General features: G+C 39.3%; 1 protein-coding gene across 1 annotated transcript; it reads right to left on the bottom strand.

The window, feature by feature from the left end:
* Nucleotides 1-22,246: 22,246 nt before the first annotated feature.
* LOC126298765 (UPF0669 protein C6orf120 homolog) lies at nt 22,247-65,918 on the bottom strand. Its single transcript, XM_049990218.1, has 7 exons — nt 64,901-65,918; nt 54,318-54,431; nt 41,634-41,824; nt 41,384-41,500; nt 35,617-35,794; nt 25,036-25,128; nt 22,247-24,940 (listed from the first exon to the last, which is right to left on the bottom strand). The coding sequence occupies exons 2-6, from the start codon at nt 54,348-54,350 to the stop codon at nt 25,051-25,053; spliced, it is 597 nt and encodes a 198-aa protein (XP_049846175.1). The 5' UTR covers nt 54,351-54,431; nt 64,901-65,918; the 3' UTR covers nt 22,247-24,940; nt 25,036-25,050.
* Nucleotides 65,919-72,089: the final 6,171 nt, after the last annotated feature.

Genomic DNA, 72,089 nt, shown 5'->3' with positions numbered 1-72,089 from the left:
AAGGTGCTTATAACATTAATGTAGGCCTGTGCTCTGATAGTGCCACGCAAAACAACAAGGGATGCAAGCCCCCTTAATGAAAAACACGACCACACCATAAGACCACCGCCTCCGAATTTTACTGTTGGCATTACACACGCTGGCAGATGACATTCACCGGTCATTCGCCATACCCACACCCTGCCATCAGATCGCCATATTGTTCAAAAATGGCTCTGAGCACTATGCGACTTAACATCTGTGGTCATCAGTCCCCTAGAACTTAGAGCTACTTAAACCTAACTAACCTAAGGAGATAACACACATCCATGCCCGAGGCAGGATTCGAACCTGCGACCGTAGCAGTCGCGCGGTTCTGGACTGAGCGTCTAGAGCCGCGAGACCACTGCGGCCGGCATTCAGAGATCGGCTGCTATATTTGTTACCAGTTGGTTCAATCAACATGTGAGTGTTATGGAGATGCTTTCTGAACTTAAATAGAAATCCTTTCAGCACAACACTATACAGAAAATTTAGATAACGAGCATTTGCAGAACGATTCTACTGTTGCCAATATACATTTTGTGTAATGACCACAAATTCAAGATAAAAGGAATTAGGGCTTGTACGGAGGCATATAGACTGTCGTTTTTCTCTCACTCCGTTTGTGAGTGGAACAGGAAGGGAAACGTCAAGTAGTGGTACAAGATATTCTCCACCGTGCATCATACAGTGGCTTACAAAGTATGTATGTAGACCAGATGTGTTGTTGCATTGGCTACAGTGAGGGACCTCTCAACCCCCCCCCCCCCCCCTCACCTCCTCTTCCCATCCATCAGTGTATCTCACACTTTGTCCAGCATGGTTGATTTGAGTATCTCTCAGCAAGGTCTGACCTGTTCCACTGCACATACTGTTCACTTCACTATCAGCTGGTGCTGGATAATAAGATTTTACTTCTCGGCACTGAATATGCAGTGCTTTGCGTCTCATATCGTGCTCTTATGGTCCGTGTTTTTGCACTACCAGTTACAGTCTCTGAGGAGTGGTCTGCACGGCAGGACTGCCTCAAATTCATGCGTAATGACCAGGTGTTGTTGACAATCTCCCCAGTCTTTTTTATGTGATCTATCCAAGCAAGGGCTATGAAGACCTTCACATACACTAGAGCAGCTCGTTTTTGAAGAGCATGTCCTTTGTTGTTGTGAATGCCCTTTCCAGTTTCCCATATATTATAGAAACAGACCATCACAGACGAGGCCAAAGTCGCAGCTTTAACAAATTTATTTGCCATCAACAGCCCATCACACTACATTGTTGCTAACAGAGGCCCATAGTTAATAACTAAGCATTTTTCCGCTTTGTGAGCAGAATAACACTAAACACGACCTTATGCCTTTAGTTTCCTCTCAATCAAATGCTAGATTAGATTAGATTAGTTTTCGTTCCATAGATCCGTGTTGAGGAGATCCTCGTGGATGTGGAACATGTCACCTTTTTTTAATTTTTTATTTTTATTTTTTAAGCTGAAATAACAATACTAATAGTATAAATATATACAACACATCATTTGTTTCTATTAAAAAATTCGTCAATGGAGTAGAAGGAGTTGGCCACTAGTAAGTCTTTCAGGCTCCTTTTAACTGATCTCTATTTGTAACTATTTTTTTTATTTTTGCTGGCAAATTATTGAAGATGAGTGTTCCTGAGTAGTGGACCCCTTTTTGAACTAAAGTAAGTGCTTTTAAGTCCTTGTGCAGATCATTTTTGTTCCTGGTATTGTATGTATGAACTGAGCTGTTTGTTGGAAAAAGAGATATATTATTTGGGACAAATTTCATTAAGGAGTAAATATACTGAGAGGCAGTAGTTAGTATACCCAGTTCTTTGAAGAGGTTTCTACAAGCCGTCCGTGAGTTTACTCCACAAATAATACGTATTACACGCTTTTGGACTCTGAAAACTTTTGTTTGACTTGAAGAGTTACCCCAAAATATTATACAATATGACATTATGGAATGAAAGTAGGCAATGTATGCAAGCTTTTTCACTTTTATGTCGCCTATGTCTGCTAACACTCTAATTGCAAATACAGATTTGTTAAGGCGTTTCTGAAGTTCTGTGGTGTGCTCCTCCCAACTGAATTTATTATCAAGTTGTAATCCCAGGAATTTAAGACTGTCAACCTCTTCTATCTGCTCTTCTTCATACTTTATGCATATGGTGGGTGGAAAGCTCTTACAGGTTCTGAACTGCATATAGTGAGTCTTTTCGAAGTTTAATGTCAGTGAGTTGGCTTTAAACCATTTATTAATATCCATGAAAATATCATTAGCAGATCTTTCTAGAACTACACTCGACATACTATTTATTGCAATACTCGTGTCATCTGCAAACAAAACGAACTCTGCTTCTGGCAGTGTAACTAATGAGAGATCATTAATGTACACAAGAAAAAGCAATGGCCCTAAGATGGATCCTTGTGGGACACCACATGTAACTTCTTCCCATTCTGATGATGACTCATGACTTAATTCACTAGTCCCTTGCACTGACACCCTTTGTTTCCTGTTAGCGAGATATTACTTGAACCATTTTGCAGCACTGCTGAGGAAGTGCAGACAGTTCAAAAGTTCAAGTCATATGTACAAAGATGTTCTAGAGTATCACTGACCTCAATTTGCAGTAGGATATTGGAGCATATAATGTACTCGAACATTATGTATTACCTTGAAGAAAATTACTTATTGATACATAAGCAACACGGATTCAGAAAATATCGTTCTTGTGCAATACAGCTAGCTCTTTATTCCCATTAAGTAATGAGTGCTGTCGACAAGGGATCTCAGATCGATTCCATATTCCTAGATTTCCAGAAGGCTTTTGATACCGTTCCTCACAAGCGACTATTAATCAAATTGCGTGCTTATGGAGTATCGTCTCAGTTGTGTGACTGGATTCGTGATTTCCTCTCAGAGAGGTCACAGTTTGTAGTGATAGATGGTAAATCATCGAGTAGAACAGAAGTGATATCTGGCATTCCGTAAGGTAGTGTCATAGGCCCTCTACTGTTCCTGATTTATATAAATGATCTAGGTGATAATCTGAGCAGCCCCCTCAGATTGTTTGCAGATGACGCTGTAATTTGCCGCCTAGTAAAATCATCAGACGTTCCATTCCAATTACAAAATTATCTAGAGAAAATTTCTGTATGGTATGAAAAGTGGCAATTAGCACTAAACAAAGAAAAGTGCGAAGTCATCCACATGGGTACTAAAAGAAATCCGATAAATTTAGGGTATACGATAAATCGCACAAATCTAAGTGCTGTCAATTCGACTAAATACCTAGGAATTACAATTACGAGCAACTTAAATTGGAAAGACCACATAGATAATGTTGTGGGGAAGGCGAAACAAAGACTGCCCTTTGTTGGCATAACACTTAGAAGATGCGACAAACCCAGTAAAGAGACAGCCTACATAACACTTGTCCGTCCTCTGCTGGAATACTGCTGCGTGGTATGGGATCCTTACCAGGTAGGATTGAAGGAGGACATCAAAAAAGTGCAAAGAAGGGCAGCTCGTTTCGTGTTACCGCGCAATAGGGGTGAGAGTGTCACTGATATGATACGCGAGTTGGGCTAATAGTCACTGAAACAAAGGCGAAAATAGCTTGTTGACACCCACCTACGTTGGGAGAAATGATCATCACAATAAAATAAGAGAAATCAGAGCTCGAACGGAAATATTTAGGTGTTCCTTTTTCCCACATGCCATTCGAGAGTGGAATAGTAGAGAAGTAGTATGAAAGTGGTTCGATGAACCCTCTGCCAAGCACTTAAGTGTGAATTGCAGAGTAGCGATGTAGATGTAGAACAAAGATAGTGTTGATACTCTTTTGTACTTATCAGTTCATCCATAAAATCCTCTGTGTGGGAGCATCAGATGATGTTTATTTATTATGTGCACTGCAGGTTCCAGATAAGTGGCACCACATTCAGTACAGTGCAGGTGCCTGTGTCTGGGCTTACATCTATGAGCATCAGATGATGCAAAATCTGAGCTGTATTATGGGTGCGCATGGCTGCTGGGTGTACTCCATTTCAGTTGAAGGCAGGCTTTATATCTATCACCAAAAACGATTTTTTCTAAAGGATTACCAGCCAGCCTGGAACCCCTGAGATTTCAGTAGCTATGGAATCCACTTAGTCAACAATTGCACCATCCTCTACACTGAAAGTTTCACTCATGTCAAGTATCTACCTAGGCCAGAGCACTGCATGCTGCAGTGCCTCAGAGCAGCTACAGCTGGATCTATAGAAATGGATCCTGTACTGTGATCTGTCTGTATAGACAGAGGCTGTTGCTGTGTCCCGAATACAAGATATCAAGATTAATCTGGCATGAATCACAACGGACAGGTCTTCTTTTAATGACCCTTCTACTCCTCCCCTACCATTCTCTGTAGGAGCCTGTACAAATTTACATGTTTCCTCCCAAATGTGCAAAATTTCGAAGTGGTATTTTTTAAATCATAATCAGTGTCTAATGACATGCTGAACTCATCAATAAATATCACTGTTTAACTCCAGGAGGGTGACAGTGGCTTAGAGCGTAGTGACAGATCATCATGTATGACCACCGAATAGTACAGTGTGGGGCAAATAAAAATGGCCCGGAGGACAGAATTCCAGGGTACAAAGAAACACAGCAGAGGAAAGGAAATATAGTACTAACTTTACTACAGCAGAAGTTTAAAGTGACCACTGCAGAATGTAGCCTCATCTCCCTACTGTTGTGGCTGGTGGTAAGTGTCCTGGATGTTCTGCACCAGTTTCTCAGTTGGCTCCATTTGCTGGAAGGCCTCAAGAAAACTAGTTGTCCTACATATCTAAGTGGGCAGTGTGCCTGACTGCTATTCGGACGATCTGGGTTCGATTCTAGATACTGTTAAGGATTTTTCCTTCGTTGAAGGACTGGAATGGGGTGTTCTCAGTTTCGTTATGCCAACTGAGAAGCCACTTGAGTGAGAAGTAGCGGCTGCAAGGTCAAGAAAGACAATAACGACTAGGAGAACAGTGTGCTGACCCCACGCCTTCCATACTGCATCCAATGACATCATGGACAGAGGATGACACAGTGGTCAGTTGGTCCCAATTGCTCCACTAGGACCAGAATGCAGAGCCTGAAGAATACTAAGGGAATAAGAGGACATGAGAAACTAATTCTCCCAATAATGCTCCATTGGTTCCAGTGCCTTAAAGATCATGTACAACTCAACATAGTACTCTGACAGTATGACTGGTATATGAATCCTGAAGACATGGCCAGGAAAAACACTGAGCAGCCAAGATAATTACCCTACTTTCGCCCACCTATATATTATACAATATTTTTATAGTGCTGATCTAGAATGCAGGACAGCAAGGATCCAAAAAATCATATTTTAAGGGTTTTTCTTTTCCTAACAATACAATTCTCTATTTCATAAGAAGCCAAGGTGGCGATTTACTCCAAACTTGAATCAAAACAGTAATGCTGGTCACACATAATTCTAAAAGAGTACCGGTACACTTTGCACAAATACCAAACGACCCCATTGTTCACCAACAACTATTTAAAGTTGTTTCAAGGGTGAGTGAGCAACAGAATGGTGTGGAGGACCTGGCATATGGAGTGTATTTTGAATGCCTGTCACACCACGAGGTGAAGTAGCTGCTCACCAGCCTTGGTGCAGAGGACAGGAATGAGGATAGTCCTAACCATCCCTGAAGCTAGCTTAGTTCATGTTGGACTGCTTTCAGTACCTGCAGCTATGATGATCTAGCAGATTCATCTAAGTGCACTGATAATCAAGTTGGGACCATATAAAGGCTCTGTAAACCTGGAACAGGCAGAATCAGACTGTTCCCCATGTATCAAATTCTATGCATGTTACAATATTAAGCACTTTGGGGGACTAAATGGCAGCCACGTAAGGTTCTCATTAAAAATGAGTCCCCCATACCACACCAGACCTTCATTCTTTCAAATCAGATTCCTCATTTTCAGATCAGGAAGATTAAACTCACAAGAGGGTAAAGTTAGAAAGATCACATATGAAATTTTCTGGTAATGTAAAGTCAGCGTTTGTGCTTGTTTCCCCAGCCTCCTACTTGACATACACAACTAGAAACCTTATCACAACACTTTATACTGGAAGTAATACTACCCATAGGTATTAAAAACAGGATTTCACTTGAAACACTACCTTGAAGAAGACCAGTCTCTTGTATGAAATGAATTGGCAGGCTGTCACCGAATACCTGACACATGAGGTATGAGGTGAGGAATAACCACAGGGAAAAAAGAGGTAGATGTCCCCAGAAGCCCCATGCATGGAGAAACGTTCTCTAATGGATTTTGCAATGACTTGGTGATGTGTTGGGTCATACAGATCCCACATGAGAAGGTGCTGTTGCTAACTTTATTAAGGATATAATTGAAGCTAGTGTGGAAAGCCATATCCTGGCTGGCACTAATGGTCACTGGAGCAAAATGCTCTGCCAGCATATGGATTATGTCTCCTTTGCCTGTCAGAAGGCTACAACTCTTCATTACGACATTAGCAAGGCAACACATCTTGAAACCCTTCTTATGATTTCCCAAACATGCATTGTCTGGTGGAACAGTTGACAATGTTCACGACCTATGCCCTGATCTCTTTTTGCTCTCCAAAGGTCGTAAGACTCTCATTAGAACCTCTGTCACCAACTTCAGAGTGACACTCGCCACTTCTTATGGACTGTCAGTCTTCTAAGCTACGCTGAAGACTTTGGCATAAATACTTCTGCAGCATGATGGGTCATGATAGTGATGTGTTCTCTATCTTCACAAAACAGCAAATTTGGTGTACAGTGTGCATGTCTCCTTTGTGAGCAGCCATGTGGATGGTTTTCTTTCTTGAACTGCTTAATCAGGTACATGCACATACACTGTCTGCCAAAAAAATTTACAAAGCACTAGACAGTATAAGGCCCATATATTGGTATGATGCTGCGTCCACCCTGGCTTGGAATCATGCACTGATTTGCTTAGGAAGGGTGTCATAAAGCCATTGTATCTTCTTCTGAGGCATGTTGGCCCATAACTGTTGTAAGTGGTATTTGATATCCTGGGGATTTCGTTGGCCATGGGGATACTTCAACTTCATGCAGTCAGTTCATAGACAGATGCGTCATGTGGAGGAGTATTGTCCTTTTGAAAAATGGCCCCATGATTGTTACATGCGAAGTAACACAAGGACGCAGAATGTCAGTGATGTACCAGTGTGCAATCTGAGTCACCTCAATCACAACCAGCCATGACCTAAAATCATACCCACTGGTTCCCCACACCAAGACAACAGGAGTAACACTACTACACACCTCAAAAAAACATTCACAGAATGGGACTTCTCCCCAGGTCACTGTCATACTCACCGACAATGGTCATTTGGGGTAGTTAGGAACTGTGATTCAGTACTAACACAATGTGATGCCTTTTATCAGCAGTTCATGCTTCCTAGTCATGGTGCCACTCCAAATGCACCCATTTGTATTGAGGTATGAATGGGATGGTATCTCTCTCAGTTCGGCTGCTACTAGTCTCTGACCATTGGTGCTCAGTGACATAGCAACTGATAGTCTAGTACTTGTTCTCAGATTGCAGGTGTAGATGTGAAGGGTTATGATGTGCTTGGTGCACTATGCAACTATCCGCCTTCTATAGTGCCCTACTTCTTAGTGCTCAGACTTGGTCAACCAGAACTTTGATGACAAGTATGTCTGCCCTAATGTTCCCAATCAGTCTAAAATCTGTCCAGTGTCACATCAAAATGCTTCCAAATCTAGACATCGCAAGATTCAACTAACCAGACAAATGGAGACTCACAATGAGGCACCTCTCAAACTCTGTCAGGTGCTGATAATGGTGTCTCACATGAGTACACAGCATCTCCATGTCCTTCATATTGATCATTCAACATATGACATTTATCATGCTCCTTACATACCCCTGGTAACAACACTAAACACAAACAACACTAAAGCTCTCAGGTGGCTGTTGTATCGGTCACAGAGAATTGGAACTCTAATCATTTACATACTCTCTGACGAAGTATATGTGTAAGAAGTTAACTGACATCTGACCATGTGTTCTGGGTGCTTAACTTTTTTCATACAGCTGTGTACACTGGAATGTGGTCACTCGACTGCAGGTCTTCCACCAATTTCCACTGAGCTGCATGTGTGAGGTCTGGAGAGAATTACGTTAGATCAATGCTGGAACGCTTACCAGTGGTTGTGTTAAAGTGAATGCTTATATCCACATTCATAAGACACATATTTTCTGATATCATGAGTGGAGAGCCTCGTTGTCTCAAGCTGCATTAGTGAGAAAATAGGGACACTATAACTCCATGTTACTCAGAATGTGCACTACAGCATGTGAAAGTATTTTAGTATACAATGTTTATAAAGATGACAATAATCGGCCCCCTCATGCTATAAAATGCTTCACTGCGAAAAAAAATAGCAAATAAGAAACAGTAAGATGGTATTGGTGATGATCATGCGATTATGTGTTTAAAGGTACTAAACTATTGGTCCACCGAAAGTGGAGGAGTATTATAATTTAGTGTAAAATCTGCTCTCTCTCTCAGGAAATGCAACACTTTGGTAGTGGCTGTCTAATCATTCACAAGCTCTGAGGTAGCGAGGTAGGCAAGCTGAGAGCATGCCGCAGATCGGCCAGCAGGGAGGATCCTCCCAATGCAGAAGAAACATGTGGTCGCCTCTCATGTGGCTGATGCGTAGTGGGCACAACACAATGGCATCTTTTCGAGAGGCCTGGAAAGATGTATGCCACATCTTAGTGGACCCTTTAACTGCTCTCAACTTGTTTTGGGTCATAGTAGCCTGCCATTCCAAGTCCCAGAGCCTCAAGAATAGTCCTAGCAGGATAAAATCAGCATTTTTCGAAAATCTCAGAATTAAGTGGTCCATGCCCCACAAGGACCAACGAGCAAGCGACCAACGTGGACCATATTCCAGATGTCTGTGAGTGCACAGGGAGAGGATGATAGGAAAATAGTCACTGTTACAAAGATTGCAATGAATGCATCACTGGATAAGTGGTGAGATACCAGGGCTACAAACTGTGAGATCAGTAGCTGAGCATGTTCTGTGGGCTGCACTGAAATGTCTTGCAGCTGCAATGTTGAGTAGGCAGACGTCCAATTCTGAAAGGAAGTGTTCTAGTATGCGGCCTGTGTAAGAGATAATGTCACCGCCCTACAGAGGATTATGGGCATTAAAGTCTCCTAGTAAGAGGAATGGGGGAGGAAGCTACTCCACCAAATGTAACACCTCATGATACTGGGAAGGTCCATCTACAAGTGGATAAACATTACATATTGTCACCCACACTGACAGGCAAACACTAACAGCCATGACCTCAGTGCAGTGGTAAGGAGCAACTGCTCACTGAAAGTACTGGAGTGTATGAGGGTGCAGACCCAACTGGATGCTCTTTCAACGTTAATGTGGTTGGTGCAGTACAGCTTGTAGTTTTTCAGCGTTAGGAAGTCTGTTGCCATAAACCATATTTCAGGAAGTGCTAGGCCAATTATGTGGTAGAGTAGCCATTAAATGACAGTTTGGTCAGATAGCGATAGTAGCCATTACAATTCCATTGCTGGAGTGTTGGTGTCAGCTTCAACAAAGAGGCGAATGGAAATGAAGGAGGTGATTACTTCACTACCAGGTCATAGTCCACCCAACTGTGTGATCCAGGCATCAGTGTGCATAGGTTCTCTGGTACAGAGCACTGCGGGTTTCGAAGGTGCACCAGACGGCATGGAACTCAATGACCACTAGAGGTCTCTGCAACAGTCGCACCGTAAGCCGTGGCTGCACGCGCTCCTGGCCCGAATCTAATGTGAGGGCACCACTGTGAAGCGTGTGGTCCCAGCGGCCAATAGTGACATACCCTGTCATGTATTAGGTGGCTGCCTCTCACTCAGTGAGGAAGTCTGGTATTCGCATTGAGTCAGTTGATATCTCACTTACAGATATCGTGTTTACGTTGCATGTGTTTACTTCTCATTTACAAGTGGACATTGTTTTTAATTTCATGAGGTTCTCTATTGTGACCCCATTGCTTAATACTTCATTGTTGATCTTGGTGTCTTGCTCAGTCGTCTGTCATTGTTCTTGTCCTTCCATTCCTGTTCATCCGTCTTGTTTGTTCAGGGGCCGCTCCCGTTCGGTTCTTCCAAATTTTCATTTGCAGCAACCCTGTGATCATTTCTGTCGCAGTTACAACATTTTGGCGACTAGGTAAATGGTAGTCATTGTTAGTATAGAGGCTAAGTTGATCTGTCTTCCGGAACAACAGCAGCAGCTCATGCAGCAACAGCAGATCCAGTTAGACAGTCTACAGGAGTCGATGCGGTTGTTAGCGGACAATGTCGATGCCAGGGACACGCTACCACAACAGCTTCGAAGTTCTTGCTTGGGTGTCCAATGCTTTCTCACGTCCATCATCATTCCCACCATTTAATGACCCTAAAGAAGACTGGGAAACGTACTTACATTGGCTGAAACAACATTTCACAGCTTTTCAAGTCACAGACGACCCCTTGCCGAAGTCGTGGTTTTTGTCTTGGGCCTCCCCAGACACATTCTTTCTTCTCTGCAAGTTGGCACCCTTGTCTGATCCTGTGGCTCTCTTTTTCCAGGAGATATGCCTATTGCTGACAAACTATTGTTCACAGCGCTACCATGTGGTCATCTCTCGGCCAGAATTCCACCAGTACAATTAAACAGCATGGTCAATCATATCATTTCTCGGTCATGGGCTTGCAGGGTCTCACCCCATCGATGCGATTTTACATGCACCAATCACCAGTGTAAGGCTTCGTATACGGACTCCCAAATTTGCGATGTGGTGGTTCAGCTGGCTCCCAATCCTGAGGTCAGAACTGCGGCATTGAAACTCGATAATCCCTCATTGGAAGAGATTCTCCGCATTGTCCACGCATCTGAAATTGCTCAGGTGGCTAACGAGCATCACAAGGCGCGGCTGCAAGTGGCAGTGATTGATGTGTCTCTGCGGGTTCCGCCCTCATGACACAGACATGGCCCGGCCAACAGAGGCCAGCGCCATCAGGATTCCTCTTTTTCCAATGTCTCTACGGCATCAGAGCCTCTAGTCACCATGCGTCACCAGTCGTGTGGCACACTTCCGTTTTGCCCACAGTGCTTTACCGCACGCTCTCAATCTCATTGACCCCAATGCTGTAAAACTTGCATGCTGTGTAGGAAGGAGGGCCACATCCGATCTGTTTGTCATAGTCGCTCAACTTGCTCTCGTCCTGCCCCTCCTGGGCCTTAGGATACTGTACATGCCCTGCAATTGGTCGTCCTGTTGGAGGACCCATCAGCACAGAAGCTCTTCCTCATGCTCTGCCTTTTTACTGAGGCTGTCAGTCTTCAGGTCAACAATGAGGCCACTGTCTTTCTCATTAATATTGTGAAATATACCCACCTGGGCTCCTCTGCGTTGTCAGATCCCTCTTGGCGTTTGGTCCCCTTCATGGCCAGGTCGTCGTCCAGGTGACATTCAAACATGTTCCCCAGCTCCTTACCCTATTTGATGTCGACCATCCGTCGGCTTCAAATATTTTGGCCTGGACGCATTTCAACTGTTTGGCTTTTCAATTTCTGATGAAGTTACGGTCGTTTCAACGGCTGCTCCTTTTCAGGACTTGGACGATCTGTGCTCGGCTTTTGCGTCATTGTTTGCAATGGATCTCAGGTGTGTTTCACGTTTTCAGGCGCACATCACATTTTGGCCGGATACGCAGGCCTCGCTTTTTCTGGGCCAGACCCATCTACATCTAAATCCAAATTCCGGAAGCCACCTGATGGTGTGTGGCGGAGGGTACCTTAAGTACTTCTATCGGTTCTCCCTTCTATTCCAGTCTCGTATTGTTCGTGGAAGGAAAGATTGTCAGTACGCCTCAGTGTGGGCTCTAATCTCTCTGATTTTATCCTCATGGTCTCTTCACAAGATATACGTAGGAGGGAGCAATACACTGCTTGACTCCTCGGTGAAGATATGTTCTCGAAACTTCAACAAAAGCCCATACCGAGCTACTGAGCGTCTCTCCTGCAGAGTCTTCCACTGGAGTTTATCTATCATCTCTGTAGCACTTTCGCAATTACTAAATGATCCTGTAACGAAGCGCGCTGCTCTCTGTTGGATCTTCTCTCTCTCTTCTATCAACCCTATCTTGTACGGATCCCACACTGGTGAGCAATATTCAAGCAGTGGGCGAACAAGCGTACTGTAACGTACTTTCTTTGTTTTCGGATTGCATTTCCTTAGGATTCTTCCAATGAATATCAGTCTGGCATCTACTTTACTGACGATTAATTTTATATGGTCATTCCATTTTAAATCTCTCCTAATGCCTTCTCCCAGATAATTTATGGAATTAACTGCTTCCAGTTGCTGACCTGCTATATTGTAACTAAATGATAATGGATCTTTCTTTCTATGTATTCTCAGCACATTACACTAGTCTACATTGAGATTCAATTGCCATTCCCTGCAACAGGCGTCGATTCGTTGCAGATCCTCCTGCATTTCAGAACAATTTTCCATTGTTACAACCTGTCGATATACTACAGCATCATCCGCAAAACGCCTCAGTGAACTTCCAATGTTATTCACAAGGTCATTTATATATATTGTGAATAGCAAGAGTCCTATGACACTCCCCTGCAGCACACCTGAAATCACTCTTACTTTGGAAGACTTCTCTCCATTGAGAATGACATGCTGCATTCTGTTATCTAGGAACTCTTCAATCCAATCGCACAATTGGTCTGATAGCCCATATGCTCTTACTTTGTTCATTAAACGACTGTGGGGAACTGTATCAAACGCCTTGTAGAAGTCAAGAAACACAGTATGTACCTGGTAACCTGAATCTATGGCCCTCCGAGTCTCGTGGACGAATATCGCGTTCTGGGTTTCACACGATCGTCTTTTTCGAAACCCATGCTGATTCCTACAGAGTAGATTTCTATTCTCCAGGAAAGTCATTATACTCGAATATAATACATGTTCCAAAATTCTACAACTGATCGACGTTAGAGATATAGGTCTATAGTTCTGCACATTTGTGTGATGTACCTTGTTGAAAATGGGGATGATCTGTGGCCTTTTCCAATCTTTTGGAATGCTACATTCTTCTAGAGACCAGCCAGCAGTCAAGCAGAACTTGATCGGCTCCAGGCTGCTGGCTTCCTAGAGCCTGTAACATTCAGTACTTGGGCGACACCATTGATGGTCATACAGAAACCTGATTGGGTCCCTTTGGCTGTGTGGGGACTTCAGCACTACTGTCAATGCTCAGTCCTTAGTGGAAACTTACCCCATTCCCCAACAGGAAGACCTTCTTGTCAAGCTTGCTGGGGGGGGGGGGGAGGGGGGGGGAGGAATGCTTTTCTAAGATCGACCTGGCTGAGGCAATTCCCAGAACATCATGGTTATCAACACACCTTTTGGATTATACAAGTGCCTTCCATTTGGTGTCTCTTCAGCACCGGCAATTTTCCAGCTGTTCCTGGAACAGCTCATGCAGCCTATCCCAGCCTGTGTGAATTATCTGGATGACATCTTGGTCACCAAGTGTTCCCACCAGGAACATTTGCACAACCTCAGCACCTTATTTCACACTCTGCAGTCTGCAGGTTTACACTTTCAGCTGGACAAGTGCTGCTTTTTTTCAACCGGTAGTGGAATACTTAAGCCACTGGCTTAGCAAAGATGGCATTCACCCTTTGGATTGCCATGTCATGGCCATTGAGGCCCTTCCTCATCCCAAGGACTTATCTGAACTCCAGGAGTTTTTGGGCAAGATTTCTTATTACTTAAAGTTCTTACCGCAAACTGCCTCCATTGCTCAACCCCTCAATCACTTGTGTTGCAAACGGGTGACTTTTGATAGGACTCCTGCCTGTGACCAGGCTTTTCTCCATTTAAAGTCGATACTGAAGTCCACCCCTTGCCTTATTCCCTTCTCTCTGGACCATGCCATAGTTGTGGCAGCTGATGTGTCGGTATACGGCATTGGGACAGAACTCACACATTGGGATAGCAATGGCTCAGAACAGCCCATCGCTTATGCATCGAAGACGTTAATCCCGGCACAATAGAACTACTGCCAGATTGAAAAGTAGGCCCTGGCAGTAGTGTTCGCCATCCAAAAATTTCACATCTATCTCTTTGGGGCAAAGTTCACCCTCCTGACAACCATAATCCCTAGTTACGCTTTTCAGACCCCACCCTCACCTTCCAGAGAGGACAGCTCAACATCTCCAGTGTTGGGCGTTCCTTTTATGGAATTACCCTTATCCAGTATAAGCCCACGACCCACCCTAATGCGGATGCTTTGTCGCGTCTCCCAACAGGCCCCGATGCTGTGTTTGACCAACAGAAGGTCCTCTGCTTTCACATTGATTCCGCTCACCGGGATGCACTGGACGGTCTGCCTCTTATAGCTGCTCATATTGCCATGGCTACACGCCGAGACCCTATCTTGAGGCAGGTTCTCTGCTACGTGGTCCACAGTTGGCCCTCCTTGTTGTACTGCAGGCACTGAGGTATGCCCCGCATGAAAGTTTTGGCCCGCCGGCGCATGTATTGGCCCGGAATCGATGGCAATATTGACCACCGGGTCCGCAGGTGCACTGTGTCTGCATGTCACCAGGCAAACACCTCCAGTCATTTGCGCCCTGGCCTGTGCCTTGCCGGGCCTAGGATTGCATCGATCTCGATTTTGTTTGCCCGTTTCTGGGGTCCATTTGGTTACTTATTGTTGATGTCTACTCCAAATACCCATATGTCGTCCACATGGCATCCATCACCACAGAGGCCACACTCACGGCCTTGGCCCAGTTCCTTGACATTGAGGGCCTTCCTCACACATTGGTCTCCGATAATGGCCACCAATTCATGGCATCCTCCTTCCACGACTTCTGTCAGGCCAACGGTATCAAACATATCCATAGCCCACCTTTCCACCCTTCCTCCAATGGCGTAGCAGAGAGGCTTGTCCGCACATTTACACAACAGTTAACAAATGAGGTCAACACATCTCCGACCACTTTGGCCCTAACCCTGTTCTTGAGCACATATTGCACCACGCCAATTGATGGACACAGCCCGGTAGAGCTCCTCCATGGGCAACAGCTGCAGGCCTTGCTCCATTTGCTGATTTCGTCACCCTCCCACCTCCGCTCCCGGCCCTCTCAGTATTACTCCCCTGATGCAGCCATGTGGGCTCACGTGTACAGGAGCATGGCGGAATCGATGCCCGCCACGGCCCATGGGTAGTATGTGACGTCAGTGCAGACAGCGAACGAGTTGGAGCGCTGCCATCATAACCAGCTCCATCCACGTACCCCTGTGAGACTCCCGCCACCGCCTCCTCCTACACTACCTCCTTCGGGTACCAATGTGGTCCTCCAGTCACCACAACTAACCCTGGTTACTGCCTACCCGTGAGACTGCCGCCAGCCCTCCACACCCCCAGGTGGACTGGAGGCTCCCTTCGATGCCCTGGCCTCTAGGCGAGAACATGGACACCTCGGATGTCCCTTCCTCCCTGACAACAGCAGTTGACGAGCCCGGGTCTTCTCCCATCTGCTGACAATCACAGCACCGTCCAAGGCGTTTTTGCCCCTAAGTGCAAGTTTCAGAGGGGAGGGATCTGGTACTGAACACCACGGACTTTAAATCCATGCCAGACAGCATGGAACTCAATGACCACTAGAGGTCTCTGCAACAGTCGCGCCGTAAGCCGTGACTGCATGCCCTCCTGGCCCAAGTCTAACGTGAGGGTGCCACCGTGGAGCACATAGTCCGAGCAGGCAATAGCAACATACCCTGTCATGTATTTAGACAGCTGCCTCTCTCTCAGTGAGGCAGTCTGGCATTCACATTGAGTCGGTTGATATCTCACTTACAGACATCGTGTTTACGTTGCATGTGCTTACTTCCCGTTAATAAGTGGACGTTGTTTTTATCTTGTGAGGTTATCTTTTGTGACCCTGTTGCTTAATACTTTGTCTTGATCTTGGTGTCTTGCTCGGTTGTCTGTCGTCGTGCTTGTCCTTCCATTCCTGTTCGTCCGTCTCGTTTGTTTGGAGAACTCTCCCATTTGGTCCTGCCGCGTTTTCATTTGCGGCAACCCTGCGACCGTTCCTAACAGGTTTGACCTCTGTAGGGATGGGGAGTGGAACATATGAAGCATCAGAAAGTAGTTTGTCTTTCTTCATGCCCTCCTTATCCTTGTAATATTTTGATTTCTGTGAAGTTTTCCCAATTTTAGCATCTGGGAGCAAAGAGGACCATATTTTCCTCCTGCCCGCAGGCTGTGGCCGCTGGTGCTTGTCTTGAGAGGGGCACTTTGACAGGTGTCCTCATCCCTCACAATGCCAGAGGATGACTAGGCATCACTGTCTGCATTAGTGGTGTGGGAACTATAGGTGTAGGGGTTGAGGGAGCTGACATTCCCTCCCTTCACTGTAGGGCAGGCCCTGGAATATGATCAGAGCCAGGAGGTGACATGTGAGATCATGACACAACAGTCCCATTAGAACAGCAGGACGACATCTTTCCGAGCCTTTGGCACTTAAATCATATCATCGTTGTTGTTGTTGTTGTTGTTGTGGTCTTCAGTCCAGAGACTGGTTTGATGCAGCTCTCCATGCTACTCTATCGTGTGCAAGCTTCTTCATCTCCCAGTACCTACTGCAACCTACATCCTTCTGAATCTGCTTAGTGTATTCATCTCTTGGTCTCCCTCTACGATTTTTACCCTCCACACTGCCCTCCAATACTAAATTGGTGATCCCTTGATGCCTCAGAACATGTCCTACCAACCGATCCCTTCTTCTGGTCAAGTTGTGCCACAAGCTCCTCTTCTTCCCAATCCTATTCAATACCTCCTCATTAGTTATGTGATCTACCCATCTAATCTTCAGCATTCTTCTGTAGCACCACATTTCGAAAGCTTCTATTCTCTTCTTGTCAAAACTATTTATCGTCCACGTTTCAGTTCCATACATGGCTACACTCCATACAAATTCTTTCAAAAATGACTTCCTGACACTTAAATCCATACTCGATGTTAGCAAATTTCTCTTCTTCAGAAACGCTTTCCTTGCCATTGCCAGTCTACATTTTATATCCTCTCTACTTCGACCATCATCAGTTATTTTGCTCCCCAAATAGCAAAATTCCTTTACTACTTTAAGTGTCTCATTTCCTAGTGTAATTCCCTCAGCAACACCCGACTTCATTCGACTACATTCCATTATCCTCGTTTTGCTTTTGTTGATGTTCATCTTATATCCTCCTTTCAAGACACTCTCCATTGCATTCAACTGCTCTTCCAAGTCCTTTGCTATCTCTGACAGAATTACAATGTCATCGGCGAACCTCAAAGTTTTTACTTCTTCTCCATGAATTTTAATACCTACTCCGAATTTTTCTTTTGTTTCCTTTACCGCTTGCTCAATATACAGATTGAATAACATCGGGGAGAGGCTACAACCCTGTCTTACTCCCTTCCCAACCACTGCTTCTCTTTCATGTCCCTCTACTCTTATAACTGCCATCTGGTTTCTGTACAAATTGTAAATAGCTTTTCACTCCCTGTATTTTACCCCTGCCACCTTTAGAATCTGAAAGAGAGTATTCCAGTCAACATTGTCAAAAGCTTTCTCTAAGTCTACAAATTCTAAAAACGTAGGTTTGCCTTTCCTTAATCTTTCCTCTAAGTCGTAAGGTCAGTATTGCCTCACGTGTTCCAGTATTTCTACGGAATCCAAACTGATCTTCCCCGAGGTCGGCTTCTACTAGTTTTTCCATTCGTCTGTAAGGAATTCGTGTTAGTATTTTGCAGCTGTGACTTATTAAACTGATAGTTCGGTAATTTTCACATCTGTCAACACCTGCTTTCTTTGGGATTGGAATTATTATATTCTTCTTGAAGTCTGAGGGTATTTCGCATGTCTCATACATCTTGCTCACCAGATGGTAGAGTTTTGTCAGGACTGGCTCTCCCAAGGCTGTCAGTAGTTCTAATGGAATGTTGTCTACTCCAGGGGGCCTTGTTTCAACTTAGGTCTTTCAGTGCTCTGTCAAACTCTTCACGCAATATCGTATCTCCCATTTAATCTTCATGTACATCCTCTTCCATAATATTGTCCTCAAGTACATCACCCTTGTATAGACCCTCTATATACTCCTTCCACCTTTCTGCTTTCCCTTCTTTGCTTAGAACTGGGTTTCCATCTGAGCTCTTGATGTTCATACAAGCGGTTCTCTTATCTCCAAATGTGTCTTTAATTTTCCTGTAGGCAGTATCTATCTTACCCCTAGTGAGATAAGCTTCTACATCCTTACATTTGTCCTCTAGCCATCCCTGCTTAGCCATTTTGCACTTCCTGTCGATCTCATTTTTGAGATGTTTGTATTCCTTTTTGCCGGCTTCATTTACTGCATTTTTATATTTTCTCCTTTCATCAATTAAATTCAATATTTCTTCTGTTACCCAAGGATTTCTACTAGCCCTCGTCTTTTTACCTACTTGATCCTCTGCTGCCTTCACTACTTCATCCCTCAGAGCTACCCATTCTTCTTCTACTGTATTTCTTTCCCCCATTCCTGTCAATTGTTCCCTTATGCTCTCCCTGAAACTCTGTGCAACCACTGGTTCTTTCAGTTTGTCCAGGTCCCATCTCCTTAAATTGCCACCTTTTTGCAGTTTCTTCAGTTTTAATCTACAGGTCATAACCAATAGATTGTGGTCAGAGTCCACATCTGCCCCTGGAAATGTCTTACAATTTAATACCTGGTTCCTAAATCTCTTGTCTTACCATTATATAATCTATCTGATACCTTTTAGTATCTCCAGAGTTCTTCCATGTATACAACCTTCTTTCATGGCTCTTAAACCAAGTGTTAGCTATGACTAAGTTGTGCTCTGTGCAGAATTCTACGAGGCGGCTTCCTCTTTCATTTCTTAGCCACAATCCATATTCACCTCCTACGTTTCCTTCTCTCCCTTTTCCTACACTCGAATTCCAGTCGCCCATGACTATTCAATTTTCGTCTCCCTTCACTATCTGAATAATTTCTTTTATTTCATCATACATTTCTTCAATTTCTTCATCATCTGCAGAGCTAGTTGGCATATAAACTTGTACTACTGTAGCATGTGTGGGCTTCGTATCTATCTTGGGCACAATAATGCGTTCCCTATGCTGTTTGTAGTAGCTTACCCACGTTCCTATTTTCCTAATCATTATTAAACCTACTCCTGCATTACCCCTATTTGATTTTGTGTTTATAACCCTGTAGTCACCTGACCAAAAGTCTTGTTCCTCCTGCCACCGAACTTCACTAATTCCCACTATATCTAACTTTAACCTACCCATTTCCCTTTTTAAATTTTCTAACCTACCTGCCTGATTAAGGGATCTGACTTTCCACGCTCCGATCCGTAGAACGCCAGTTTTCTTTCTCCTGATAACGACATCCTCTTGAGTAGTCCCCGCCCGGAGATTCGAATGGGGGACTATTTTACCTCCGGAATATTTTATCCAAGACGACGCCATCATCATTTAATCATACAGTAAAGCTGCATGCCCTCAGGAAAAATTATGGCCGTAGTTTCCCCTTGCTTTCAGCTGTTCGCAGTACCAACACAGCAAGGCCGTTTTGGTTATTGTTACAAGGCCAGATCAGTCAATCATCCAAATTGTTGCCCTTGCAACTACTGAAAAGGCTGCTGCCCCTCTTCAGGAACCACACGTTTGTCTGGCCTCTCAACAGATACCCCTCCGTTGTGGTTGTACCTACGGTACGGCTATCTGTATCGCTGAGGCACGCAATCCTCCCCACCAACGGCAAGGTCCATGGTTCATGGGGGGAGATCATATCATCAGAGGAGGAAAATAAGACCTGACATAACACCTATAAACCATGACTTTAACCTTCTCAGGTTAAATATTGTCTTCAAAGACTAGGATAAAAGATCCAGTGTTCACTCTATTATCTTTGGGTTCCCCCTGTTAGCAGCGAACAAAATGGACTGCACACTGTGCCACATTAGTATGCAGGCCTTGATCAGTTTGTAGCATTAGCTTCTGATGGAAGATAACACCTTGAATTCTGTTGAGTTTTTTGTGAGGAGAAATGGTGGCTGGTACATCTCCTAACCTGAAACAGGCCTGAAGCGCCTACGATTGCTGGCATGCGATGTTTTGATCAGTAAAGATCCATTTCTCATCATCTCTATTGCAGCATTCTCCCCAAACTGATCTTCAATATTTTCAATGAAAAACAGTGGCTTCATTGTAGCAAAAGATTCACAGTCAGTTTGGAACAAACCAAGAGCTCAGCAAAGTATCCACTTCCATATCTCCTTGCCTGGCTCTCATTTTGATGCATAGTCACAGACGGAAATGCCATAGAATTGTAAATCTCTGCATCAACATCACTGTTCTTGACTAGTGAGGTGGTCATGTTGGCATGGTCACCAGTAAGTGTGATCCGTTTCAGTGACGATCATCTGCCCCAATGCCACTCACTCAAATTGGAGGCTCTCCTCATGGGTGCCACCTGACACAGTAGCCATTGCCCTCAAAGTGGTTAGGTACCTACTTCTTGGCTGACACAGGGAGGTTACAGCTCAATCATCAGCAGTGTGGTCCCTGAGGCATCAGGAGGGAAAGATAGATGCACCTGATTGGTAGGTGCAAAAGATAATAGGGTACAGTTGGAAGTTAATGCACCACAATAAAGTGTCTTTCCCGAAATAGCTCACACTTCTGTAAAATTTGGAAATTGAAGATCAAACCCAAAATGCATACCAGAATATAAAAAGTCAAAATGGTGAGGGGAAAAAGCATTCAAAAATGAAAAGAGCAAAAACGTTCAGATGTCCAAACAATAGTCAAAATACCAAAGTAAAAACGTGACCAAACAAAAAGACTCCTATTACTCACCTCTCATGACACGCAAGGAATGGGGTTGGGTTGTTTGGGGAAGGAGACCAGACAGGGAGGTCATCGGTCTCATTGGATTAGGGAAGGGCGGGGAAGGAAGTTGGCTGAGCCCTTTTAAAGGAACCATCCCGGCATTTGCCTGGAGCGATTTAGGGAAATCGTGGAAAACCTAAATCAGGATGGCCGGACGCAGGATTGAACTGTCGTCCTCCCAAATGCGAGTCCAGTGTCTAACCAATGCGCCATCTCGCTTGGTCATGCAAGGAATGGCCATGGATCTATTCTAACCCTAGACACCATGCAGGGGTATTGGCTAATTGAAAATCATATGCAGGAGCAGTGCCCACATGTATACTGAATTCTACAAGTCATGGGGTTGCATATTTTTTTGGAACAAGTTAGGGAATTTAAGACACCATGGAAAATTGATTATGGTGTGTACTGCGAAGCTGATGCAACTTAAATCTGAATATTCAAACATGAATTTTAAACTCACTAGTTCAGAGCATTAGATACTGTTACATTTCACGCAATATGTCAGCTTCTCTAAAACAGCTGGAATTCAATGTCAAAAAATATACTGCTAGATGAGTGTAATTGACTGGATTTCCAGTTGTTTATGGACTGTTACCAATTTTACCAGCATCTATACACATTTTCTACCAACCCTACTGTAACTACAATAAGATAATACTGAATACAGTGGTACAAAAATCATAAAGTCTTATGAATCGATTAAATGTCTCAACTATGTGCTGCCACCTGATTCAGGTTGCAGTACTAATCCAAATGTCAAATAGGAAAATAAAAATACTAAATAAACTACAAATTGGGAAGTAGCTTCAGTATGTCTGCTCAACACACTCAAGACCAGTTGTTGCTAACTATCTTCCTGTATCATTCACATAGAAAAAAATGGCATTCCTCAACTGTCATTTATCTGAGTACCAAACACAATGAATTTTATCACTTTCACATATTTCACTACACATAACATGCATGGGTTTTCACTACATGACAAATACAGCCCTTAAAATGCTAATTCCAAAATGCATAGACTGCAAGTAATATCTGTCTTGGTTATGTTAAACAAAACAGCAATGATTTTTTTTAATCAAAAATAGATGAAAATGAACTATTAAAACATACAAATAATTACAAATATTTTATTAACATTTGTGCTTATCAGACTAAATTACAAATAAAAAACCATAGCACAGTATTTCACAAATTTCATAGTACAAGGAAGACAAGGTTTTTAATGTCATTTTGGGTGACAACTACAAACATCTCACAGGGAAGAGAAATTGACTGCCTACAAAAAATATAGGTTTTTTTTTTTTTTTTAATCAGATGACACTGCCCACCCTAGATCTGTCATATGAGATTGGTCCTATACAACTGTTTAGTAAGTTTGTATCATGCTATGCTAACCTTAATATTAAAAAATATATATATTTAACACAAGATCTCATTCATATGTGTCATAAAGCAGGCTTCATATGAGGAGTAACACAATAAATATTAATATTTCAATGGAGAATACATACATAACATGCCATAGACACATTCAGTTTAAACAACAGTATGTTAGAACTACACTTCTACTCAATCTTAAAGAAATAACAACCATTTTTGGTATCACGGACAATAGCAATCAAAAGAACAGACCACCACTATATTTGGGCTGACCTTTGACCATTATTTACATTTCAAAATGGACTTTCCATTGCTGTAATGATATTAGGGCTAGTTTTCATAACATAATACATTAACAAATACTTTCACTATTTCAACCTACTCGATGAAATGGACAGATAATGCTGAGTGATCAGCCAACACATTACAACAGTATCTGAATGGAATAGGCAACTAAATATTACCAAAGAACAGGGTGCAAATGATACTCACTGTAAGTAAATAATAAAGTAAGAAGCCACTGACATCCACCATTTTGTCAATGACAGCAACACGGTCCACAGATAAGAGTATTGATTTTGTTTTGGGAATGTACTTTGGAAAGTACACAAAGGATCTTATGCTTTTGGTGTTTGTGAATATTCTTGACATCACCAGCATTTCAAGTACTCCATAGGACAATGATTACTTAGAATGCGTGTTTCATAAAATTAGGACAGAGAGAAAGAGAGAGAGAGAGAGAGAGAGAGAGAGAGAGAGAGAGAGAGAGAGAGAGAATGCGACACCAGCATTTCCAGTTCCATAGTCAATGGACACACGAGATATACTGGATGAGAAAGTCAGTTTTGTGTCTCGATAATAAAACACAGCTTCTAAACTTAGGGCAGATCACATACACAAAAGGAATCACAAGCCGTAGAGAATATTATGCCATCTTATATGTATAGCACCAATGACAAGCATCCAAAAGCTAGTAGGAACCAAAGAGAACTAGAACTTAGTGAAAAGGAGATGTTGCCATGTAGGTAGAAACATAAATTACACTGTCTTCAATTACAGACCTGTGACACAAAGTTATTACTGTCTCTCCATTTAAATACATTGAAACAACTAAGAAAAAATACTTACATGAAGTAATATAGAAATGAAGTGCCATATTCTGAAGAAACAGATTCTGAATCAAACAGATTCTGAATCAAGAAAATTCAGTATATAAGAATATTCACTTGACACCAGCACTTCGTAGTTTTAGACAGCAGACTGTTGAAGCGTAAAGCAGAGAACAACCCTTTGTGACTGACTTAGGTGGACTAACTGGCTAGATCAGTAGTTGAATAGATTGACAGTGATAAACAATAGTGTTTTTGGTACAGAAATACCAATTCAAACAATAAATATCTGGGAAGTCTGAAAGAGGAAGAATAACCATCCTACCAGAAACTTATAACAATAACCTAAGCACAATAGTTCTCTCTGGCATGCAAAATATTTTAATGTCATTAATGTACCCGACACTACAGTGGAGGGATTGTATGTTGAAATTAAATATTTTTGGCAGATTAAAGGTACATGGTGAATCATACTTCAAACCCTAATATTTGCCTATTGCAGGGAAGCCTTTTTCATCTGATTCTTCAAAGCACCCCACTTACTTTAATTCAAAGCTTCACTCTACTAACACTTACAAGCTATTTTTCTAAACACCAAAGAGAGACTGTTGATTACTCAGATATATTATTAATATTTCCAAGAGAAACAGACTATGCACATGTTACACATTAGTGCATAGTTTTAATCTGTCAGGTACGTTGACTCAAATACCTTTCTCTCGAATGGCACATAAAACGGGTGGAGTATTAACTGCCCATCAGCACAACGTAAATAATGTTTGACAAAAAACATATTGAAATGTAGTGACTGTGCCACATTTCAGAATATCATACTTTGATGACATGAGTTGTACATTAAATCATCTTACAGCATTAACTATACATGATTACCACACTGCACATAATTTCAGCTGTTGCGCAGTATTTGATACTGGCCACTATTTATTGTACTATCCAGACAATAACACAGTATAGCTACACCAGTGCAGTGTAATTCCACACAATACTCAGTCAAGCCATTATGTCTTACAATTAAACAGTTAAGGGAATTAATGTTCAAATGCTTGAAATATTAATTTCAAGCACAATTATTTAGTGGAAAGTCATCTAAATGGACGAAGTATAAAAATCATCAGACACATTCTGTCACAGGATAATGTGATAATTCATCACAGGAAAGCTCATTATTCACAGCACACTAGCATCACCTTTTAACACCAATGACTGATGTTTCTGGAGGAAGAAGTCCTGAATTCACTAATGAAATACTTTGTTTCATTCACTTCATTGTCCTGGACTCTCAGGAACATTACAAATGCTGCAAATATAAACACATCAGATCAGTGATAATTTAGTTCAAACCTATAGTTGTAAAAACATTCAAAGACATACTTTAAAATATATGTTTCTCACCAAATATCAAATTCGTCAAATAAACATTATATCAAACGCAACTTCAAAAATGTAAAATACGAATGACCATATCACACTTTCGTCAGTTGTGTCCTGAAACAGAAGTAACACACTTCACTGTCAAAATCCTACACTACATCAACAGACAATTATTTATTTGATTTTTTGCATTGAAAATAAATCACAAAAGAATGTTTTCTATTCTAAGACGAGACCTCCCCAACATTTACCTGAAAGCAACCTCTGAAATTATAGCTCTGAAACTACTTGGATACGATTTTGTACGAGTGTCTGGGTGTTGTGTGTGGCACTTGAACTAAATGTGAGCGAGCAAAGAACTGTTTTTCTTTGAGAAATAATCATTACTGATGAATAGGTCAATGTTCAGAAGGAAAGAAGATCTGAGTTTAATGTCCCATAGATGACAAGATTATCACAGATAGAGTACGGAAGAACCTTTCCAGCATTTGCTTTAAGCGATTTATAGAGAAACCGCAAATAAAACTGAATCTTGGTGGCAAGACGGGGAGTCGAACAGCAGTCATCACGAATGTACATCTCGTGTCTTATAATCAGCAAGATGTACACTCTTTATGACATCAGCAGCATGTGCGGGTTTTGTGTGGTGTGGGAATAAGCTGGCAAAGACCTGAGGTGACTGCCTCTGTGATCACTTGCTTGTGTATCTCCATTTGGAGAACACCAAGTGAATTGTGTATACAACTTAATGACTTGTGAGGCTAATATACATCATCATATTCACCTGAAATTATTGATTGGCAACAATTTAAGATATATAGGGAGCAAAAAGGCGGAAAACAAATTATTAATGAGGAAAGAGGACATTCATGAAGATTGAGTGCAACAGTTCTGAGCCCTTGAGAAGTAGAGTAATAATTGAAATTCTGTTATATAAATTGATGATTTAATTAGATAGATAAAAGATCTACTCATCAATTGTCGACAGGGGAACACTTCATGGAATGGTACTTAAATTTGCAAGCTTTTGGTGCCAGTGGCTTCTCCTCCTGGCAGAACGATTCTCCTTCAACCCTTCTGCTAGAAGACGGAGCCACCTGCTCTGACAGCTTGCAAATTTAAATACCATTATATGTGTGTTCTCTTGCCACTGCTTGGTGAGTAGATTTTTATCCATCCAATTACATCATATTTTCAAAAACTGATTATTTTCATTAATATATACATTAGTGATACTTAGGTGCACTTGTTGTACACTACTCACCATTTTTGGCATAGTGATAATTATACAGGCTTCTTGCATTGGTCCCTAAGGGAAAGTGAGATGATATTGTAAACATTGGTGTTCAAAATGTGTTTGGTCCAAATGTGTTGTTAATATTTAAATTGGAGATGAAATATTGTGATTGCATTTCTCATAAGATTAAAGTTAATCCACCACATACCTTTTGCTTTCAGAATGTCAAAATAAGTAATTGGCTTTCATGAAAATGTATTTTTATCAAGAAGTTATGTAGAAATCTAAACTTTGCTCTCTTATCAAAATCAACAATAAGAGATTCCAAATATTTAAAACTGTTGTCATCTTCACAATATATGAGTAATACCTTATTTAAATGCACTCTATCTCATTTTCGCAACAGTGAACAATATTTACAAAAGAAAAATGTTACATTTACATTGGGTGTGTACCTAAAAATTTAAAGGGACTGTTCTGAATTATAATGTTGGATCAGGCTTCTTGTTACAGCAAAATTTACATGAGGGGAGTGGAGGAGGACAAAATAGTATGAACAAAATGCAATATCCTACATCTTGCTGCAAGTTGGCACCAATGCATACATGTAAATAATGTGATGTGGCTGCAGTGCACAGATGACACACCACATCTTGGACATTATCTTTCAGTGTATTATACACTTTGTTATGCAACAATTAACACAAGCAGTCAGTGAAATGTGTAATCTCTCAGACTTCCAAAAAGGGCAACTCATTGACGTGTGGTTAGCGGGAGTATCAGCGACAAAAACTGATGAATTGTTTAATGTTTCCCCAGTGACAGTATCCACGGTATGACAGCATACATTAAACGTGGTAAAACAAGATTTGTGAAGAGGCGTTGTGGGGGTGAAAGCCAAAGTTAGCTGACAAATATCATTGAGCATTACAAGTAATTGTTAACCAGATGGTGTAAAACCACTTTAGCAAAAGCATCTGCAGAACTTGACACTCATTTGAGTAATACTGTGTCAACAAAAACAGGATGGTGGGAGCTCCATAAGGCTAACATTCATGAAAGGGCAGCAATTGTGAAATCTTTAATAATGGAAGCCAATGCAAAATTGTAAAGGAAGTGGTACCACGATCATAGCACCTGAACACTTGATGACTGGAAGAATGTGGTACAATCCAATGGATCTTTGTTTACACTGTTTTCTTCAAACGGCAGGGTTTATCAATGGAGAACCCATAAAGAAGCCTATGGTCTGGCCTCTTCATTTCCAACAATCAAGCATGGGGGAGATTCCATTACGATTTGGGTTGCTATGTTGTGGTATTCAGTTGGTCCTATCATTACCCTCACTTGTTGGATTATTGAGAATTAATGTCTCAACATCCTCGACAAAGAAGTACTTACTATGAGCAGCATATTGCTGCCGAACACTGCCATATTCCAAGATGATAATGCACCCATACACACAGCCAAAATGGTTCATTTTGAAATACTGTCCATGTTCATGAACTTCACACTTGACTCAAGAACTGCTTTCCAACACAGAGAGATGTAACAAGCAACAACATTATGCTGTGGTTGTGTGCACTATGGGTAAACTGCGACGGAGTCTATAATTGGTATTGTTTCTTCAATGATGTTACAGTTATCTTATGATGTATATAGAGTGACACTGGAATGGTGTACACAGGAGTAATTAGCATTATTTAGAAAAGTAGGTACTCCTGGCTCTACCTCTCTCCCTCTTAAAGTTATTCTTTTTGTAGTTGTAACCACTTCACACACATGCATTATAAACTTTAAAATGTTTCTCCTGGACACATCTGCACAAAAGTCTTCTCTGCACAACATCTTTCAGTTTCTCAATGGGTATTTTGGTCTGGTATAGGAGTTATCTTAGAAGAGACGTTTTTTTCTCTTTCTTTTCTCCCGTCTTTCCTCCAATCAAAGTCTTTATGGCAAAGGTATGTTACTTAAGGGATTTGTTGGTTCTGGCATGGTGTAGTGGTTCTGCACAGGACCTTTTAGGTTTTCTGTTGAAACTGCATTGAGGTTTATTAACAAGCAGCATGTACCATCGTCATGATACAGTTAATTAAAGCCAAAAAATTCTGTCCTGTGTGAGACACAAGATTTCAAGAATTTTCCAAAAAGTGGTTGCTGCACATCCAGAGTTTATGGTAACAGGGTACTGGCTGATGGCACTGATTAACAACTAGCTCAAGAGTCCCCAGGTTAGCAACAGCAGTGCTCTGTTTGCGAGGGGGGGGGGGGGGGGGGGGGGGGAGAGAGAGAGAGAGAGAGAGAGAGAGAGAGAGAGAGAGAGAGAAATGGGTACAATAATTATGATCAGACCCTATTCTTATACAACAGATGTATGAGTTAATTTTCAAGTAACTTTTGACTTGACTACTGATACATGCATATGGTGTCATTAGTTTCTTTCCATGTGTTGATATTTACTTCTTGTATCATTTACTTCTCTCATTTAAATTTTCTGATTAAACATCATACCTCTCACTCTTTTACTAATATCTCCCAAAAAATATGTACATGTACATAAACAAACCAAACAGGATGAGACACACAGAGAACTCCAAGTAGTTCTGTCTATATTAGTGTTATGTCTACATTGGGATAGAATACTGGTGGTGCATCAAAACAACAAGTACAAAAAAAAATTAAAAGTGGGAAGAAAAATGTTCAAAACACATGCTTATATAACAGTAGTGTGACCTCCATGTGACCAGATGAGAGGAAAAACTGATGTGAACTGAAGACAGGAAGAACCATAAGTAGTCACTTATTTACGTAACAATGAGACTTGAAATGTTTTATAATCTATGAATAATACATATCAAAACAAAAATGTATCATTATACGAGGGTCATTCAATGATTAAAGAGAGAAACTGGTCACGGGAAAAACTGTTAGAAGGGCAATTTGGTACTTTTATGGCTTTAAGTTGGCATCACTGGGATGAACCCAGATCAGGTGATATATCAACATTGTTTTGTTTAGAACCTCAAAAATACATTTCAAGATGGGGAGTCCGCTTGAAACATCTACCGTATTTACTAGAATTTAATCCGCACTTTTTTTCTGGTTTTTGTAATCCAAAAAACCGCCTGCGGCTTAAAATCGTGTGCAAAGTAAGTGGAAGTTCTGAAAAATGTAGGTAGGTGCCACACAACTAACTTCTGCCGTCGAATATATGTAGCGCTACACAGGCTTGCTTTGTAGGCACAAAGATAAATACTGGCGCCAAAACCTCTGCGTCAGTAAATAAATTTAAAAAAAAAAAGTGGAAGACGAGCTTTTTTTTCTCCGCCCCGAGTTTCGACCACCATATTTTCATACATTATCCAACGAAGTAAATACAAATTCCGTATTGTTCATCTTCGAATGTAGCAGCATTTCAATGTACTACGAAAATCCAACTGGCAAGACTGTTTGGGGTTTTTGTCAATATGGCCAACTCTACATTCTGAATTTTTTCCTACCTGTGAGAAGAGATGGTTGCTAATAGAAACTTTTATGAATTGTGAATCCACATGCAGTATTCTCTTCACCATTTACCATAAGAATAATACGAATATAAACATTTTGCCATGTATTCTTTCGTGTTTGCTGCTATCTCTTTTAAATCCTGTCTGCCTAATAAACTATGAAACTAGAGTGAGAAAACAGCAAACGCGGAAGAATATACATATCATGTCATGTTTATATTCATATTATTCTTATGCCTAATAGTGATACAGTCAGAAATGAAGCACGGCAATTGACTAGATTTTTAAATCTAAGATGACTAATTTCTGTGCAGAATGTAATGTACTAAAGAGGATGGAGAAAAATTTTCGCTAAACTCTCCTTCAGAACATCTTCTATCATACGCAGTCTATTATTTGGTTCTTGTTGATCATTATCAAAGAAAGCAGCAGTGTAAGTAACAACAAATAGCACTCTCTTGCCATTGTTTCACTTTTGAGACAATTCCTCTTTTTTTTTTATTGTAAGCCGCGGTAGTGTGCACGAAAGCAAGCCATGCCGCGAGCGACAACAGGTCGTAAACACTCATTATCAGAATGTGACAAACAATGCATGACACAGTACAATAATGCATTTTCAGCTTAGAGTGACATAAACACGTATAACATAGAGAACGTCACTTATGAGATCAAAGAAAAATAAGCAATCGATTCAAACCAGATGAAGCACGTGAAAAAAGAAGGGTACCTGTATAAATACGTATAGAGTGCCTGACGCATAGCAATGGCTACCTGGTAAAGCTTAACTGCTAAGCTTACGAGTCGAACCAAAGTACTGTAGCTGTATCGTCATTCATTCGACCTAAATTGTGTCTCATATTAAAGTGGACAAACTTTGTTTCGATTTGGAGGTGCGGCCTAAGACTTTTCTCTCCCCTTGAATTTCGAGTGTCAAATTTCAGGTGTGGCTTAGATTCGGGAAATTTTTTTTTTCCTTGATTTCGAGTCCCATTTTTCAGATGCGGCTTAGATTTGAGTAAATACGGTACATTAGTTGAACAACATTCTGTTATTCGTTTTATACTTGCTGAAGGCAAGAAACCAGTGAATATATACTGTAGAATGCCTAAAATTAATGGTGAAGGTTGTATGAATCATGCAAATTTTTCCAAGTTCAAAAATGGTCACGACTCAGTGACTGATGAACACTGTTCTGGTCGACTAGTTGCAGTTTCAACTCCCTCACTTGAAAGTCGAATTGATGACATTATTCGTGCCAACCGCCATGTGACTGTGGAAATGATAGTTGATAAGGTTCAAGTTAGTACTGGTACAGTTCATAACATTATCTGTAACAAGCTAAAGTACCGCAAAACATGTGCAAGGTGGGTCCCAAAGAAGTTGACGTAGCTACACAAGGAAACAAGGTTGAGAGTGTGAACAGAGCTACAGGGATGTTATGGCAGAAGGTGAGCACTTCCTCAACAAAATTTTAACTTGTGATGAAACTTGGGTTCACTATTATGAATCAGAATAAAAAAGACAAAGCATGGAGTGAAAGCACACCAACTCACGTGTCAAGAAAAAATTCAAAACCAAACCATCAGCAGGAAAAGTCATGTTGACGGTGTTTTGGAATGCTTAAGGCCCAGTTTTTTGTGATTATCTCGAAGAACAGTATACAATGAACGGCCAATACTACTCAGATTTGCTTTTAAACAAAGTGAAGCCAGCCATGAGAGAGAGATGATGTAGATTTCAGATGAGAGGTGTGACTCTCCAGCAATATGACACACGTCCTCATATTGCTCAACTAATCCATGAAACCATCAACAAAATGGGCTGGGAAGTACTGCCTGATCCCCCTTACAGTCCTGATTTAGCACCTAATGATTTCCATTTGTTTGGTGCACTGAAGGAGGCATTATGTGGGACGGGGTTCCAGGACAATGAGGACATGAAAAAGTTTGTGGGAAAATGGTTCAAACATCAAGATAAAGAGTTCTTTGCAGTTGGAATAAAAAAGCTTGTAGCCTGTTGGAACAAGTGTGTGAATGTTCAAGGGGATTATGTTGAAAAGTAGAAAAAGTATTGTTTTGTAAAAATAAATGCTTTTCCTCCAGACCAATTTGTCTAATTATTGAATGACCCTCATAGATCCCACTGGTGATGCCTTAAAGTGAAAAAAGGCGAAATGTGTCTGGGAAAATAAAATATAGTGCAGCAAGAGAAGGCATTTTTATTTGCAAAACAAATAATCAGAGAATTTCGAAAACAGAGACTGTTATCTTTTCACTACATGAAAGAATGTAGGGAAACTTGGAGGAAAGTTAATGCTAACCCGTGCATCAAAGGGAAGAGCTACTATGAAGATTACAACAACTGATATAGTCAGATATTGTTAACAGTTCTGTCAGAAAATCCTTTGGGAGTGCTGATCCCACGTAAAAATTATGAATGAATCAAAATTTGTTATGTTGTCTCTCTCATGGATCAGTCAGGTGCTGAAAGTTAAGACAACAGACAGAAAGCTGAATTATTACATTCTTTATTTAAATGGAAAGGCAATGGGAATTGATGAGATTCCTGCTAAACTGTTAAAGTCACTGGAGAAAGAAGGGAAAAGGGAGTTGATTGAATTGTGTAATCAAATATACATGACAAGAAAACCGCCAAAGGACTATACAGAAAGTGTCTTAATACCTATAGAAAAGAAAAAGAAAAGCAAACCGTGTGAGGAACATAGAACAGTGAGCCTGATATTGCATGCAGCCAAAGTCTTGCTGAGGACACTCAACAGACAGCTATATGGAAAGCTGAATTGCGTAACAGGAGATGAACAATTTGGTTTCAGGCAAGGAGTGGGAACTAGAGATGCCACTGGGATACTGAGAGTGATAGGGGAGAGGCACATGGAGAAGAAAGGGAAGGTGTATGTTGTGTTCATTAATCTTGAGAAGGCTTTCAACTGTGTCAGATGGAACATTGACTGTTGTTGAAGACCCTCCTAGAGCTTGAACTTTATGATGTTTGTGGAAAAACTTTTCTCAAAGTATCAGCATGGAATCTCGAAAAATTTGAGCCTTAAGACAGTTCACTTTTTTTCACAAACATTACCTTGCAAATGGTAAATACAGATGAAGAAGGATATATTGTCTTCTTGTATTTTAAAAAGGTAATCCACACTGTGCCACACTGTTGAATGACAACCAAGATTTGATCATTTAGAGCAGCTTAACAAATATGACACCCAAAGACTTTTTCACTAATAGGACCCAGTTAGTATATTAGACTGGCACAACTTGAGTAGAAGACATGATCTGAGGCATCAAGGTATCACCAATTTAGTAATGGAGGGCAGCGTGGAGGGTAAAAATCGCAGAGGGAGACCAAGAGATGAATACACTAAACAGATTCAGAAGGATGTAGGCTGCAGTGCATACTGGGAGACGAAGAAGCTTGCACAGGATAGAGTAGCATGGAGAGCTGCATCAAACCAGTCTCAGGACTGAAGACCACAACAACAACAACCAACTGTTCAACAGAAACGAAAGTAACACTGAGTGTGCCTCGAGAAAAAGTAATAACACTGTGGATATTCTCAACAAACATGCACTCAGATTGTTCAGTCAATGTAAAAAAAGAGCACCATCACTAGATGCTCATAATGAAATGAAGAATAACTTTAACAGTATTTCCACTTAGTGTACTGAATGTCAACCCTCTTTAAAAGTGCAAATACAAGATAATGCCCATAACAAAGAGAAAGAAAATGACAATAATCTATTAGAGTAAATCTATGTCTGCATTTACAGCTATATGACTACTCTGCAATTCACAATTAAGTACCTGGTAGAGGGTTCATCACACCACCTTCAAGCTATTTCTACACCATTCCCCACTCGAACAGCACGCAGGAAGAATGAACATTTAAATTATAATGTGCGAGCTCTGATTTCTATTATTTTACTATGATGATCATTTGGTGGACAGCAACACAATTTTTTCACATTCAGAGGAGAAAGCTGGTGATTGAAATATCATGAGAAGATCCAGCTGCAACGAAAAATGCCTTTGTTTTAATGATTGCCACCTCATTCATGTATCATATATGTTGCAATCTCTCCCCTAATTCAGGATAATGCAAAGTGAGCTACCCTTCTTTGAAGTTTTCCCAAGTCCTCCACAAATTCTATCTCATGTGGATCCCACACAGCACAGCAATATTCCAGAAGAGGATAGACAAGCATAACGTAGGCAGTCTCTTTAGCTAACACTTTTCATTATTTCGAGACAATTGACACTTTTTCCACCACACAGGTATCTTGTCCAAATAATTTTTCAATTAGTTTTGATCATTTCAGGGTTTTACAAGATGGTAAAGGGCAACATTATCTGCAAACAATCTACGAGGGCTGCTCAATTGTCTCCTGTATCATTTACCTTGATCAGGAACTGGAGAATGCCAGATATTACTTGTGTTTTACTCAATGACTTTCTGTCAATTACAATAAACTGTGAGGGTGTCAAAAGCCTTCTGGAAGTCTAAAATTATGGAATCGTTTTGACATCCCCAGTTAATAGCACTCATTACTTAGTGAGGATAAAGAGCTAGCTGCTTTTCACAATAATGATATTTTCTGAACCCATGTTGGCTATTTGTGAATAAATAAGTTTCTTTGAGGTATCAGCAGCAAACTACTGGAGTCTGCCACATTGTTTAAGACAATGCTGTGAGTCAATATGAAATTGGATGACTATGTGAAATCAGTGGTATGGAAAAAGGATAGACAACTTATATTTGTTGGGAGAGTCCTGTGAAAGTGTGGTGTATCTGTAGAGCAGTAATAAGATAAGAGGGATCAGAGTATATACGGAAGCTTAGAGACAGTCCTTTGTCCACTGCTCAAAACACAGTTCCTAATATTAGTATGGAGTAATTTCATAGTCATGCACTATTTTACTGTGGCTTACAGCATACTTATATATACAAAAATTTAGATGTAAGCATTACCTTTTTTTAAAAAAAAAACCTTTACTGAGTGAGCAAGATGATACTGTGATTACACCCCATACACTGTTTTAAAAAGGGTGGGATTCAAATTTCTATTTGTTGATTGTTATTGAGGTTTCCTGCAGTTTCCTGAAACTACTTGAGGCACATGCTTTGGTATTTTCTTACAAATTAATGCAGCCAATTTGTTGCATCATTGTTTATATGAGTTTGTATCCATTGCTTATAACATCAATGTATACAGCTTGTTAAGATCTAACAAAGTATTTCTGAAAGTAACATAACTGCAACAAATTTTCACCAAAGTTTGATCTGTCTCTCAAAATACTGTTGATATTAGAGTACTGTTTGAGGGGTAGCAAATATAGATATTTGCTAATGCGGAGATAGACAATCCAAACCTGTTCACCCAAAATGTCAAATAGAGATTCAGAAGGAAAATAATGGATACTGAAAGGTAGAAAACATGTTGAATGTATAAGTCAACCCCAAGCAATCAACTAATGGAACAGAGTAATCTTTAGCTTATCAAAAATGTAAAAATTCACATAAAAGGAAGTTTACATCACAAAATTAGTACTAAAATACTCAGAACATCAAAGCATTGTGTGTGTGTGTGTGTGTGTGTGTGTGTGTGTGTATGTGTGTGTGTATGTGTGTGTGTGTGTGTTTTCGGAAAGGAGCAACATAATTCTGGGCTACAGTTTTCAGCATCTTGTTCCCATCTGCTGTTCAATGTCTATTTTACATGGTAAATTGGGGTCATGTTTCTAGTCCACCCAAGTCATTTCATTACTTCACAGAAGGCAATTTTTCTATACTTAATAATTAAAAGATTACAGGTGTTTAACAACCACTTTTCTTACATCAGAAGCTTTCTTTTTCTTTGGTACACCAGTGCTCCCAGTCTCCACAGTGCCTGAGGAACGGATATCTACATCTCCACTATCATGTTCATCATCAACATAGTATGCTTCAAGACGATATTCACTTCTTTCATGTGATGGATGGCCATAGACTCCAATCCCAACAGGTCGCCTGAAACTTAGGCAAAAATTGAATTTCAGAATACATATAAAGTTGTAGACGAAACTTCTCCAAAAGGTTCATGACCATTAATGTTGAGGCATCTAGTAGTCTTTATGACTATCTGTAATTACAAATAACCTACAGAAATTTTAATGATGATAATGTCAGAGTTGTGAAGTAAATTGTATTTTTTCCAAAATTATTTTTTTATGCAGACATCGATTATTTAGGGGACAGAAAAGATAATTATGACTGAAAATGTAAGTTCTATGACAACATAGCTTCTCCACATTGCAGGTGACAGATGTGATTATAACTGTAGACACTACTGATGATTATTCGAGTCAGATGACAGAATGGCATATGACTCAATCTTCCAACAAATCTTTTCATGCAGACTTGTGCTGAAGATATTCTTATAAGTAACTGTTCTATTCCTGAGAGCCTCCAACAGAAAATTCTTGACAAAATAAACCATACAAAATGTGAAAATGTACTTTCCTTGTAGAGACACAGAAAACTGAAATATGTGACAATTTATTCAAATGTAATTATACTGCACCTGGCTTCATTACAATTGAAAGACAAGTGAGAATGCCGCTCACGAGAGTCGAGGAAGTGAGGAAGCAGAACAACTTAGCTGCCCCTGAAGACTGGCAATACTACTACTAAATACCATCTTTAACAAAGGACATGTTTATATATACCATCAGCTGATCTACATGCTTTACTGAAATGGGCCACTAGTTTTGGTTTATGTAGACCATCTTCTGGCATTGGACAAAAAGTGTTTTTAGCACCTTGATTTCTGCTGTATTAAACATATTTGCTTTAACATAGACTAAAAAAGGCAAACATCTGAATTTATATTACATGTCAATAACACACTTTTGATAACTGCAGACATCTGTACTCCTACTGGAAAGGCAGCATATACACTTCTTGTGAGACCTATTCAAGTTAATCTTATTACATTTACATCACAACTGTTGCAGAAATTTCATAATTCCATTGGTAAAAAACATATTCCATTTGTCTGTGAGTCATCACATTGCATATTTACTGGAACCTTCACTTCTAGAAAGCTCAATTACCACCCCATCATAGCGCAAATTTGCAATACAGTCTACTTGTCCAGTGCCAGAAGATGGTCTATATAGACTGAAACTAGTAGTACATTTCAATAAAGTTTATACAGCAACTTATGATGTATACAAACATTTTCTTTATTAAATACATTATGGATGTGAAACACCACCTTGTAAAAATTAAGGTCATTAATACTCACTTTAAATCTAATATCTTTCCAATCATTAACACATTGAATGTGAAGAAATAAATTCACCAACACACTTATGTTATAAATCTATCATAACAATTCAAAATTTGTGCCAGACCAGGACATGGCCCACAATATCCTGTTTACCTGACAGCTGCCTTCAATGATTATAACACCTAAACATGCCTCCTGAACCAACTCAAACCTTCAATGTCACTCATATATGCCATCTAATACTTACAAACATTACAGTAAGTTTAAAAACTTCTACAAACCATCAATTGACACTTAACTGCATGAAAATACATTTTTGATCACACAATTACAACAGGGCTTGCATTACACGAGCTCCTCTATTTTTATTATGTGGGGATTATCATCAATCAAGAAAGCGCTAAACCCAATATTTTCTCTGGCAGGCCTAATAAATTAACAGACACAAAGCAGTAAACATAATGTATGAGTTAATCCTCAGACATCCTGTTTAGCTATTACATCAGAATTGGATTCCAGCTTAGATATACGGCCAGAATAAGTCATTGTAAAGTGCTGGCATTTTCCATTGTCATGCATTAGAGGGGGGGGGGGAAATGTGTGATATCACATGGACTGATGCAACGCAGGAGACTACTTTGAAGGACAGTAACAAGTGCAAACATGTAACTCTTTCGTATTGGTTGTGAATAAATAGTTGCCACTATTAAAGTTCCAACCCTCACATTAACATCAAATACAAATTTAAGTGTTAGAAAGTATTTTCTGAACATATATGTTTCGCGTGTAGCCTTGTATGGATGTGAAACATAGGCAATAAACAGTTCAGACAAGAAGCTTCTGAAAGCCTTAAATAGACTGGGTTCAAAATGGCTCTGAGCACTATGGGACTTAACATCTATGATCATCAGTCCCCTAGAACTTATAACTACTTAAAACGACTAACCTAAGGACATCACACAAGACCCTTAAATAGACCGGGGCCCATGGCGGGCTCTGATGGTGATTCTCTCTCTCTCTCTCTCTCTCTCTCTCTCTCTCTCTCTCTCTCTCTCACACACACACACACACACACACACACACACACACACACACACACAAAATTCTGAGGTGCCCTCTGCAGATGACATAGCATTGCTGTACGTGGGGCCTTTCGCAAATCACACACACGCCCTGTTGTCCGGCAGACCTCAACGTACACGATATACGAAGTGGATTGCTTGCTTCTCCAAGAGTTTGCATAGTTATTCGTCTGCTTGTGGCATTAGGTCCCAGTGAAAAATCAATCCCTCTACCATGTTGAGGTTCTTATGGGGTGTGATAGTAACAGGTGCATCACCAAATTGTTTGCAAGAGACTAACATCTGAATTTGGGTAGGTTTTGCCATCTTAATTAAAAAGGACCCACTTCATATTTTACTGAGGGAAGAGACTGCTACAGTACTGTGGCGTGGGGACTTCGACGTGTACCAGCATTGCAGACATGTACCATCAAACAAACTAAAAGTTAATTGTGCAACTCTATTTTTCAATGTGGTGATAAAACTTTTTGACTATCCTTTACACAATTTTATATATGATAGGACAAACTGTGATTTTTTGAATATTAGCTATCATCTTGTTACATGTGTGGACTTCTACAAACATTTGGTGCTATTCTGTGCAGTCTGTAGTTTCTGTTTCTTTCTCTGGTTTTCTTCCACCATAGGATACCTTCAAAAGACGAGAAAGACCTACTATGATCAAAAAGAAAATTAAACTGAACATAGGCGATTGATTTTATTTCAGCCAACTACATCTATTGGGAAAACATTACACCCTTCTCATGTCTACTTAAACGAAGAGATACATTCCTAATTTGGCATGTAAAAATGTACACAAATCATTTTACTGCTAATAAATAACACAACTTTTATGATCAGCTTAAGACCTATTTGAAGTGAAAATACCACACTCATTGAAGTTTCAGAGATAAAATTTCTCCATCTTCATCTGTTCATATCTAGACACCACATCCTTGCATAAGTCAGTGTTCATTTTCCTGTTATGTTCAAAAACTTATATTGCTCCACCACCTGCCACCCAAAACCCACTTCTCTCAAAGGCACCATAAGGTACACTGCATGTACCATTTTTTTACAAGTGTCCTAAAATTTTGTAGTCACCTGATCACCTTGAAACAACAACTCAAAACAAAAATTTACAACAGTACATACAAAAAAAGCCACTAGTGTACTTTTTATGTAGATGGACTTTCTTACCTGAAAGCCTAAAACCTTGAAAATTGTAAACCAACAAGGAAACTAATCTTTAAGACAATGAAACATGATGTCAGTGTTTGCAAGACCTTTGACATTATGAACAATTTGAATATAAATGCATTCCAACTGTCTCACTGCAAGAAAAAGTATGTGAAAATTATTCAGAATGCTTTGAAAGTATGTAGTGACAAACATCATATATTGCATGTGCTGTCAACAGCAGCAGCATACAACTTCACTAAATGTGTTGAACATTTGTTGTAAAACATAAAAAAATAAACTCACAAATTTAATTTATCAAGTATTTCAGAGTCATGATAATTTAAAAGTTTGCTACAGAAACTACATTCAGAATTCATAATCATAAACTGCAACACCATAATATGAAATGTATGTGACGTGTTCAGTTTGTGACGTAGCAGGTGGATTCTTAGCATCTGTTAATAGTTTTCTAATCTCATAAATAATCAATTTTTTTGCCATTTTTTATATTACTTGCTGACAAGTAGTACTTACTTTAAAATCTCAAAATCCTGTATAGACCTATTTTCATTTAAATTTGTTACTCACATTCCAATTTCAAGTATTCTGATTTCATTTGTGTAATTAGTTCTCATTAATGCACTGTTAATTAAAAGTTACAATTACTACATGCAAAAACCTACAAGATAAATTTATATTTGGGAAGGGTGATCTACACCATCTGAAAGTTAAGCATTTTAGTTTACCTGTTAAGAATTTTAAATTACTTAAAAGCAGTTATTCTCTGCAATAATTAATATCAAACATCACAGGTAGACTCATTTTCGAGCACAGATTTTGTAAGAAGCACTGCTAGTTTCTGAACTTTGACAACATACTTTTGTTGCCTTAAATTTTCTGCATAGTATGACTTACAGCATTAATTTCAAATAATTTACCATGATTGGTGAAACAGCACTCATTCCTAAAAACATAGTGTATGGACAAAAGTGACCACATATTTTCTAAATGTCTAACCAACACCATTTTCTATAAATCAAAATCACATTAGTACTTGTAGTTTACAAAAACACTAAAATCCAACCTAGCCTAATTTTAAAGCACTATGAAGCTTTAAAAATTAACAGTTTGTTCTTCCAGCCATTTATAAGTATTTGGATCTGACCCTAAATTGCCAGTTCGCAGTTTGAAAATAAACAAACATCATCTATGTCAGGTGCACTCTCAGTGTTGACTCGTGTCACAATTATCGACACTCTGTACATGAAAATATGACCATAGGTCAATGCAAAACTCAAGAATTCTAATGTTTAATAATTTTTAAGTAAACCCTATAAATTAAGTTAATGGACATTTTAAATAAAATTTAAGTGTGGAATGTTGTCATCAAGCTGAGGTACCCTTGGACGTTACGTTGGTCATTAGGAACTGACTTAATTGAACTGCTACAGTGTATGGTACTTTAACAAATTACTGCAGGACAATACAAACTGAGTTGAGTTCATGTAAATGTGAACCGTGCTTTACACTGCCATGAGAGAAGAATTAACTTCACCATTGGATAGTGACTGTGTATTGTGGGCTCTAATCGTGGTATTTGCGCTGATAATTTGTTTGTAATTTATAAACTGCTCACTGTACTTAATGAAAAACTTTGAAAGGAATAAAATATGTGTTAATGTCATCCAAAATATGGCATTCTGCAAATCTTTGAGCAAACACCATCCCACACTCATTTCAACCAAGGATGTGACTATTATATCCAGGTCAGTTTTGTCACAATTTTTTTTTTAATTGGAAAAAACAAGCACCTTTTATGACTACACAAAACAACCTTATCCAAATTAAAATTTATCAATTCTTTTCTCTCAAATAACATGATGACTGATTAAAAATACGTTACTGACAAAAAGGTTAGAAAGTGATGTCACACCCAGGACTGTTAAGAGTGAGTGATGTGATGCTTTACACATCAAGTTATAGTTAACTTGCATTTGACAACAACAGCAACAATAATTATAATAATAATACTAATAAATTAAAATACATCTTCAAAGAAGTGTCTTAGAAATTACATTAAATACAAACCTTCTTGGAATATCTACAACATCCACCCCACATGTTGTTGACTGAGCACAGTTCAGTCCTGGATCATATGTTGGCTTTGAAACATACTGTGATACATACAGATCAGCATCGCCACTTCTGAAATATATTCAAAATGCAAAAATTTCATCTAAAACTCTCCCTTGAAACAAATTAGTCTAACTTTTAGTAGATTCAGATTTGCTATGGACTAGTGTTACAACTAACTTTTTTCTAGAAATTGTATACTCACAGGGAGTACAGATAAAGTCTGATGTATCCTTCATAAGAAAGACTGTAGTATGTGTAATTGTGAGCAGTTACTTCTTCAACCAACATGTGTAGAAAATGCTCTGCTGCACATTTTCCAGTGAAAATTAATAGCATTAGTGCAATTTTACATAACATGTTTGAAGCACTGAAGAAACATCTGTACACCACTTCCTGCAAGAAAAAAGAATGTCTTTGTTCAGAAAAAAATTTCAGACATCACGAACCTTACATACACATGTGAATGTTGTACACGAGTGTCTAAATTTACAAGATATTAAATTTAATTGGAATGTCTTGGTCACTTGTGATAAAGTCAGGTAAGAAGTCTGATCAATTTATCTGGAGCACTAAATAAATCATTTAACTTATTGCCAACAAACTTCACTTTATACCACAAATCTGATAATGGAAATATTCTGGAATATGTTGTAAAGTGAAGATACAGTAAAGTTTGTTGATGATCAAGACAATGGATATTTCCTGAGATACAATTTTTTGCTGTTTGATTGCGTAAGTATACTAAGTTTAATTTATTAAAAAGGGAAGGGGGTGAAAGTCTGAAGTTAGAGCTAGGTGTAGGGCTTTCAGTATTAATTTTCTAAGTGGTATTTGTGGAAAAACATATATGATCAGCAATATATCTGGATTTAAAGAAGCTGATTTAGATTATGTATTTTCCAACCAAAGTGCACAAAATTGCAATATGGTCATACATAATATCTGCTGTGACTGTTCATTAGCTAAGAAAGACAGAGGGATTGTTACTTTCTTAGATGACAATGCTCAAATTTAAAAAAAGAACAAACATACGCCCACATAAACCACAGTGCATTATACTTTTCAGTCACACTAATGTGACATTGTGCAGGAAAAGAGTCAATGAAATTCTGGAAGGTACTGACTGGGATGCAGAGCCACGCTTACTCTAGTGCCGTGGTTAACTCCACAATGTTTCTTGGTCGAGTATCCATAGCGTGAACAGCCCAGTCGAGGTAATCACAAAGATTCTTGACTGGGTTTAAATCCAGGGAGCTGGTGGCTATGGGAGTACGGTCAACTCGTACCTTCTTCGAACCGAGCACATATGCTGCATCTGTGTGATGTGTTGCATTGTCCTGCAGTACACGTCACTGTGCTGAGGGAAACCAAACTTCATGTAAGGGTGGACACGGTCCCCAAAGATATATGCGTATTTGTGTTGATCCACTTTGCCTTCCAAAATGACAAAATCACCCAGAGAATGCCACAAAATCATTCCCCAGGCCATAAAACATCCTCCTCCGGCCTGGACCCTTCCGACAACTGTTGCAGGGTGTTTGCTTTCAGACATTTCACACCATGCACACCAACAGCTGTCTAATGCAGAATAAAACACGGTTCATCTGAAAAGGCCACCTGTCGCTGCTCATGGGACATCCAGTAGCAGTACTGGCATGCAAATTCTAGCCTCCATTGATGATGAATAGCATTCAATATGGGTGCGTGAAACAGGTATCTGCTGCTGAGACCCATATAAAGAACGTTAACTGTCACTGAGGAGGCACTGTTCATCTGGGCAGTCAGTCAGCAGTCAGCATGTGTGCATGAAACAGGTGCCAACTGCAGAGGCCTATATGCACCAACGTTCCCTGGACAGTCGCTGAGATGACACTGTTGGTAGCCACTTGGTTCATCTGGGTGATCAGTTGCTCAACATTTGCATTTCTATTTGTCAGTATACTTCTCCGCAGCCGTCATTTGTCCCCGACATCTATCGGCCGTGGTACACCAGTTGCTGTGGAGGTGGGTTTGGATAGTGCCATTTTGCCATCCGCAGTATACTTTAACCATGGCGACATTCTAACAGTTTACAGACTTAGCCATTTCAGAAATGCTTCCATCCTTGGACCAAAAGCCAATTATCACGCCTTTTTGGGCATCAGATAAATTACTCTGTTTCCATGGGATGACAATGGCTGCACAGTTTTCCATGTCTGTCTGATTATACAGGGAAATGCTGACTGTAATTGCGAACTGAGTACTATTGCCTAATTAAGGAAGAGCAGTTTCACAAAGTGAAGATCTTATTTCCAGCTGTGTTACAATATAATCCAATACCTCAAAGTACATCTGTTTGTATGGCCAACAGTTTGTTTTTCCTATTGTAATTCTGAGACACACCACTGAGCACAGGGAATAAAGCAGCCTACATTCTAGCTTCACTAAAATCATGAAAATGTTTTTTAATGTCACTGTTGGAGTCCACTAGCCTCACAACAACAGAGCGTTGTGATTTGTCTAAAACATTTGTTGCTTTGTTCACAATGCAGTCAATAAATTGATGTTTTATCCTAACTTGAATGTATATGTTCACAAATCTCTTGATTTATATATTCAATCAGTCTGTTCTGTATAGTTTTTTAAAATCAGCGGAAATAGCCCATTTTCTTCCAGTGTACTTTCAAATCCTCATTTCTGTTTAGCCCAAGTTCAAAAATAGCTCTGAAATTTGCAGGATTCAGGGAATCTTCTATCTCCTCCTCATCATCATTGTATTCTCTGAAAGCTAGCACCTGCCTGCACAAAAGACATGAGATGTCAATTAGAATTTTCATGATGTGTGTGTGTTAGTTTTCATTATTGTGTCCAATTTTCATCACTGTGTGATGTTCATTAAGTAGTTCTGAAAGACTAAACACCTGTTTAGACAGTTCTTTATATGAAAAAAAAACTACTTAGATTATTTTAGAAGAAGCATGTCTAGCTAAACCTCCAGCCAGGTTCTTCAGCAGAATATACAGTTTTTTTCCACATAAGAGCAAACAGGGCCAGCAGAATGATTTTTATTTTCTAGGGCTAGGTTGCAAACCACTTGCTCATGCCCTGAACTTTGGAATGCATGTGTTTTTATCTGCATCATCTTTCTGAGAAAGTGCATTGTCTGTATTGGACATCCTTTCTTCGAAATTTCATGTGGTTCAGTTTCACATCTAGTTGAAAATGAAAGCCCCTGAAAGGAAGTAATGATGTCCTTGCTCGAAAGCATTACATCAGTACATGTACAAGGTTGGGCTTCATCCACTTTCACATATTCACTGTACACGGGACAACTAACGTAAGAGAAACCTAGGGGGGTGGGCACCATGGCTAACGGGCTAATGGCCTCCTATGCAACACGGCAAAGACAGTTTGTACCCCACCCCCCCTCCTCAACAACAACTACTACTACTACTACTACTACTACTATAGAAAAGTAAGGAGTCTGGCCTCCCTTGCCGCCTCTGATCAACCACCACTCTGCAATGGTCAAATTAGTGTGATTGGACTGTGTATATCTTCTCTCACTAAAAGAACCTAGAGCACAGAAACTATTTTTTTTAATGTCATTTTGGCTTGTGGCAGACTGTAAGTTAACAATAAATATAAGATTTTAAGGTAACTGCTAAGAGACATACTGTGCATATCCACATAAGCTCTGCCAGCACCAAAAGACTCCTTTGCTGAGGCATGTATGGATGCCCCGAGTTTTGAGGGTTATAATTTAAAAGTTTCCTAATTATGGCGACCATACTTGTTTATTAATTACGAGGCCTTGCAAAGATATAGTGTTATTAAAATTGAGAAGTGCCTTTCACTTGGAGTTCAAGAAAAACAGTACAGTGATATGATCTAAATCTGCACACAGAATTTTTTTACAATAGATCTGAAATGAGTAGGTGCTATCTCAAACTTCCTGGCAGATTAAAATTGTGTGCCGGACCAAGACTCGAATTCGGTACCTTTGCCTTTCGCGGGCAAATGCTCTACCAACTGAGCTACCAAAGCACGACTCATGCCCCATCCTCACAGCTTTACTTCTGCCAGTACCTCGTCTCCTACCTTCCAAACTTGTCTGCTTATGAGTCTTAAATGCATATCTAATTGTTCGGTCTCAGAATAACATACTCTTCCTACACAGACCACTAACACAATTTAGTTTACATCTGATCATGGATTTCCCTTGCACTCCAGTACTTCTTTAAAGGCATACTCAGGACGCAAAGACTTTCCATTAGTTAAAGCAGGCTTTGGACAAATTTAAGCCATATATTTTCTTAACAACCTGCCAAATGTGACCCTATAGGGTCATATCTGGTCACTTCAAGAAACAGATTCCTGACTGCCATAGTTCAGCCAATTACAACTGCCCTGAACATGCCATATGTCTGTTTTAAAGTGTCAACCATGGCTGAATGTCTTATTGCCGTTGGTGATTTGAGGGCACACTTCAAGTCATCATTTATCACAATTTCTGTGAAAGCGTTGTGACAGCACATGACATGACCATAATATATTATTTATTACAATTCAAACTTCATTTATGTTGATTAATATTACAAAATTTACCAAGTAATATGAGTATACGCTGTTAATTGCACTACCATGAATAAATCACCAGAAATTCATACACTTTAAGGCGCATTTCAATGACAGACAAGGACCGTGAGATACAGTAAGATTTACAATATACTGTAGTATCAGCTCAAAGGTGTGGCTATCCTGTGTTACTGCCTAACAAGTTCCTTCATTTGAAACCCACAATTCCTCAAAATTTACTGTTAGAACACACCTGTGAAACAGAGATGACAAATATATGTTCCAAAATGTTCGATCAGCAGCAGGTCTTATGAAGAAGCAGGCTAAAGGAGGAGAAATATGAGCAGTATCTGCCATGCAACAACAACAAAAATTAAAACATTATGGTAACACATTACACAAATTTTCCACATACAATGCCTGGTATTTGATGAAGGGAGGATGATATTTAGGCAATTAAGTCTTTATATCCAAAAACAAAGATGTGACTTACCAAACAAAAGTGCTGGCAGGTTGATAGACACTGTGTTTATCGACCTGCCAGCACTTTTGTTTGGTAAGTCACATCATCTTTGTTTTTAGATATATTTTTCCCACATGGAATGTTTCCCTCTATTATATCCATACAATTAAGTCTTTATATATATTTTAAGAGTTCTTGAAATAAGCAACAGTTACAATCACTAGTGATACCAACCTGCTGACATCATCATCAACATACACTTCTTCCACAACCTATGAATATCCCCTCTGACTAGAAATTGAGGACATCAACTTGGAGCTAGTTAGTTACAGAGCAAGACTACAACAGTGATGGCACTGCTGAGTTCATGTTTATACCCAGAACCATGAGCACAAAGCTGATTCCAGAATTTAATGAAGGCACTTCTAAACTAAAATTAGCACCTGCACCAGGTAAACAGAGAAAAAAGTGAGCAACAGATTCATGTGGGCTCCATGCCGTGCTAAAGACATAAGTGGCACTTGCCCGTGAAAGGCAAAGGTCCCGAGTTTGAGTCTTGGTATGGTACACAGTTTTAATCTGCCAGGAAGTTTCACATCAGCGCACACTCCGCTGCAGAGTGAAAATCTCATTCCAGATACAAGCACTTTGTGTTATATTCTCGCTGCACCTTATTACTTCAGGTACTGCATACCATACTTGACTCAATTGTGACCTGGACTTCTACTGGTGAAGATTCTATGACAGATTGTACTGTTACAGATTTTTGAATGTGTCTTTTCAGGTTGCTTACCTACACTAATAAAGATCATGGCTGTACTTGTATTAGATACAGTGATCACCACCCTGTAATTGCACGAGTGTGCTTCAATAAATGTGTTAGCCATAATGGCACAGGCATGCATAAATAATTGAATTTATTTTCTTCATGTTATGTCGGACCATATGAGGAATAAGTCATCACATAATTGACAGAAGAGTCAATCCATACAAAGTGGTTCAGCATTAATTGCTTGATCATCTCAGAAAAAATTGATATTTGCTAGATGAGCAGCCTAATGTTTAGTGGACTCAACAATATTTTTTAAAGCTTTCTGCTGTTTATCATTTCGAAACAGCGGCCACTTTTGTTTCAGGCCACAAGCATTTTTTTTTTTCCATTTGAAAGCATTTGCATTTTTAAATTATTCTGTAATGTGTTGTCCCATGCCTTTCAAATCAAAAGCATTTAGTTTAGCACACTCTGATCTACAAATTAAAACCATTACCACCCAGCTGAATATATTCTTAAATACATTTTTGATAGTTCAAAATTACTGGCCACAAGTTAAAGAAATTCTATTTTTGAGCAGTAGTTCACCAAAGGAGGAGTAATTTCTCAGCCTTAATACTTTCTGCACTATACAGTACAGTTACTTTTAATATAGTATCAATGGTGAGAAGCTTACACTTAATAAAAGACAGACTAGTTTATAAAATGAATTTTTATTTCTTTTTTTTTCATTTTTGGGCCTTCAATATCTTTGTTACAGAACTAGATAAAAATTGAAGTTACACATTTAATAGACCTTTATGGTATCAAACTTCAATAAAAATTTCAATTTATAGAAAAGTCCAATGAACAAAATTATATTGCAAAACAAACAGTCAATGGACTCTCACACCATGACATGCAGTTCCTTCTGTTAAATGTTAATACTGAACAGGATATAAAATCTGTTAAATCTGAGTTCAAGAGCGTAATCAATGAGCCAAAAACTGATTATTTTAGGACACTCCTCAGAGACATTCACTGGACTGATGTTTACAGTGCTCATGGCATGAATGAAAAATATAACACTTTTGCTAATGAGGTGCTTACCTTATTCGAACACTGTTCTCCCCCAAAACTTACCAAGGTTAGAGCAAAGTCTACAAAGAAGCCATGGATTACTCAGGGAATAGGGGTATCTTGTAAAACAAAAAGAAAACTGTATCTGTCAGTCAGAAACAGTTCCGATGTTGATGCTACAGCAAATTACAATAAATACTGGAAAATATTAAAGACTGTAATGTGGACATCAAAGCAAATATATTACACGGAAAAGATAGTCATATCAGATAGCAAAATAAAGACAATATGGGTTATACTGAAGGAGGAGACCGGTAGAACCAGACATGAAGAAGAACAAATAGCATTAAGAGTAAGTGATGCATTGGTGACAGATGTGTATAGTGCTGCAGAACTTTTTAACAAACATTTTATAACTGTTACTGAAAAGATGGGGTTGTCAGGTTCAGTAGATGCTGCTATGGAATACCTCAGACTATACATTTCAAGTAACTTCAATAATATGAATTTGACCCTCACTACCTCAGCAGAAATAATGTCCATCATAAAATCTTTAAAATCAAAAACATCTAGTGGCTATGATGAAATATCAACAAAGTTAATTAAAGAATGTGATTCTGAGCTAAATAATATATTAAGCTATCTGTGTAACCAGTCATTTATCAGTGGAATATTTCCTGAATGGTTGAAATGTGCTGAAGTTAAGCCACTGTTTTAGAAGGGAGATAAAGTAACAGTATCAAATTTCCATCCAATTTCACTGTTGCCAGCATTCTCAAAAATTTTAGAAAAAGTAATGTACAATCGTCTTTATAACCATCTTATCTCAAAAAACATACTGTCAAAGTCACAGTTTGGATGGGATATTGAGAAGGGTTCTGATATTGAGAAGGCTATCTACACTTACAGTGAAAATGTGCTTAATTCATTAGACAAAAAATTGCAGGCAACTGGTATATTTTGTGATCTGTCAAAGGCATTTGACTGTGTAAATCACAACATCCTTTTAAATAAATTATAATATTATAGAGTAACAGGAAATGCTGCAAAATGGTTCAAATCTTATACCTCTGGCAGGAAACAAAGGGTGTTATTAGGAAAGAAACATGTACCAAGCTATCAGGCATCATCCAATTGGGAACCAATTACATGTGGGGTCCCTTACTTTTTCTTGTGCATATCAATGACCTTTCATCAGTAATATTACTAGATGCCAAGTTCGTTTTGTTTGCTGATGATACAAACATTGCAATAAATAGCAAATCAAGTGTAGTCTTAGAAAGATTAGCTAATAAAATATTTGTGGACATTAATCACTGGTTCCTAGCCAATTCTTTGTCACTATACTTTGTAAAAACACACTACATGCAGTTCAGAACTTGTAAGGGGTGTCCCACAAGTATATGCCTAACATATGATGGACAAGCAGATAGAAGAAGTGGACAGTGTTAAAGTCTTGGGATTACAGCTTCATAATAAATTCAACTGGGAGGGGCACACCACAGAACTGCTGAAGCGTCTTAACAAATCTCTATTTGCAATGCAAATTGTGTCAGACATAGGGGATATAAAAATGAAAAAGCTGGCATACTATGCTTACTTTCATTCCATAATGTCATATGGGATTATTTTTTGGGGTAATTCATCAAGCCAAGCTAAAGTTTTCCGGGCACAAAAGCGAGCAGCAAGAGTTATATGTGGTGTGAACTTAAGAACATCCTGCGCAAGCCTGTTTAGGGAACCAGGGATACTAACTACTGCTTCCCAATATATTTATTCCTTAATGAAATTTGTCATTAAAAATATATAACTTTTTCAAAACAACAGCTCAATTCATGGAATCAATACTAGATATAAGAATAACCTCCACAAGGATTTAAAGTCACTTAGTCTTGTACAAAAAGGTGTGCATTATTCAGGAACACACATTTTCAATAACTTGCCAGCAGCCATAAAAAGCTTAACAAGCAATGAAATTCAGTTTAAGAGAAGCCTAAAGGGTTTATTGGTGGCCAACTCCTTCTAATCCATTGATGAATTTCTCAGTAAAACCAACTAATATAATTTCTGCACAATTTCAGTCCAGTAATGTGTTCATTGTAAGTGTGTGTGTGTGTGTGTGTGTGTGTGTGTGTGTGTGTGTGTGTGTAAGTACAATCTAACTTCTGCACCATTTCTGTGCAGTAATGTGTTCATTGTATTATAGTAGTTGTATTACACATTTATTACGTTATAAATAAACTTTTGTATTTTAAATTCAGTGCATTAGTGTTTGTAAAATGACTCTTTCATACAGTGTTCATTAAAAAATAATGATCATTCCACTTGGGACCAGTGGAATGGTAAATTAGCTTATTTGTTTTAGCTGTAAATATTCGTCATATATTGTTGTTTTTCTGGAGAGGATTGTCTCAACAAATAATCATTAGTTACTTTAATTTGATGTGGTTAAATCTTATAACTGATATACTTCATTCCAACAGTCTAGATATCACTGGTGTTAAAAATGTATTTTTGACTCATATTTGTAATTTTTGTTTTGTAACTTCCAAATGAGTTTCAAAGTTGAAATTTATACTCAAGTTTGACACCATAAAAATTTATCACAAATGTAATTTTGAGATTTTTATCTGGTCCCATAACAATGATATTGCAGGCCATAAAATGAAAAATTAAAAAAAAAGTATTTTTTAAGAATTGTCTACTTTTTAAGTGTAATAGCAAAAAAAAATATTAACACTGAGAAATTACTGCTCCTTCGGAAAAATGCTGTTCCAAAATTGATTTTTCAAAATTTGTGGCCAATAACTTTGAGCTATTAAAATATATTAAGGAATACATACAGCTTAATTGGGGAGGAGGGGGGACCACAGACACTTGTGGCAGGGAGGGGGGGGGGGCCTTGAGGCCGGAAATGAAAGTGACTGTTATTTCTAAGTGATAAAATTTTTTTTAAAAAACAAAATAGGTCTTTTGAGTCCACTAAACATTAGGATTAGGGCCACCACTCAGTAAATATCAATTTTTTCTGAGATGGTCAAGCAACCAGTTATTTTTTTTCCAGGACCACTTAGTATGGAATGACCCAGAAAGCAGATATAGTAAATGAATAAATAATGTTAAAAAACATGAACACAATATATTTGCAATAGAGTATATGACTAAACAATGCATTACAACTAAAGGATGGAAACTAATGTGAGGAAATTTTGGTAATAATAAAAGGAAGGTGTCACCATGAATCCACTCAACTTAGATGAGAAAATCTGGGGTTTATCACTCACTTTAAATGGGACATGCTGAATACTTAGAATAGTTTACATATTTCAATACAACAGTTTCAATCTTGTAATGTAATCAATCGTCAGAAATAAAGTTTATCTAATCTGAAAAGTACGATGCCCGCAGTAGAGTGTTCAGGTAATTTCATTATGTTGCCAGAAAGTGTATTTAATTTATTCAATTATTAATATTTTCTTTTATGATAAATAATTGACTTGTTAAGATGTTAAATGCTGTATATTTATATATATATATTTATTTATATGTATCTTTGGAGTTTATTAAGGTCAGTAGACCAAAGAATCTAGAATGCAGGAATGTCTGCAACTTCCGGGCACATGTTGGATTGCCCACCACTTCTTTGTCAGTATTGGAGGGAGATGGACGTGTTTATGTGACAAGTGCAGTATAATGGATTTAGAGTATCAATGTTCATGGTGAAAATGGTGTAGTTACTAACAAAAAGTACAAATAAATATAATTTTTAGCTGAAAGTATTTCAGATCCGGTGGTGTTTATTTCAAACAAGAACAAACCCCACGCCATGCTTGTTCGAATGATTATTTTGCAGACAAAACTTCGAGAACCCCCTAGACAAACTAAATCTGCAGTGTGTAATCTTTCAACAGGTTCTACATCTACATCTACATCTACATCCATACTCCACAAGCCACCTGACGGTGTGTGGCGGAGAGTACCCTGAGTTGTGTGGGCTCTAATCTCTCTGATTTTATCCTCATGGTCTCTTCGCGAGATATACACAGGAGGGAGCAATACACTGCTTCACTCTTCGGTGAAGGTATGTTCTCGAAACTTTAACAAAAGCCCGTACCGAGCTACTGAGCGTCTCTCCTGCAGAGTCTTCCACTGGAGTTCTATCATCTCCGTAACGCTTTTGCGATTACTAAATGATCCTGTAACGAAGCGCGCTGCTCTCCGTTGGATCTTCTCTATCTCTTCTATCAACCCTATCTGGTGCGGATCCCACACTGCTGAGCAGTATTCAAGCAGTGGGCGAACAAGCGTACTGTAACCTACTTCCTTTGTTTTCGGATTGCATTTCCTTAGGATTCTTCCAATGAATCTCAGTCTGGCATCTGCTTTACCGACGATCAACTTTATATGATCATTCCATTTTAAATCACTCCTAATGCATACTCCCAGATAATTTATGGAATTAACTGCTTCCAGTTGCTGACCTGCTATTTTGTAGCTAAATGATAAGGGACCTATCTTTCTATGTATTCGCATCACATTACACTTGTCTATATTGAGATTCAATTACCATTCCGTGCACCATGTGTCAATTCACCACAGCATCATCTGCAAAAAGCCTCAGTTAACTTCCGATGTCATCCACCAGGTCATTTATGTATATTGTGAATAGCAACGGTCCTATGACACTCCCCTGTGGCACACCTGAAATCACTCTTACTTCGGAAGACTTCTCTCCATTGAGAATGACATGCTGCATTCTGTTATCTAGGAACTCCTCAATCCAATCACACAATTGATCTGATAGTCCGTATGCTCTTACTTTGTTCATTAAACGACTGTGGGGAACTGTGTAAAACGCCTTGCGGAAGTCAAGAAACACGGCATCTACCTATGAACCCGTGTCTAAGGCCCTCTGAGTCATGTAGACGAATAGCGCGAGCTGGGTTTCACACGACCGTCTTTTTCGAAACCCATGCTGATTCCTACAGAGTAGATTTCTAGTCTCCAGAAAAGACATTATACTCGAACATAATACGTGTTCCAAAATTCTACAACTGATCGACGTTAGAGATATAGGTCTATAGTTCTGCACATCTGTTCGACATCCCTTCTTGAAAACGGGGATGACCTGTGCCCTTTTCCAATCCTTTGGAACGCTTCGCTCTTCTAGAGACCTACGGTACACCGCTGCAAAAAGGGGGGCAAGTTCCTTTGCGTTCTCTGTGTAAAATCGAACTGGTATCCCATCAGGACCAGCGGCCTTTCCTCTTTTGAGCGATTTTAATTGTTTCTCTATTCCTCTGTCGTCTATTTGGATATCTACCATTTTGTCAACTGTGCGACAATCTAGAGAAGGAAGCACAGTGCAGTCTTCCTCTGTGAAACAGCTTTGGAAGAAGATATTTAGTATTTCGGCCTTTAGTATGTCATCCTCTGTTTCAGTACCAGACAAAAAATTAGTCTTGCTGAAATTGTGCTGGAACTAGTCGTATTATTCTCATTCAAAAACACGTGGTGAGAGTGTGGTCCTACCACAATATACCACGTAAGATTCCACAATTTTTCAGTTCTCTAAGAAATGAGATAGATAACAACCAGTACAATCTACACTTGATACATAAATGCTGTAGTAGTTTCTGAATGAATTCATATTATTAACCACAAATCCTTAATGTATTTGAATAGCAGAGTTAGAACCAACAGATACTTTAACAATGGCCGGAAATCAGTTTGCAAACTGACACTACAGATCACATTTTCTTGGGCTACTTAATAGTCTTAGTGAACACACCATGTTGCCACAAGGTATGATAACATAAGGAATTCATGTCTTGGGTAACAGTTAACAGAATGGTGTGGAACCCACAGCTAAATAATTTCTCTGTGATTTATTTAATCATTTGGGCACCCTACTTTCCTTTGCAATTCCTGTTTTATCCTGTTCTGATGATTCATTTATGGTTTTTCAATTTTCATGCCATTACATTAGTCATACATCATAATTCTTAGTACATGGTCCTGTGTCTTTTACTCACACTTCCTGAAGCCCATAGTATATCCTTCTTCATAAAAACACATCATCAACAGAACTTGCATCTATATGTTATGAGATGGTGATGGATCCTGCAGAGCTCCTTCAGTACCAGAACCTAAAAATGTTTGAAAATCTGCATCTTTATTTATTTACAAGCAAATATTTTTAGTCTTGTTATATGGCTAGTCTGCACTAACAAATAATGCATGTTTAATCATTGATACCTTACTTGAGAGGGTCTAACATTAACATTACAGAGTTATGTGACATATTATTATGCATATATATGAAGATGGTGGGCAACGGCCTTGCCACAGTGGATACACCGGTTCCCGTGAGATCACCGAAGTTAAGTGCTATCGAGCATGGTCGGCACTTGAATCTGTGACCATCCAGGCCCCCATGCGCTGTTGCCATTTCTCGGGGTGCACTCAGCCTCGTAATGCCAATTGAGGAGCTACTCGACCAAATAGTAGCGGCTTCAGTAAAGAATACCATCATTACGACCAGGAGAAGATGGTATCTGTTCTTTTGAACATGTCCGAAGAATGAAATTACAAGGAAATCCAGACCATTAGCTGCTTACAGGCATTGATAAATATCAACAGGGGCAGTTGAAAATGTGTGCCCCAACTGGGACTCGAACCTAGGATCTCCTGGTTACATGGCAGACACTATCTGACTAAGCAATCGAGGAAACAGAGGATAGTGCAACTGCAGGGACTTATCTCTCACATGCTCACCATGAGACCCACATTTCCAACTTACTGTCCACACACTACATTTGTGGTGCCCTGCCCACTATACTCATTACTTGCAGCAGTCAATCTACCGATTCCTGTACGAGTTTGAGCAATGTGAGTGCATCTGCACTGAAGAAGATCATTGGCTGGTAAGCCTTATTTATATGAAGATGGTTCTGAAAGAACTGTGTGTGGATAGTAAGTTGGAAATGTGGGTCTCACGCAGAGCATGCCAGAGATAAGTCCCTGCAGTCGCACTATGCTCTGTGTCCTCGAGTTCAAGTCCTGGTCGGGGCACACATTTTCAACGATCCTTGTTGATATTTATCAATGCCTGTACGCAGCTAATGATCTGGATTTCATTGTAATTTCATATTATTATGGATGTCAAATAAAAAATTACAGTTGCCAAAAGATTAATTAAACATTTATTTGCATTCCCAACAAAATCACTGAAGCACATCCCTAACCAGTTTGAATCAGCCTTCATGATTTTTTCCACACAACCAATGTATGTTAGTTTTTTAGCTGTCCAGTTTCACTGAACTGTTGCAGTGTATGTGCCTATCACTGAATGCAAAGCAATCGTATAGTCAAGTAGTAACACAATGGTTGGTATAGTAATGAAAAAGAGCCTCAAAATCCCTGCAACACACACTGCTGCACTTTGTTGAGTGCTGAGGGTACCTTTGAAGCGACTGTACTGAGAAAGATTTGGGCTATTGAGTTAACTTCGCAATTATGACATTGTCTAGGAAATAAAATAGGCCATATAACCATGTATGTAATGTTAACACTTTTGTTTGTAACTATACTCCCGGAAATGGAAAAAAGAACACATTGACACCGGTGTGTCAGACCCACCATACTTGCTCCGGACACTGCGAGAGGGCTGTACAAGCAATGATCACACGCACGGCACAGCGGACACACCAGGAACCGCGGTGTTGGCTGTCGAATGGCGCTAGCTGCGCAGCATTTGTGCACCGCCGCCGTCAGTGTCAGCCACTTTGCCGTGGCATACGGAGCTCCATCGCAGCCTTTAACACTGGTAGCATGCCGCGACAGCGTGGACGTGAACCGTATGTGCAGTTGACGGACTTTGAGCGAGGGCGTATAGTGGGCATGCGGGAGGCCGGGTGGACGTACCGCCGAATTGCTCAACACGTGGGGCGTGAGGTCTCCACAGTACATCGATATTGTCGCCAGTGGTCGGCGGAAGGTGCACGTGCCAGTCGACCTGGGACCGGACCGCAGCGACGCACGGATGCACGCCAATACCGTAGGATCCTACGCAGTGCCGTAGGGGACCTCACCGCCACTTCCCAGCAAATTAGTGACACTCTTGCTCCTGGGGTATCGGCGAGGACCATTCGCAACCGTCTCCATGAAGCTGGGCTACGGTCCCGCACACCGTTAGGCCGTCTTCCGCTCACGCCCAAACATCGTGCAGCCCGCCTCCAGTGGTGTCGCGACAGGTGTGAATGGAGGGACGAATGGAGACGTGTCGTCTTCAGCGATGAGAGTCGCTTCTGCCTTGGTGCCAATGATGGTCGTATGCGTGTTTGGCGCCGTGCAGGTGAGCGCCACAATCAGGACTGCATACGACCGAGGGACACAGGGCCAACACCCGGCATCATGGTGTGAGGAGCGATCTCCTACACTGGCCGTACACCTCTGGTGATCGTCGAGGGGAAACTGAATAGTGCACGGTACATCCAAACCGTCATCGAACCCATCGTTCTACCATTCCTAGACCGGCAAGGGAACTTGCTGTTCCAACAGGACAATGCACGTCCGCATGTATCCCGTGCCACCCAACGTGCTCTAGAAGGTGTAAGTCAACTACCCTGGCCAGCAAGATCTCCGGATCTGTCCCCCATTGAGCACGTTTGGGACTGGATGAAGCGTCGTCTCACGCGGTATGCACGTCCAGCACGAACGCTGGTCCAACTGAGGCGCCAGGTGGAAATAGCATGGCAAGCCGTTCCACAGGACTACATCCAGCATCTCTACGATCGTCTCCATGGGAGAATAGCAGCCTGCATTGCTGCGAAAGGTGGATATACACTGTACTAGTGCCGACATTGTGCATGCTCTGTTGCCTGTGTCTATGTGCCTGTGGTTGTGTCAGTGTGATCATGTGATGTATCTGACCCCAGGAATGTGTCAATAAAGTTTCCCCTTCCTGGGACAATGAATTCACGGTGTTCTTATTTCAATTTCCAGGAGTGTATAATGGCTGTTTGCAACAGACTTCTATAACAAAATACAGTTACTACTTAGTAGGAGTACTACTGCCATTACAGCTATAATCTCTACTGTTCTTCCTCCACTAATGGCATCATTTATTTCTATAATTAACCTGCTTAATCTTATACAGGTGTATTTGTCACTACTACACACATTCTCAATTATACTGCTTTCTTCACTCTTTGGGCTTGGGAAGACACACTAGCAGTGTGTTCACAGTTGCTGTTGATTCTATGATTCTGTGAATCATCTTTGGACTCCTCATTTGTGTAGAATGTTTATTAGTAGAGGAGTTAGTCATTCTGTTGAGTGGTAGGAGCCCTTCACAATATCTCTCTGACTGTCCTGGATATCATAAATACAATGTCATCCCAGGTGCACCATATTCTCCTATTCATCAGTACTGCTCTGGAACTCACCATCCTCATATCTTGTCACTTATGAACCACTGTATCTCTACAATGAGGCACCTGTGGCAACACAAACTGCATGCCAGTATCTGTGCAAATGTGTAATGGAACTCTTTTAATGTAACTGAATGCAGTCCTTTCCAATAACACATCTGTAGCCATGCAATAACAAAGATGCCAAAGCAGTCAGTGACTTAACTGTGCATTCTGTGACATATAATGTGTAGCAGCTTTGTTTCTCTCCCAACTATCACCTGTATAATACATGTGAAGTTGCTTGATTTTGTCTAGGAATTCACCTACAAATCTAGGAACTATATCTCTTTCAATTTTTATTGTTTCTCTCATTTCCTGATTGTCTGCCTTTCAGGTAACTCTTTTTGTAGTTAGGTCCATTTAACACCTTGGCACCCTCCTCCTGGCTAACAAACAGTAACATTACACTTATCTTCTTCCTCCCTGACCACCACATAACAGTGAACACAATATCTGCATGTGTCACCAGTCCATTTTTGTGACAGCCATTTGGGAACTTCTGTAAAACTAAAATGACACACTCCCGAAAAACATTCAGCTGAAGTAATTTTTACAAAAAATATGGAAAACCTAAACCAGGATAGCCAGAGGAAAACTGAATATCACTACTCCTCAATTTAAGTCCATTATTTTAACTGCTGTGCCACTTCATTTGCCCCCCCCCCCCCCCCCAAATAGGCCCAGTGCCAATTACTAAGCCATCTCACTTGGCTATCCTTTCCTGTAGTCTACTAATTCAAGAAACAAGAATAAGTGCTATCACTTCTGCCTTATCTGTCAGTTAAGATCTGATGATAACAAGAAACCCAGGCTTAAGATTAGTTAAGTGTAGTTTTACTTCTACATCACTGATGTTGGTACAGAAGAATGGAAATGCCTTTTTATCATTTACTTACCTACCACAGAAACTACAATGGAACAATGCTTACAGAGTTGTGTCCATAGTATTATTATACACATTCTATCAATTAACTTTGATCAAAATATAGACAAGAAAGACGTATAAAGGTTTAGATTCTCCTTCATTTTTAACTTAAAAGTGTGATGTCTCTCAATGTGTAATGACTGTCTGAAAAATGATTAGAACTGTGAGATATATACACTATTTAACAATAATTAACACCTACTCAATATGTAGTATCAATAAACAAACAGTAATTAGTATTTGATGATTCATAATTCATGGCCTTTCATTATATTGAGTACATACATATGTAACAGCACCTCAAAAAGCATCTTACCAGAGCCAGGGGATTACACAGCTGTTTAATAACAAGTTTCTGATAGGATGAAGTCCTTAGGTGTTTATTTTTTTTAACCTTTCAGCATGTTTACCATATGACTGGCTTCATGAATTGAAGTTACACATGTATATGTATTTTTTAGTAAAATACATATTCTTTTATAGCATTACTGTCCAGTAATTCTCCTCTGACCTGGGGTACAAGGCGACTTTTCTGTACCTCTCCCCATTTCCTAAATCTCACCAATCCTTTTCCTTCTTCCTTTTTCTTCTTCCTTTTCCATTCTTCCTTCCGCTCCAACCCTTCTGCCAGGAGTAGTCACTGGATCCAAAAGGTTTCACATGTTCTTAATCTTTTTTATATGAGTTTTCTCCTGCCACCACTTGGCATATATTTTCTTTGAAATATATTAAACAATTATGCATATAGAGACTTTGGAGTGTCGTTATATTGAGCTCAATGAAAGTTTCTTACACGAACATCTAGGAGTTCTTGAGTACATCTGGTTGTTTTTTTTGTCGTTTGAAAATACAGTTTGTTCCTAAAATTTCCCCGTAACAGTACTAAATATTGCAGTTCTGACTGACAGAGCATGTTGTAATAAAGAACTAGTAAATTTTAATAAAATATCTTAGCTTACACAGAAGAAAATTCACAAATGTGAATTCATCAAATAGATATTTGATATGTTCATCCCATGAGAGTCTGTGGGTTCAACCTCCCTTGTTCAGAAACAGTAATTGTCACCTGTTGCTTAGGCAATATTTAATTAAATTTAGTGGTTTATCTACAGTTCCATAGTACTCTATCTTTATTTGTAACATTCTCATCTGATATAGAATAAAGAGCTTTACTTAAGTTTAAAAGTGTAAACGAGGCACACAGTTTCCTATAATAAACGTAATGAATTCCAGACTTATCCTGAGCATGAAATTTTGCCAATGTCACATCATATTTTCAAATATCTATTATGTCCCACAATCAGTAACAGACTGAAGTAGAGCATGTGGATACAAGTTGTGGCCAACGAATGAACTTTTTTTCAAAGTTATTTTCCTGAGTAATCTGAAATCACAAACTCAGGTGGCTCAACCAAACTAACAATGCCACAAAAAGGTAGCCATTCAGTCTAGCATACAAGTCCAGTCTGCCAATGAATGTTTAAAAGAAAAATGTTTTCAGAAAAATATAAGGACAACAGTTCACAAAAAATAAATAATTTCAAAAAGTTAAGAACAACTTAGTGAATCAGAAAACCTTCATTTAAGTTATAAAGCATGCTTACTATGCAGATGATGAGGCCTAAAATATATATCCAAAAGAAGATACACTAGGAAGACACTTTTGTTAACTATTTTGCATCATTTTATTTATATAAAAAAATACTGCCATTTACTAGACCATTCAGGAGAGGCCACACACACACTTAAAATAGAAATTTTTAAAAAAGCTAGGTGCATATTTTTCACAACCTTTTTAAATGTAGTATCACTCAGTTGGCCAATTGTTGTTGTCAACTGGTGAATCCACTTTCAGAAGTTGCTCATAAGTTTTAAGAGATCAATGCAGTAGAATGGTAGTGAATTTTTGTTACACTGCTGTCTTTCTATTTATTCAATGTTTCTGAGCACTGCCAGTGGGTCTAAGGTCCTATATGCTCAGAAATTAAAAGAAATTAATCAAGGCCAAATGATGAAACTAGGCATATCAAACCAAATCATAACAGAGATTTATCAAATGGCAGGGTAGCTGCAAGAATGCCTAGCATTTGAATGCTGTTTACTTGAACAATATGAACCTTTTGAGTTCCTTGTTTTAGTTGATTTTTGTTACCTGTGAGCAATTTTCAGTTATATTGTGTACATAAAAAAAGTCTATCAAATCCAAACCAACATAAACAGATAATGTCTCCAAACCTGCCATAAATGAAATGTGCGCTAAAGTTATGAATCATCAAACTCTAAACCCAACTTACAGGCACTGAGGAAAAAAAGGGTTTTTTGGAAATTTGTGGTAAGTTCAATGGGACCAAACTGTTGAGCTTACACACTACTTAATCTAACTTAAACTGACTTACGCTAAGGACAACACACACACACCCATGCATGAGGGAGGATTCGAACCTCCGACAGGGGGAGCCACGTGGACCGTGAAAAAGCAACAGGGAGTCAGTAAATTATCCAGTTTAGAAAAATACCTGTATGTCCAATATTAACCATATAAAACCAACTCTTATAGGCTGTGTTTCAGCTACAAGGCTTTGCAACCCCTTCCTTCAACATCTATGTCAATATATATCATAGTTTATTTATTTGGAGGATATTATGTTCCACTTATGCCTCTCTTTCTCTATCAAGTGATATCATGATTTCAACATTTATGGACTCTCACAAAAAAAGTAATGGCACAAATTGATTGTGAATTGCAATAGTGTGAATGTTGAAACTGTAATAAGTGCCTAATAAAGACAGACAGCCATAGGTGACAGATAACATCCTTTAAATTAACATGTATTTTCTTAAAAATAATGGATAATTTATTTACTTGTGCTCCAGACAAAAAATTGCCAGTTCAAAATAGTCACATCGATATAGTTAGGTCATCATCTCGCAAATTTCAATCTCGATATGTTGTTTATCAGAATTTAGAGAGCACGTATGAAAAAAATAATAATTCATAACAATTTTCTGTTTAAAGTGCACTCTGGCGAGGCCCTAGTTCTAGTACACCAGTTTTACCTAGAGATTTGCCAAACTCTGAAGGCAATTAAAACTCACTCCCAACAGTTTACAAGTCATTCTTGAATAACTAGTCTTGCCTGTCACTTTACTTGATCTAAGTCTGTGTTTCTCCATTTATTGTGTAACTCAGAGTAATTTGGACTCCGCAATCCAACGAATACATCAACCAACATCAGATTTGACTGCAGGCCATGTTAGGCCTTCCATCTGCATGTACCATAGGAAAATATTATAAGCCTGAACCAATCATATATTCAGACACTTTTTATACTCAATGTTTAAAAGTTGGTAAATATATTATAGCTGCTTTTAACTCTACACATCTTGATTTTTTAAGAAGTACAAAATGTATGTGAAACTATATGAGTAATAAAAGAATTTCCACCAGCCAATCACACATTAACATTGAATATCCAATGTTCACACCCTGTGCTCACCTGTGCACCACTGTTTCAAGCATACAGCTCACAGGATGTAGCATCATTCCTGGAGCAACTTAGGCGGTAGACTAAACAAAAGTTTCCACCAGCCAAGTACCTCCAATTTGCAATACCATACATGCTAAACATACATAGGGAACTTACTAACTTCCTATTCAATAGTAGGTAGACAGCAGCTAATTGACTGACTGATTAATGCAACAATGTAAGCAACATGCATTAAAGAGAGGGTGTTTGAAATAATAAAGCAATTTATCTGGCCTCCATACTTCATTTTAATCTTCTCCAGTTGAATATTAAATTATTTGGTTTACATGCCATTTATATAAATGTGAGAAAGTGACTCATCAAACAAGTTGTCTCACGCTGTGATTCTTTACAAATTTTCTGTTCAATTCTCAACATTTCTTAAAAAACTGGCAAGGTACTGTCTTGTCACACAATAAATTCCAAACATGTCACATAAAGCAATACTTTGGATATCACAGGCAGCTTGTCGTAAATATGTATATGGAGCAAGACATTTTGCTTTCTTTTATTTACACTGAAACGGTCCCCCCCCCCCCCCCCCCCATGACCCACATACTAAGTAATTAGGAACTTTCCTTTCCTTTCTAAGCACATGTTTCAAGATATATATTTAATTTCAACAACAAAGGAAAACTACAGCTTTACAAGATCCTCATTTTCACTTAAGTTTATACAGACTACAATAGTACTAAATGAACTCTACAAATAGTAAGTGCTTTGAAATTTACAAATACATTGCATAAAAGCAACATGAGACGTACCCGGTCATGACTGCACATACCAACTGCAATTGTTTTGACCTGGGCACACGCCCCCCCCCCCTTTTTTTTTGTTGGATATCCCATTTTGGCCACTGGCCATCTTCAAAGGGGTGTACAACAAGAGAGTGTCATGAAATAATCATGCAGGTAAACTGTGTAACTGTTTCCGGATATTATTGTGTAATAGCAACACCCCATTATTATATCTGCATAATTGTTTTTGATAGTTTATTCTTGTTATTTTGCAGTCCTCTGAAGCTGGCCAGTGGCCAAAACATGTAAGAAGTGAGCCAATAAAAACATTTCTCATCAAGACAGAACAACTGTGTCAAGTCGGCTTTAAATTTAGACAAAACATTCACGTGAATTAAGCTTTTGCAACATGTTAAAAGAGTACGCTGAACCAATGTGGTTACAGGAATTTCATGAGCAGTGCTCCTCCAATTGAGCCATAAGAGCATGCCTCAATATATCATTCATTGCTTTCACTTACAACTCATTCTTCTTCATTCCTAGTTACGGAAAGTTTTTACTGAAGAGTTTGACATTTCATTTTAATACCCTCAACTGCCTCCGTTAAAATGTTTCCTACAATGATACACAAGTAAAAGACTTTTCTCAAGGAATGACATATGTTATTAAAGTTTCGTTTAATAAAAAGGTAGCAACATTTTAGTTTTTATAGTTCATATATATTATAAGTACGCAACATACGCCAAAATACTTGCTGGAGATTAATCTATTACATACTACAAAATTTCTGAATATACAGTGCACTTTTAGTTTTTACACCAAAATTGGCAACAAATATGGTGCGAACACAGACATCAAATACTTAAGATCAGCATGTTATCCCAACTGCTATTTAGCATTCATGTTCATTGTCTTCACCAACTCTTAAACAGTCATCTTCCAACCTAACCTACACTTAGGGCAACACTGCAAATAAGTGTCAATCAACATGTTGACTCCTACCACACCTGAACTGAAAAGGAAAAAAAAAAATAATAATGCTGAATTGTATTGCTGATGAAACCAGTTAAACACTTTTCTGAATTCACTGTGTTTACAGACAGGTTGGGACACAATATCTTACAATCCATTACATTGCACAAAAGTGAAACTAATTTAGTTCTACAAAACTTCAAGCATTTAATCTGCATAAACAGACACGTATTCAAACCAGTAATGAATTTAGTTTTCAATCTGTTCTGCATTAGTAAACTTCCAGAGCCAATCAGCTTTAGAATATTCATAATATATTACTATAATGTAAGGTATTTCACACTGCTCAAACACATTTCTCCTTCAAAGTTCTAATGTCTATTATTCTGACGATTTGGCTGGTATTTTATAACGTACTACTGATAATAACACTATTCACAATTTCGATGTGTGTAAGACTTTATTTATCGTACAAATTGGTAGCATTTTTTGACATGTGTCGTACAAGAATAATCGCATGTCAAAATGCGGTATATCACACTACAACTTTTGCGTCTCATTTTACATGTATTGGAACTGCAACGCCTTTTCAAACTCCAGCTTTCACGTGTCAGCATTACATGCAAAACTTTCTGTCGTTCTCAATTTATACTGAATCATAAGGTCAAAACATAAATTTGGTTTGCTCCTCCTCACCCTTATTCTTTGCCGTCTGAATTTCCAATAACAAATCTGTCAAATTCTTTTCGGCTTCGAGAATAGTATTTTTGTACATTTCTCGCCGAAAGTACTTCATGTTCATGGTTCAATTTGAACAGACAGCTTACAAATATTATGACGCTGGAAGTGAAGCATGTTCACTCATACAAGAAAGTGGTTACTAACACTTCCACACAAATTTAATGTAAAGAAAATGTATGCAGACTATTGTTCCTTATAAACAGCAAAACAAGCAGAAAGCAGCAAATACTGAAACAATACCTCTACATAAACGTTTCTTTCTGTCGTGTCGCCTCAAGATGCTGACTGACACCAGTTGATCACGGCACTGGCGTATTTATATAAAACATTTCTTTATTACTTTGCAGCTTGAGGAGGGACAACAATCATTCGGTTTTATCGCACTTCAATCCTACAAGTTGTATAGGCACAATGTTGACGGACAGCTGTTATCAAAGATATCATTAGGCAATTGTTGACTGTAAACAGAGACAACACCAAGTACGTCTTACTATAGCTGAATTACAACCGTGTAGTAGGAGAACGCGTTTTTTGAATGAGTATGAGTCAGTGATGGAAATGTGAATGAGTAAAGGAGCTAATCGTTCCCCCATTACAATATAACTTCACATCGTAGCTGAAAATAAATGGAACTACTCCGCCACAGAAATATGTATAGGCCTACTGAGGTTTTCATTGTAGCTAAAGTTACAATGGAAATTGTATCCTAAAACACGAGGAGGTCTTTAAAAAGTAAAATATGTATCACTACGATAGGTAAAGTAATTTTATTGAAGCTACACTACACTTTAAAGTGACACAGATACATGACAATATTTTGTCCCGGGCAGTCACCAAGTCTGTGAACACAACGGTTGGAGCGTTCTACAAATTATTCAGTTACTCGACGATAAAAATGCGCTCCTTTGTCACGGAGCTATTCGAGAACCGCTGTGTTAATGTTGTCATAGTGTGATAATTTGTGATAGCTACGAATCAGTTCCTCCGTTGCCCGGAAATGTGCTCTGTAGTCGATATAGATGGCCGTCCTTCCCGATCAGCAACACTCATGTCTGTTGCGGCCTTGGTGAAATTGTTGGCACCACGCTGGACGCGACATTGCGTTTGGTCCACATACCACTGGAATGTAATGGTGAATCTCTGTTCAATTTAGACATTTTGCCCCCAAGAAACGTACTGTCACGCGTACTTCAACTATGGAGTATCAAAAGTCTCCAGTTGTTAGATCATGTCACACGCATGCACATGATATCCACACCGTAGCACAACTGTGTCTGCAGGTAAACCAGAAGATGTACAATGCGCCACTCTGTCGCGCAGTGGTCTTAGAGTGGGACGACATGATTGTGTAACTTAATTTTTGAAGTCTCGTCGTATAACCGCAATGAGAGTAAATTAATTGTGCAATAGCCTTGCCTTGCAAATGAATTAAGAACGTCATGCAAAACTACGACCAAACTGTACTTCAAATCGTGGAAATTTAAAACTACCGGTACAGCTACGGGGATAAATAAGGCATTTTAAGAAGAAGGTAAGACCTATCGAGAATATTGTAAGACTGAGACTAGTAAAACATACAATGGAAATCAGAAAATAGAGTTACAAGTAAATGATGGTCTGACTGATTGATATTCCCTACAAGTATAACCTTTTTTAATTCCTGTTTTTCTGAGTCTCACCTGATTTAGTATTAATCATCTGATTCCTGCATTTCACGAAATGTCTGATAAGAAAGTTTCAGACATAAGATTAATAAAATTTATGCATTCCGTGCACTAGAAGAGAAGAAAGAAAGAAAAGTGGGTGGCAGTTTGCTCATTGTTCGTGATTTTAACTTCAACATAGAAGAATGTATACTTTGGGTGGTGTCAATAGCGTAACAATGTTTATATACCACTGTGCTGAAGCCCAGGGACCTCTGCAACGACAATCAAGAAGCAAACACAACTGAGGACTCAAACTGTCCTTTTAAAGGCTTCCAACAGAACACTTTTGCCCTTAGTTAACTATCTACCTACTTAACATTGAAGGAAGCAGTAAGACGAACAGATACACACAGTCAATGTAATCGTACTGCAGAAAACTTGCACAGAAGACTGCTGTCAGCTGCATAGCAGAGGTAAAATACCAAGATACAAATTTCCTACTGTACTAAATCAGTGTGAAGTATGGTATTTCCAATTACGTCAGGACAGACACAGAGAATTAATACATACTACAATATTATGCAAATGAAACATTTTAAATCACCTCTCTGCAACAACTGAATGCTAACATTTAAAAGGCGATTTGCAGTCAGCTGGAGGGATCCTGTCACGATCATATAAATAGAAAACACCATAATCCTTGGACACCTCAAAAGCAATCATACTTCATGTGGATTTATTGATTTACTCATTTATTCATTCACCCATAGTACAACAGACATTGTATGGGTGTCATCAAATGTTTGTTCAATATTTCTTACTAATATAAACATTTCTCTTACAGTACTTCACTTAGTTCTACTTTTATAATCGTACCACAAAATTGTTATATAGTGCAATCTTTATGAACATTAAGTTATGATCTATTATTATTTTAAATATTCATTTACCATGTAGTTGCTATTATTTAGTAAATATTTTTTTAAGCGTTGGCTAAAAGTGAGGGGGGCATTTGCATCTTTCATTTCTTGTGGCAGTCTGTTGTACAATTTTATTTCATAGTATAATACCCTATTTTGACTTGAAAACTTATTCCCCAAAACATTATCCCATAACTGAGGACTGAAGCCATATATCCAAAGTTAACTACCTTGAGGCATGTACATAGATACAAGGATCCACAGGGCATAACATCCTGAGGATAGTTTCTTTGCCAAAATTCTCACATGTTCTGTCCATTTCAACTGACAATCTACATTATCCCCAAGAATTTTGTATCAGTTGCACAAACTAGTATAGCATTATTTACTTTTAATATAGTACCACTAGGTTTTTTTATTTAGTCAGAAGTTTATACAGTTTGTGTTTACACATTTAAAGTTACTCTATTCCTTAATGCAGGGTGCTCTCAGCCTCGTGATGTCAACTGAGGAGCTGCTCTACCGAATAGCAGAGGCTCTGCTCAAAGAACACCATCATAACGATCCCGAGAGCGGTGTGCTGACCACACATCTCTCCTATCCGCATCCTCATCTGAGGATGACATAGCGGTCGGATAGTCCCAATGGGTCACTTGTGGCCTATAGACGGAATGCAGTTTTATTACTTAATGACCAGTTGTGGACGTCTCTGAGAGCTTCATTCTCTTTCTCCACTGAGTTCGATTTTTATCTGTAATGACTACAGTGCTGTAATCAGCAATAGTATTTTTTTCCATATCTGACACTCTGTGGGCAAACATTTATATATACACTAAAGAGCCAAAGTAACTGGTACGCCTGCCCAATATCGTGAAGGGACCTCGCGAGCACTCTGACGTGCTGCAACATGACGCAGCATGAACTCGACTAATGTCTGAAGTAGTGCTGGATGGAACTCATACCACTGGCAGCCCTGCATCCAGGCGGATGCTCGTGCACGAAGCTCTCACTAAGTTAAGCGATTAACATTGAAATAAGAGGTAATTTAGTTAATATTACATTTTAGACTAGTGCATTTACTTCTTATCTAATCTCTCTATTTTAGGTTTCGCTTTTCTACACGTAATTACATGGAAAAGGAAGTATTTCGTAAAGGCCGGCATTTGCGAGTTTGTTTACATACTTAGGCGCAAATTTCGTATGAGCGTAGTTATTTGTTTTTGACTAGACTTATTGCTTCAAAGCTAAATTAATTCGTGTCTCTCATCCACAATTTGTGTGGTTAATTAAACGTTTCTGAAGCAAGTTTATAAGTATGTTTACATTAGTGTTCAGTTATGTATTAGTACAGGTTACAAAACTATTGTGTTGTTGAAGTTATTTTCTGCTTTTGTGTTACGTTTTACTATCACACCATGTGTGACAAGTGTGGTGCTTGCCGTAGAAATTTGAAAGAAGGTGTGTTCTGTCAGTTATAAGAGGCGAGGGACATGAAAGAGAAGCAGTGGTTGGGAAGGGAGTAAGACAGGGTTGTAGCCTCTCCCCGATGTTATTCATTCTGTATATTGAGCAAGCGGTCATCAACAAAAGCAAAACGAGGATAATGGAATGTAGTCGAGTTAACTCGGGTGATGCTGAGGGAATTACATTAGGAAATGAGACACTTAAAGTAGTAAAGGAATTTTGCTATTTGGGGAGAAAAATAACTGATGATGGTCGAAGTAGAGAGGATATCAAATGTAGACAGGCAATGGCAAGGAAAGCGTTTCTGAAGAAGAGAAATTTGTTAACATCGAGTATAGATTTAAGTGTCAGGAAGTCATTTCTTGAAGTATTTGTATGGCGTGTAGCCATGTATGGAAGTGAAACATGGACGATAAATAGTTTGGACAAGAAGAGAATAGAAGCTTTCGAAATGTGGTGCAACAGAAGAATGCTGAAGATTAGATGGGTAGATCACATAACTAATGAGGAAGTATTGAATAGGATTGAGGAGAAAAGAAGTTTGTGGCACAACTTGACCAGAAGAAGGGATCGGTTGGTAGGACATGTTCTGAGGCATCAAGGGATCACCAGTTTAGCATTGGAGGGCAGTGTGGAGGGTAAAAATCGTAGAGGGAGACCAAGAGATGAATACAGTAAGCAGATTCAGAAGGATGAAGGTTGCAGTAGGTACTGGGAGATGAAGCTTGCACAGGATAGAGTAGCATGGAGAGCTGCATCAAACCAGTCTCAGGACTGAAGACCACAACAACAACACTCCTTATTCCTAATGTTAGTAAATTGTGTAATGAAATTTTGTGGTCAACTGTGTTAAATTCCTTTGACAGATAAAAAAAAGCCTTTTGCATCCTCACCCTTGTCTAGTGTTTCAAGTACAACTTTAGTAAAGTGTGCTGTAGCTGACTAAGTACTTCTGTGGGCCTGAAACCAGATTGTTCATTACATAGAAGGTTGTATCTATTTAAGTACTTCATTAGTCTATTTTTCTATTGTTTTGGGAATGCAAGATAATAAAGAAATTGGTCTATGGTTTTCTACATTTTCTGGATCACCACTTTTTAGTATTAGTATTACTTTTGTTTGTTTCAAGTATTCAGGAAAGCAGACAGATTTGAAAGACTTGTTAATTAATACGGTTAAGGGTTTTTTACGTTGTTTATACATTTCTTAAGGACACTGAGTGGGATCTCATCTAACCCTGAGGATGTTTTATTATTTAATTGGTGTATTACCAGTGACACCCCTTCCTCGGTTGTTGGAAAGAGCACCATTGAGTGCGCATGCTGATCCTAGTGGTGTAGAAAATATGTGTCTGGAAATTTCTCTTGCAGTTTCGTAGTAATAGCGCTAAAGTATTCATTCACAAAGTTTGCTAGTTCCTTTGGGTTGCTGACTTGACGATCTTCGTTTTTAATCTGTGTTTCCAGGTGTTTTGGTCCAACATTTGCTGTCTCCTGTTTGATTATGTTCCAGATTTCTTTCCTTTCATTATTTGCCTTCATTAATATTTTACTGTTTGCAAGATTGTTTGCAGCTACCAATACCTTTCTATAAGTTCTCCTGTAATTTTTATAAAACTGTGAAAATCCTGGGCCAGTCTGGTTAATTTTTATTGATGTGAGATACCGTAGACTTTCAGACAATTTTTTGATACCTCTGGTCACCCATATATCTTTCTTGATGCTCCAATGGAATGCAATGTTCTGGGGAATGCTTCCTCAAATTTTAGTTTAAATATTGTCATGAACTTATTAAACGTATTGTTTACATTTTTTCTGTATACACTTCCTCCCACCTTTCATGTTGTAGCTGGAATGAGAACTGACATAGATTTGGTTCTGAGAAGACCGTTTTGTATGCATGAATTTTAGCAGACTTTTCTGCGTAAATATTTGCTTTTAATATCTGACAGAGATGATCTGATAGGCCTAGATTTAGAACAAGTAACCTGCAGTGCTTTCTTTCTATGTCTGTTGATACATATTCTGCTATATTTACTAAGATGGTACCTGTTCTTTCAGACAGTTTCGAAAGAACAGATACCATCGGTGACCGAGCAGCTCGTCATTTCATTGTAATTTCATTCTGACGAGCTGCTTAGTCACCGATGGTATCTGTTATTTCGGACATGTCCGAACAACAGATACCATCTTAGTAAATATATAGTTAAGGCTCACCAGCCACTTGACTATCTTCTTCTTCTGTGCGAATGCACAAACAGTGCCCGAACTCTTACGGGAATCGGCAACACGCCGCGAGTAATGAGTATAATGAGCGGGGCATTACGAATGTAGCGCGGGACAATACGTTGAGAATGTGGGTTTCGGGGTGTGTGGGGGGGGGGGGGGGGGTGCCAGAGATAAATCGCTGCAGTCGCGCTATCCTCTGTGTCCTCGGTGGCTCAGATGGATAGAGCGTCTGCTATGTAAGCAGAAGATCCCGCGTTCGAGTCCTGGTTACGGCACACATTTTCATCTGTCCCCCTTGACGTATGTCAACGCCTGTAAGCAGCCAAGGGTGTTCATTTCATTGTAATTACATATTCTGTTATTGAGGAATATGGTTTAATCACTCTAGTTGGACATTTTGCGAGTGATGTTATTCCACAGCTTCAGAGGATATTCTAGTACTTACAAATACATCATCTGATTTCGTTATGCTGATATTTAAGTTCCTACATATGAGAATGTTATTTTTTGGACTATATACCTTATTAAAGCTCTGATTGAGTTTTGAGGAAAAAATGTCCATATCTGTACAAACAAAATACAATGGTACTGTTCAGTGTTTTTTTTTTGTTGCTGAACTTTATTCTTTATGAATTGTATATTTTGATGAAATACTGTTAAACATTTAGTTCTACATATCGTTGTGGTTTCCTCCTCTTCGTGCCTGACGGTAAAAAATCCTTCATATTGGATGATGGCACTATTTTTCACCTGCTTGTTACGCTACACTTTTCGTTTGCAGTTGTTTCCTCTTCTTCTGTTCGTGGTGTTTCTTTATCTTCTACTGCTATTATTGCTGTGAGTGCAGATGAACTTGCAGTTGTTTCTTCTTCTTCTTCTGCTGATGGCGCTTGAGCGTGCTCTACTGCTATTGTTGTTGTTGTGGGTGCATATGTATATGCAGTTACAGCTTCCTCGTCCTCTGGATCAGCATGTAAAGAAGAAATTCTGCGCTCCTACGATGGCGTTGGCCTTGTACGATGCTACACATGCCTGTTTTTCTGATGGCAGTGCAGTAGTGTCACAGTTCTCATTTCTATGATGAATGCTTCCCAGAAACACTTTAATTCTCTGAGTGATGGTTTGCCTCTTTTATTCAGATGCATGCCATGTGCTGTAAAGTGTTTTCCTT

This window comes from Schistocerca gregaria, chromosome X (assembly GCF_023897955.1).
Source record: "Schistocerca gregaria isolate iqSchGreg1 chromosome X, iqSchGreg1.2, whole genome shotgun sequence".
Lineage (NCBI taxonomy): Eukaryota > Metazoa > Arthropoda > Insecta > Orthoptera > Acrididae > Schistocerca > Schistocerca gregaria.
The sequence above is the reverse complement of the archived record's forward strand: the minus strand, read 5'-3'. Positions and strand labels throughout refer to the sequence as shown.

Bases quoted from the DNA above. Each gene is read 5' to 3' on its own strand.
- LOC126298765 (XM_049990218.1), bottom strand. From the start codon at position 54,350: ATGAAGAAGGATATACTATGGGCTTCAGGAAGT. The intron at 35,795-41,383 runs GTTTGTATTTAA...TTTTTGCCTAAG, and splicing joins GTTGTAGATATTCCAAGAAG to TTTCAGGCGACCTGTTGGGA. The intron at 25,129-35,616 runs GTAAGAAAAGTG...CTTCTGTTTCAG, and splicing joins AGAAAAAGAAAGCTTCTGAT to GACACAACTGACGAAAGTGT.